General features: G+C 39.4%; 2 protein-coding genes across 3 annotated transcripts in view; both read left to right on the plus strand.

Annotated features, from left to right (window-relative positions):
* CCDC187 (coiled-coil domain containing 187) overlaps positions 1 to 7,201 on the plus strand; it is a 75,018-nt gene extending 67,817 nt beyond the window's left edge. For both annotated transcript variants that reach the window (XM_075060476.1, XM_075060475.1), the window contains 5 exons: positions 1 to 1,508; positions 2,099 to 2,440; positions 3,017 to 3,160; positions 3,846 to 3,971; positions 4,498 to 7,201. The exon at positions 1 to 1,508 is cut by the window's left edge and continues 1,491 nt beyond it. In XM_075060476.1, coding sequence (XP_074916577.1) covers positions 1 to 1,508; positions 2,099 to 2,440; positions 3,017 to 3,160; positions 3,846 to 3,971; positions 4,498 to 4,653 — 2,276 coding nt within the window. In that variant the 3' untranslated portion in view covers positions 4,654 to 7,201. The remainder of the gene's footprint in view (positions 1,509 to 2,098; positions 2,441 to 3,016; positions 3,161 to 3,845; positions 3,972 to 4,497) is intronic.
* Positions 7,202 to 14,531: 7,330 nt separating this feature from the next.
* Positions 14,532 to 57,020, plus strand: QSOX2 (quiescin sulfhydryl oxidase 2). Its single transcript, XM_032767607.2, is given in 15 exon segments — positions 14,532 to 14,585; positions 14,587 to 14,794; positions 24,030 to 24,130; positions 26,439 to 26,487; positions 27,767 to 27,875; positions 28,070 to 28,160; positions 32,722 to 32,867; positions 33,919 to 34,062; positions 37,269 to 37,398; positions 40,644 to 40,766; positions 42,571 to 42,721; positions 47,664 to 47,746; positions 47,749 to 47,776; positions 47,779 to 47,847; positions 52,067 to 57,020. Coding segments are annotated over 15 exon segments (2,037 nt in total). The 3' UTR covers positions 52,618 to 57,020.
* The last annotated feature ends 406 nt before the right edge of the window (positions 57,021 to 57,426 follow it).

Genomic DNA, 57,426 nt, shown 5'->3' on the forward strand with positions numbered 1-57,426 from the left:
ACCTTCCCACACTCCCGGAAGAGATAGGTGGGATAAAAAGTGGGGATATTAGCTTCAGCACAGAAGACTTCCCTTCTCCACCAGAACAAATGACCTTCTCCGAGAGGAGAGATTCACACTATTCTCTGAATGATGATGTGTCAGGACAAACAGATGAGTTACCCTCATTAGGTGATAGCGCTATGCCTGAAGAATTGCCACTGCCATCTTCAGGGTTAATGGATGTTTTTTCAGCTCAGGACGGGACTTTCTCTGGAGGTTGTTGGGGTAAAGAAATTATTTCAGGCGGAAAGGAGGACTTGTTAGAACATGTGACAGCAGAAAACGAGACAACATTGCAACCATTAGGCTCACTCTGTATGTCAAGTCCCACTTCTTCAGGTCAAACCATTAAAAGGCCAGAACATTTAAAGAAACAAAGCAAGCCATTTTTAACGCTGTCCAAAGCTCAGGAAGATCATGACGACCCATTATTATCATTTGAAGTTGGAGACAGAGTATTAGTGAAGCACATCCAGCCAGGTACGCTGATGTTCAAGGGGTGCACCTCTTTCGATGACGGCTCTTGGGCTGGCGTGGCACTTGACAAACCAGAAGGTGATCATGATGGAACTTATGGAGGAGTGAAATACTTCGTGTGCGCTAAATATTTTGGCATCTTTGTCAGGCCTGATCAAATTTCACATCTCTTGGAGGATAATGAAAAGAGTTCTGATTACGCCAGGGATGAAGACTCATTCTCTGATGATGGATCATCCAGAGGGGACTACAAACGTGCTGATGATAACCAGCAGGGAACAGGATATACAGAGCAGAAATCTGAAGACACGTACAGTGCACGGAGTTCAGCACTGAAAGAAGACAAGCCTAGATCGCACACGTGCATGCCATCAGGAAAAGAGCACAAGGGACAGTTTCCTACCAATGAGCAGTATATGTCCAATGCATTCATTTGTCAAGCTGACTATGTATGTTTAGAATCAGAGAAGGAAACAACAAAGCTAACACAGATAAAGAAGGAGACAAATGCAGAAGGTGTGCTTTCAATGAGAAATAAAGACAGTAACACAGAAGAAATAAACAAGAGCAAACGTATTAGTTGCTTGTTGAAAGACCAAGAAAGAAAGAAACTGGCTGATGATATCTCAAGTGAGCTCACAAAAAAACTTTTGTATGACACTTTAAGTGCATTTTCGGATACAACCGAACACAAATATAGAAGTGCCTTTGAAAGAGAACTGCGGAATCATGTTAAAGGCCTAAAAAAAGAAGGCAATCACAGCACTAGCTTATCAGAGCGATCAGCTGAAGTTTTGGATGTCTTACTGTGTGACTTTGACACACTTAGCATTCATGGGCCTCACACAGCACAAACAGTAGCAGAAAAAATTGTAACTAAATTTGTAGATGACACAGTGAAAGAATATAAGAAAATTAAAAGGAAACAAGGAGCTAAAGCAGACACGATGTTTCACCTATCTTCTGAGATTCCTCAAGGCACTTTGCCAGTAAGTATAGACTCAGGAGTTTCTTTGTCTTCTAGATATATCTCTTTAGGCCTTGATCCTGCCGTTGGGTATCTGCAGGCAGATCTTTGTGCTTGTCAAGTTGTTTTTTTGCCACCAGTAAGTTATATAATGTCAAGAGAACAACAATTAAGTCCAAATTCTGTTTGGGAATGTGCAAGGGAATCCTGAGTCTGGCTCCCTTCCAACCTCTGAGGTAATGCTCTGCCCAGGGAGGGGCATTCCAGAGAGGCAGTTAAGGATCAGGGGACATGCTCAGCGTGATTCTTGCATAGACCATGCTCACCCTGACCCATCACAGGGTAACTCCATCATATGCAGAGCACCCCTGCAATCAGCAGAGGTGTGTGGGTGTGGTGGGTTGTGCGTGAAGCCTAAGATAGTTACAGTTAAAACTTTTGTGCAGCATTAATATACATCTGCTTGGGGGTCAGTTATACTGAAATCTGGCTCTTAGCTGTTAAGCTTAAATGGCTCTATAAATATTAGCAAACTGAATACCTCTTAAAATTGTTAAAAAATACAAATGTAAATGCAATGGATTTTTTCTTTTCTTTTTTTTTTCCTTCAAGTTCCTTAGTAAGATCCTCGATGCTGGTGTTTTTGGAAGCTCTGAAGATTTTGATCAGCTCAATTCTATCCAACATACTAAGGAAATAAAAACTCAAAGGCAAACTCAGCATAGATTAGATCACTGGCACTCAGCTCCTTGGAAGAAAACAATAGAGGTTCCTCTGGTGGTACCACATAATAGTTCACATGTTAAGATACTGTCTGCACGTGCAGTAGATGAACTATGGACTCCTGAAAACATTTGTTCAAATTCTAGGAGGATCAATGTGCCGAAGGATTTTGAATGTAATGACATCTCAGATGACGATCTGGAAGCAGAAAGCAAGAGGATTTACAATCAGGTATTTTTAAAGCATTAGCTGTGGTTTAATATTTCCAGTTTTTTAAAAATGAAAACTGTTTTTTAACGAGCACTTAACTTCAATCTAACTGTACCGGCTATAGCAAAGGGAGACCAAAACAGGTACAGAAAAATGAAGAGTTAATACATGATTTTTATTAAGCTATTGTGAAATAAAATATAGATTGCACTGATCTGAGACAACTATTTTGTTGCCGTCCCCATTGGGACACACAAAACCAACATGATTTTCAGTCCCTCTTGTTCACTATTACATGTAAAACAGCAGCAATGCCTAAACCATTCATACTTGCACAGTAGGTGCTCGGATAGTGCTGTGCTGATCGCGACTAGTATTAGGGTTCATATGTTCTTTAGATTCTGGCCACTAGAGGGTGGCATAATCATACACACTTTAGAGATGTCAGCAATGTAATTGTGTATGGGAATCTTGCACTGAGTCTGGAGACTCCAGGGCTGCCAGTCTGGCCCCTTTCACCAGCCTTAAATTAACTTTTGAAAAAATAGCAGTGGCAGATTCAATTGATTTTACTATTCTGTTTCCTCTTTGCTCCAGGTTATCTTTGATTTAACTCACGAGCTGCTACACGCAGAATATCAGGTGACAGCAAATCCAAATCCTCTTCCGTGGCTCAAAGAAAATTTGGATTCTCGCTATTACAGACATATTTGCAGAAACACAGATATCAGTGAGGTCAAAGTATGTCATGGGGATTTAAAGGGCACAATTCTGAAAGTTAGTGTAGAGATCTGAATGTGTGATAAGTAAAATGGTAAGGAAATGTACAACACTTGGGCAAGCAGTGTGATAAGAGCATAACACTGGTGGTGATAGAGAGGGTTGATCTGAAATGCATGCATAAAAATAGAGTGAGGTGGGCAGCTAATCCAAAAATCCCCCTAGCACATAGACTTCTAAAGCCATTTAATTATGAATCATTAAGCTGCAGGCACATATTCTACAGCCTGGAGACATTTTTATGTTAAAAGAAATGGGAATTGGGCCTCTAAATCTCTTAAATCTAAATCTCATACATCCGACGAAGTGGGTATTCACCCACAAAAGCTCATGCTCCAAGATGTCTGTTAGTCTATAAGGTGCCACAGGACTCTTTGCTGCTTTTAAATCTTAGTCAGCTATAATCAGAGGTGTAGCCTTTAAAGTATTCTCACTTTAAAAATGTATTTTTCAGTAATGATGACCTTAAGCCCAAACCCAGGATTCAGCACATCACTCACCGAACCCACAAACTCTAGGACATTTCCAGATTTTGAATTTCAATTTTACAGATCAAATCAACATTTCTCATTTGCAACTTCCACATCAGTGACAAATCTTATATGCATAGCCTTGCAGTTCAGTTTTTTTTTTATTTATTCCAAAGTCATTTATTCAGGGAGAAATTATTAAGATAATGAACTTGGAAATGAACAGCTTGGAGATGAAGAGGAAACTCCTTAATATGACCAAGTATGGAAATTGTAAAAGGGACCGAGTGGATCTTATTCTGGTAAGCATAATGGAGATGTTTTATATTTTATCTATATTAAATCTACAATCCTCATGGACTCTTGCGACAGAGCTACATTTACTTAAAATAACGTATTGAATGTTATGACTCTCCTGTCTTTATATTTACAATAATAATGCAGCACTGGCAAAGCATTAAGGCTCAGGTGATGGATTTGATTGCATGTTCTAATGGTTGCTTTCAATGGGAATTGCAGTTACTCAAAAACTCCTACATTTTGGCCTTGAATTAGTTCATTTTATTTAGCTTTCTGTTTGAACGCAAAATTAAGTCTGCTCACTGGGCTCAATCCTGCAAGGTTCTGAGCACCATGGCCTTGTGCCAGCAAAGACTTTAAACAAGTGTTTAAGCATGTGACTTCTCCAATAGATTTCACAGGAACTCCTCGTGTGCTTAAGGTAACGTGCAAACTTGCTTTTCTGAATAGGAGACCAACTGCTCAGCATCTTGCAAGATCAAGCCCTATTTTTAGATGTCAACATTTATGTCTATGCTATATTTTTAGATTCAGGAGCTCCACAAAGAAGAATCTCAGTGGACTGACTATGCTGAGGATGAATTAGCTGTGAAGATGAGAGTAACTGAAGACATTTTTGACAGCTTGGTCCTTGATACAATAGGCGTTCTTAAAAAGATCTCTCTCAAAAGAACTTCTGATTAGATATTTCTCTTAGAGCCCACAGTGATGGAGGTTTTAAGCTCTGTGAGTTTCAGTGCAATGGTTCCATAAGCATAGGCTTAAGAATTTTCATTCTGAACTTTGCGTCCAATACCAGTATCTCCTGGCTAAGTTTTATGTTCATGTTCACAGTGAAAGGGTGCAAACAATTGACTCATAGGGATGACAAAATACCACACACCCTTTATACATTGTAGATAATGTCTTCATGGCAGCCCCACATATTCTGCTTCAAAAGGCCAAGAAGGGGTCAGCCCAAAGGAGGGTCCACCACATCTGTGGTAAGGCAGATCCTATGACCCCTTGCATACCTATAGAGAGGCTGTGGTCATTGTGGCAGCCTAAAGGCTGGAGTTGCAGTAGCAGCAGCTACAGAGGGGCTCAGCAGCAGCTCTTCACTCTGTCCCTGGATTGTGGAAGTGGATTTGATCTCCCTAACCCCCCTTCAAGCTCTCCCTAATTTCTCAGGATTTACGCAGGTGGAATGGATTTCATTCCCATTTGAGACCACGATGCCTGCTCTCTGCACTAATATCTTGCCCTACTGCTCATATGCCTTAGAACCATGCTGTGCCCTCTGCTGGTTGTGCTAAACCCCTCAGTTTCTTGAGATATTTAAGATTAAATTGGAGAAAGCAAAATTAGACTGGAGCAAGAACATACTGTACAAAATGATCCTGCACTGGCTGGGGTAGGCAAATGACAAAGTAGGTATTTCTGTTTTAATGTCTGTGCTCTTATGTAAATAAGACACATACCAATTGTCTGTACACTGTGATGCACTTTATATGGGATACTTCCTATCAGCAGCCCAGTTTGATGAATGCTGTATATATTTATGAAAATAATTAGGTCTTTGGTACGCATTTAGCACATGTGAGTTTGTTTGAATTATTATAATTCCCCTAAAAAGAATGTATGCTGAGCATGTGCCACTTGCCTTGGAATGGGCAAAATTGGGAAACTGAGTAAGTAGTGGAGGAAAATAGGATGATCACATTCCTTGATCCAGATTATCCAGATAAGGTTTCCATGTGTGCCCTGTACTTGCATTTTTTTCATATTCAGAGAAGATCAATTACTTTATTACTGTTTTAAACAAACATTGGCCACTAGAGACTAGGCATCTGATTTGTTTGTATATGATTTGTTAATTGGTATTTTATTTAAGTTACCAATATACAAAAACTGCTTAAAACTGAGGAATTAAATAATTATTTCAGTCGATTTATTAAATCCTACTCATTCAGGGAATCAAGATAATTAATTTAATATAAATTATATGTAACTTTATATTTAAGGCACAATATTTAAGATTTGGTATTGTTGGACAAGATGTAATGCAATGTATTTTGTGTTTATATTTTTAAGTATAGATACTTCATACTGCAGTTTTCATATTGATTTGTTAGGCTTCTGAACAACTTAAATAAAACCTTTCTTTTTTAACTATTTTCATCACATCACACTGAATGCCATATGTCAATACATTTATATTATTTTATTAGTTACCCATTTGTATCACAATAGTGCCTAGCGGCACCAATAAGAAATTAAAGTCCCATTGTGCTAGGAATTGTACATCCATAACATGAAAAAAGCTTACAGATGTGGGCAAAGATTTATGCATGTCCTTAACATTACATGTTATAGTCCTTTTGCACTCACTGAGACTGTTCACATTGCATAAGTTAGCATGTGTGAAAGTCTTTGCAGATTCAGTCCCTAAGTAAAGCAAAATAGTGGAATGGGCAGTTCTGACATTCGCTGCAATATTAAAATATATTCTATTTTTCAGACAGTTCTGGTGAAATTAGCATGTCGTGGGGTACAAGTAGAGGCACTACCACAGAAACACACATTCTAGGCCAGATCCTTAGCTGGTGTGAATCAGCATTGCTGCACTGACTACAGTGAAGATGTCAAATTATGCCAGCTAAGGAGTTGGCTGGACTTGCTTGTGTTTAAATTCTCATTCTTAATGTACCGCTAATGGAACTGTCAGTTAAAAGTGCCCAACCCAGAACTGATATCAGCAATGCACAGGTGTTCACCCCACTGTCTGGGTTGCACTGGCTCCAGAAAAGGCTAACCATCACGTCACTCTCCTCCAGTGCAGTGCTACTGTAGACAGCAAGTGCTGATGTAATAACCCCAGCAGTGCAAACTGCCCTCCCACCCTCATCCCAGAAGGCATCAGGTATTTCCCCAACAATTCTGTTGGTACACAGAAAGAGTTGCTAAAGCTCCCACAAGTCACTGCTTTGGGAAGCTTTGATGGGAACTGTTCGATAGATACCAAGAGGGAAATGTGTTGCAATTTTTTACTAGAGAGCTATGTGTGAGTGCAGGATAGTACTTGCAACCAAAACGAGATGGCTGTCATGGACTCTGGCACCATTGTTGTTTACATGCATGCCATCCTACTGGTTCAGTTACAGGGTTTAGATTCTCTACTGTAGAAATAAGCTTAGGGACCAGCTACCCTTTCCTGTCACCACAGTAACCTGATCTCTGCCCTTTGTACCTATTGAATGAATTGAAATTAAAACTCGAGGGTGAAGGCTCTAACAGAATCAAAGGGCAAAACCATCTGATGGAGCAAGAACTGGCCTTTTGGCTGTTTCCAAATGAATCATAGACTATCAGGGTTGGAAGGGACCTCAGGAGTCCAACCCCCTGCTCAAAGCAGGACCAATTCCCAATTAAATCATCCAACAGATTTTTGCCCCATATACCTAAATGGCCCCCTCAAGGATTGAGCTCACAATGCTGGGTTTAGCAAGCCAAAGCTCAAACCACTGAGCTATCCCTCCCCCTGACATGGAAAAAGGAGGGACAGAGGAAGAAGAGAAGCAGCTATGTGTGCTGAACATTTTGAATCCCATTTTGAACATCTGGCTGAGGGAAGCGTGTCCCTGACTTGTTTCTCACAGACTGAGGCAGCTTGGAAGAATGTTAACGCTAAAGTAAATGTGATGGTAATCCATATGCCCTTCAGTCCCTAGCTAGTTACAACTGGACCACATATAGAAGTTGCTGAGTCTGCTACAGCCTTGGCTAACAGTACAGGGCCTTTAAACTTAGGTAGAAGAGGCTCATGCTTTGGTTTCCTAGGTTCACTCCCTGATGCCAGCAACCCACCCAGGGTGCAGTGTTGCATGCCCTCTGCCCTTTTGGGAAGGTTAATTTTTCCTATTTTTATCCTCATGGTAATTCAGCTTTTTGTTCCAACAACAAGGTTTTCTTATTGTCAGTACAACAGGGTTTGACCTTCCATGCTTGTCTTCCTGCACAAATGGCTTTGACACCTCTGGTTTGTAACCACTGTTGTGTATTTTATTTGTGTTATAGCTATGACCACCACCACCCTTACAGCCTCATGCAGCAATTCTATTTACAGTGTCACCGAATCATCATTTCCTTTTGACAGAGAGAGAAGAGCTTTCCCTTTACCCTACCCAGTGCTGGTTGCCTATACACTTCCCTTCCTTCCCCAAACACCTCCTTCTTGTGCTCTTTTTAAACTACTTCCCTGCTACTTCACACTTTAACTTCCTAACCCCAGTCTAGCCTAGTAATCAGGCACACCCCTGACTAGCCAGGCTTTCTCTGGAGGAACCTAATCGGTGCTAATAGTGACCAGAGTGCAGGCTCAAGCTCCATCTCTTAGCACTCTGTGAGTTAATAACCCATCTAGCTGACTGGGACAGTTTGCTCCCGCCCTGGTTTTACAGCCAAGTTGTTGGGTACAGTAACACATCTATATATTGAAGAACAGAGTTTTCTCAAAGTTTACTTTCTTATTATTTAGTACCAGCATCATCAAGATTCCTGTTATATAGTTAGCAATAAAGAAGTGTTTTTGAGTATAATTTATATACGTGAATGTGTGCCTCAAGGGCTTGGTTTATTTCAGAGTATTCAGATTGCAGGCCTATGTGTTACACTTGAGAGAGATGACCATTACAGCAGCAATCAGGAACCTAAGTGAAGCCTGAACCTTTGCAGGATAGCTATATATAGAAGAAGGACAAAGCTATAAAGTAACTGCTGCTTGATGGGAATAAGAAGTTTATACACAGAACATGTCAGACATGTTTAATATCCTCCACCATTATGTCTACAAAGCCTTAGACTTTGGCACCCAGATATATTGACCTGTTCCGGCAGTGGCAAGACTTCAATATCAAGATTACTTTATTTCAAGGTCTAATATTTTGCTTGCCTTGGTTTTGATCAATATTAACCTCCTGGGTCAATAAATCTTGATACTAGCCTCAAGAGAAGTCATTATCTTTCATAGAAAATGATTATTTCTCAGTTAAACCCTACATTTAATTTTCCTGTAATCCATCTCTTTCAGTCTCACACATTTAACAATTCTTCTTCTGAATAAAATGCACTCTAAAATACCTTAAACATCACCGATTTAAATTCCTCGTTAGCAGCAACTAGGAGATTCTGATTAATTTAGACTCGACTGTTGAAACAACCTCATTTTGTTGCATTGGATATACAATAAAAATAGAGTCAGACAATTCTTTGGATCAAATTAAAAGATGACATAAAGAGTGGCGTAAGTTACAATTCTGTAAGTAGATGTAAAGGAACATAGATTGCTAAGGGGTGGCAAAGAAGTGAGTAGCAGGTGAAACAATTAACAGGAAAGTAAAGGATAAATCAAGGGGTGATACCAGCATTGATGTTATCTCTGAATTTGGCCTGTTGGATATTTAAGGTACAGCAGCTACAAACAACTAATATATAGCAAAAAGGGCTATATGGAAATTTGTTCTCAAAATGTAGATCTAGCCAAATGCAAAAAAGTATCTGACATCCCAAGAACTTTTGCTCATTTCTGTTTCGGTGATGGTGAAACTTCAGTGTTGAACAATGTTTAACCTCCAGTCAGCCCATAATGCCGTTCTCCACTGTCCACCTTCATGCTTTTTCCTACGCTGCCCCTCATGCTTGGGAGAAACTCCCTGTAAACATCTGCAAAACCAACTCATTATCTTCCTTGCCAACAGACTACAAAAAAACTGACAGGGTTAAGGCACCTGGTGGGCTGAGACCCCTGCCTATCACACTGACCAATATTGTCTTATTGTTTCCTTGTACTGCTTGTTGGTCCATCTATATCCATCTGTTATTTCCTGTCTTATGCTTAGATTGTAAACTCTTTGGGGCAGGGACTGTCTGTTCTGTTTGTACACCATCTAGTACAATGGCCCAGGATTAGAGCATCAAGTCTTTATGATAACAAATCATAATAATCGTGTAAAGAACACTTTCAAATATGCACAAGGAATTTGTGACTGGACTGAGAATCGCTATCCCTATTAGCCCTAACACAGTGGGGATTAGATTCACAAGTGCATGGGGGTTAGATTCACAAATACACACCTGAGCTGGTTGTATGAGGAGTTTCAGAAGCAGTGGAAGGTCGAAGGAATGAAGCTCATTTCTATTAGTTATTCTCCTCCTTCCTGGCATTTCTGTAGTTTGCACAGGAGTGAATTCCACCCTTCAGAAGCAGCTACAGAGCCTAGCCCAAGGTCTATGCCCGCATAATAGGAAGTATAGGCCCTTGGACTGGTCCTCTGTGAATTTTACCCAAATTTGTTGTTTTGTTTATTCTTTTGGCTTGACTATACAGGGAAATTGACCAGCAGCACTATAGTGGTATAATTATACCACTATAGCAATGTTGATATCGCCCCTACCCTCCTTGTGGACACTCTTCTGGAGTAAAATCACTTTATTCCAGAATAGTGTGTCCACATGAGGAGTTATACTGGCATAGCTACAGCATTATAGTTATGCCACTACAGTTCTGCCAGCCAGTTTCCTCATGTAGACAAGCCCTCAGGGTTCTGCAACAAGCTGCCTATCTGCTGAAAGGGTCATTTTATTGCAGAGTCAGCATCCATAGTTTTATTGCATTTACACAGCTTGCAGAGCCATATGTTTTCAGCCATGTTATTCCCCATTCTTTCATCTGGTCCATTTCACTTTGCTTCACTTTTTTGCTGCAGTTAAAATACATTTCCTTGCGAAATATCCAGTCAAAGGACATTGCATGCACCAAATCAAAAGCATACAGACAAATCCAAACAGACAACCCAATTCTACACATTTATTCATGAGTAGCATTTGTGTAAGTGCTACTCACCATAAATAAAGATGGAGGAATCTGGTCTCTGATTCTCAGCTCAGCATTATTTGTTTATTTTATGTTATGTATTTGTAAGGTTCTAATCTGCGCTATAGACATCATGTGGACATTGACATCAGTGTAAATGCAAAGTAAGTTATCATGGAAGTAGATTTCATTATCTGAATTTACTCTGGTGTGATTGAGATAAGAATCTGGTCTCATATATTTACTATTTTACCCTGAAGTATTGAGAGGTGAATTTGTCTGTACCCTAAAAAGCAGAAGTAAGAATGGGTTTTGGGTGACTTCATTCTTTATTTGAATCTACGAGAGTTCTTAGAGTCCTTTGAATTCTCCCTCTGGGGAACATTCTCTCTTTCTCTCTCTTTGGTAATGTAATGAAAATCCTTAATCTTACATCTACAAATGAAAGGAGGCTTTGGTATGCTTGCTACTGCTACAGGAGGTGTTAAAAATGCATTACTAGCTTATAACCAACCTGACTTTAAAAGGACAGTATTTCAAAAGTCCTCTTTAGAACTTGGGGAGTTCTGGTCAGCCTTTTTATCATGTCCTGTGTGCTGAAAGAATTTTAAAGTACTGTAGTCCCATTAAAAAGAACAGGAGTACCTGTGGCACCTTAGAGACTATCAAATTTATTTCAGCATGAGCTTTCGCGAGCTACAGCTTCACTTCTTCGGATGCATAGAATGGAACACACAGACAGGAGATATTTATACATACAGAGAACATGAAAAGGTGGAAGTAGCCATACCAACAGGAAGAGTCTAATCAACTGAGATGAGCTATCATCAGCAGGAGAAAAAACTTTTGAAGTGATAATTAAGATGACCTATAGAAGGTGTGAGGAGTACTTAACATAGGGAAATAGATTCAGTTAGTGTAATGACCCAACTATTCCTAGTCTTTGTTTAAGCCTTAGTTAATTGTATCTAATTTGCATATTAATTCGAGTTCAACGGTCTCTCTTTGGAGTCTTTTGGAGTAGCAGCCATGTTAGTCTGTATCCGCAAAAAGAACAGGAGTACTTGTGGCACTTTAGAGACTAACAAATTTATTTCAGCATGAGCTTTCGTGAGCTACAGCTCACTTCTTCGGATCAGCTGAAGAAGTAGCTGTAGTCACGAAAGCTCATGCTGAAATAATTTTTAGTCTCTAAGGTGCACAATACTCCTGTTCTTTCTTTGGAGTCTGTTTTGAAGTTTTTTTGTTGCAAATGCCACTTCAGCTGTCACTGAGTAGTTAGAGCTGAAGTGTCTCCCACTGGTTTTGAATGTTATGATTCCTGATGTCAGATTGTGTTCATTATTCTTTGCGTAGAGACTGTCCAGTTTGCCAATGTACATTGCAGAGGGCATTGCTGGCACATGATGGCATATATCACATTGGTAGCTGTGCAGGTGAACGAGCCCTGATGGTGTGGCTGCTGTGATTAGGTCCTATGATGGTGTCACTTGAATAGATATGTGGACAGAGCTGGCATCGGGCTTTGTTGCAAGGATAGGTTCCTGGGTTAGTGTTTATGTTGTATGGGTGCGGTTGCTGGTGAATATCTGCTTCAGGTTGGGAGGCTGTCTATAAGCGAGGACTGGCCTGTCTCCCAAGATCTGTGAGAGTGAAGGATCATGTTTAAGAATAGGTTGTAGATCTTTGATGATGCGCTGGAGAGGTTGTAGTTGGGGGTTGTAGGTGACCGCTAGTGGCGTTCTGTTATTTTCTTTGTTGGTCCTGTCCTGTAGTAGGTGGCTTCTGGGTGCTCTTCTGGCTCTGTCAATCTGTTTTTTCACTTCAGCAGGTGGGTATTGTAGTTTTAAGAATGCTTGATAGAGATCTGGTAGGTGTTTATCTCTGTCTGAGGGATTGGAGCAAATATGGTTGTATCTCAGAGCGTGGCTGTAGACAATGGATCGTGTGGTGTATCCTGGATGGAAGCTGGAGGAAGTAGTCCCATTAGTGTCTCTCTTCTGCTGAGTTCTACAATTTAAAATATGATTCTTAGTAGGGTTGATCTCAACTCCTCACAGACACAGTTTTAAACTGTTCTTCTCCATGAGCCAGGAAGAAATGTCATGAAGTTAAAAACTTTTATTTTCATAATAAATGTTTATTTTTTTAAAAAAAACTATAGACATGTTTCTGGTGTTTGTTCATTCTCCTGCACTTTCATGACAATATCTCTAGTTTCTTAATTGTATAGTCAATAATTTCCTTGGAAAACAAGGTCAGTCTTTAGAATATGCAAAAAAAAACTTAGCTATTATTACCAATGGATGCACTAGTCCAGCCACTGTGGGGTTCTTAACTGAGACCCCCTTTATGCTCTTCTGATTGTATGTGGGGGCGCATGGGGGCAGAACAGGGATGGGCTGGTGCAGACAGCCCTCAGACACCCCACACACAGAGCCCCCAGGGTATGGAAATCCTGAAGGAGTGACTGAATATGAATGGGAGAACATCTGAGGTAGAAGAGGAAGTGTCTGGAATGCTGATTGTCAAGCTTTTCCGGGCTACTAAGTAGCCCAGTGACAACTGTGGCTGTAGCCACCACAAATTAGGGCAGATCCTAATTTGGGAGCAGGAAATTCTGCCCCATTTTGAAGTGTGTGTATGGGGGAATTTTTTTCAGCTGGGGAATTATAAGAATGAGATACCTTTAAAGCAGCACCCCCGGTATAATGCAAGTTTTGGCTGTGAGTGTGTGTTTCCATGCAACATTTTACAGTGCTTCTGAGTCTCACCAGTGTAAGGAAGAAACTCAGCTGCTTTTGGGGGAGTAGACTCCACTTCATTTATACGGAGCTTTCCTTCATTTAGGGCAGACAGGACAGCTTCATTGAGGGCACAAAATGCAAATTTGTTGGTGGGGGACAAGTCTCAGGGTAGCACCTCTCTGTTTTCAGGGGGATACCTGTTCTCATTTTGCAGGGTCTCCCCTCATTTGAGTGATTGTTTTGGGGTGAACTCCATTTTGCGGATGACTCCCTCATTGGAGTGAGTTTGAGTGACTCCTACTCACTTGGAGGCAATTCTCACAATCTTATCTCGAGTCTCATGATATTTGGCATTTTTCTTAAAGTCCCAGCTCCTGGAATCCCGTGATTAGGTGCAACTCGTTGCTGTCAAGTAAATAAAAAAGCCAGTAAGTTTCTAAACCTCCTGCCTGCAGAGAAAGGCTCAAAAGCAGAATCCCCTAAAGGCTTGAAAGCCAGGAGGCAAATAAACAGAACCCCAAATTTATTATGTAGTATATCCCTTGCTTTTTGAAGGCTGGCACTGGCAATGCTGATGTCTGGGTCACATAACGATTGGGGGATGTTGATTCTGCCTGACCTCCCACATCTGCGGGGCGGTGCCCTGTGTGGATAGGTGGGGCTGATTCGGGGTGACGCCCCCTCATCTGTGGGACACTCAGTGCAGAAGTCCTTGTGCGCAGGGAGGGCTGATTCGGGGTGACTCCCCCCTTATCTGTCGTGCGTGTCAAATGTGCACAGGAAGGGGCGCTAATTCGGAGTCACTCCCCTCATCCGAGGGGCGTGTCAGTGCGGAAGCCCTGGGGGGCGTGTCTCCCTGCCCCCGCCCCTCCTGCGTGCCGACCCCAGCCGGGTGCCGGTTGCTGGCCTAGGCCCGTCTCCAGGGCCGGCCTGTTGCTAGGGCGAGCGGCGGCCGGGCTCCCAACATGGCGGCGGGTAGTGCAGGCGGCGGCTGCCTCCCGGCCCCGCTGCTGCTGCTGGGGGCTGGTGGCGGCGGCCGGGCTGGGCGGGGAGGCGGCGCGGCTGTACCGGCCCGGGGAGGACCCGCTGACCGTGCTGGAGGCGGGCACCGTGCGCCAGGCGCTGCTCAACTCCTCGGCCGCCTGGGTGCTGCAGTTCTACAGCTCGTCGTGCGGCCACTGCATCGGCTTCGCCCCGACCTGGCGGGCCCTGGCCGGGGACGTGAAAGGTGAGTCCGGGACCCCCCCGATCCCTTCCCCGGGGAGCCCAGCCCGGCCTCCTCCGCACCGCCTAGGCCGGGGACGTGCCGCTCTGCCCTCCCTCTCCCGTGCAGGCTCTGGCTGGGGATGTGCATGTAGATCCCCCCCTTCCTGCCTCCTCGCCCCCAATGCAGCACTTCGCCCTGGCTGCACATGGGAGAGAAGATTTCATCCTCTCCTACTCCCCTCACGCTTGTACCCTCCCAGCCCCTCCACCCACATCCGCCTTGCCCTGCCCCTGAGCTCTGTGCTTTGGGATGTGTAAAGTCATGGGGTGTCCCCCCTTAAGATCACTGATCCTACCGCCCCCACAGTCCCCATTCACACAGCTAGCCACCATCATAAGCAACTGACAAAATATGACTGCACCTAAAGAGCTGGTTTTAGTTGGTAGATCTCAAAGCAATTTACAGCATAGTAGCCGCCGCCGTCCCATCACCAATCCAGTCCCCATAGCAAACTCCCCTAACCTGGTCCAACTTCCACGTGCCTCGCTTGTAGGGGCTGCACACCCCCCAGCAGAACCCTGGGCAAGGGCATCAGGACCTACCTCAACATTATACCCCAAATCCCCGTTTGCTCTCACTTTATTTTATTTACTTGTTGATTTGCAAAACCCTTGTCACTTTATCAAAGATCTGCCCAGAAAGGGGCAATATGTGATAAATGGCAACAACAGTAGAAATAATGAAAAATATTTTCAAATTAAGTTTGGAAGACAGAGAAGAAAAGAATCGCTGCTTTCACTGTCATGCAGAAGAGAATTCCACTGCTGGGGTGTTGTGTATGTGCCAATATCCAGTATCCAGGTGCTTCACAGTGTACAAGTGGAAGCCCTAACAGCATATGTGGTATATTTGAATTGTAAAGGCTTCCAGGCACTGCATCTTCTGTATGTTTTGTAAAGTGCCTACCTTATTTTAAGAGCTAAACAAATAACAAAATAATAGTTTGAGCTGTACTGCAGTCACTTAACTTAAGCATTAATATAAAAAGGAAGACTGAACACTTGCATAGAGCTGTATAGAGAAACGAAGGTAGAAAAGAATTAAGTAAAATCCAAACTAACTGTAAGCCAAAATCTCAGGGGCGTGGGGATTTAGTGCTCAGATACCCTGATGATGGGCACCACCTAAGAACCTGAATAGAACAGAATTTTGTCAAATGAAATGTCAACTGTACTAAATTCCTGTTAACAATCTAAGCATGTATGTCTTGAGAAACCGCCTTTATTTCCTTGTTATGAAATGCTATAGTCCTATATTGACTATAGGTTTTCACTCAGGTGCTGCCCCCCAGGAATGAACTTTCTGATCCCATTAATGACTGTATAATATTTGGTTAATGAAAAGTGCCTGGCTTTCTTTTGGGTGTTGTGTTAACAATTTCCTTTCATTATTTTTATATATCAGCATGACACATTGTTAATTTTATGTAAAAATAGCTTTCATTGCTTATAGTTAAAATGTATATTTGCTTACTAATAACTTTTTCAGCAACATTTTAAACTTCTCCAGTCCAGAACACTTGAATTTCTCATCAGCAGTCTGGCTGCCTGGATCACCAGCCACAAGATTTATATCATCCTTGACATGAGTTTGCCTTTCCCTTAACGTGAATTGAAAGACACATTTGAGAACCAACTGGGTAAATGAATGAACCTTAGCCCAGTTTGAGACAGCAGTGGTGGTTAATCTGCAGGGTGGGTCCATATGCAGCACATGCAATGTGTTTCTTGCATATTACTTGACACTGTAATGAATTTTCACTTGTGGCCTTCTGGAACAGTGACTCTTACACAGTGTGGCTGCTAAAAGTGCTATCTCTCGCTTCTGTGCTCTTACAGTTAATACAGATGCTCAGGTCCCAGCACAAAGCAAAAATAAATGCCTCACTCTGAAAGGGAGTGTTGGATAAGACTAACAATGGGAAAATAGGCGGAGATTCCGTGTGAGGTGTGAGACTGCACGATGTGCCAGCAGTCGTGTAATAGTCATGACGCTTGCACGATGTGCCAGCAGTCGTGTAATAGTCATGACGGAATCATTTTGTAATAATTAGTATTTTATTTGTGTGCCAGAAAAGTTTTGTAACCCCTTTCCCTAGGTGTGATGTGTATTTAGTCACTTAAGATATTATTATTTTACTATTTTTACTTGTTGAGCTAGCACTGACAGTCATGCAGAGCCATAGAGAATATACACCGGAAGAGATCACTGCCACAAGCTGCTTTCAATCCCATATAATATTACTGATGACCAGTCAAATGCAAATACTTTTATAAAAAGAAAACTACCTGAGCTTAGGGTGAACAGATGAGAGGAAGAAAATATCGGGACACATGGGGGGTGTGGGGGGGTCACCGGCGGAGTTATAAAACAAATCAGAGTGTGAAATATCGGGACAAATTGAGTTCAGACCAAACATGGATCAGGAGGTGGGACAGTCCTGATTTTATCACGATGTCTGGTCACCTTACCTGGGCGGTACTTTAAGCTTGATGGACTGAATGGTAGAAATGTTGTTTGAAGAGGAATTTGAAGAGAGATGGTGGAAGCTTGCCTCTCTAGAATAGAGAGGATCTTCCAACTCTTAATAGCAAAATGGGGTGATCTCCAGAGAAATCTGTGCATGTTGGGACTTGTGAGGAAAGATACCTTTGTTCTCTTGTGAAATTCTGATTTTAATGGAACATCTTATTTGGAGCCATTGCCTGTGCTTAACTCAGCACCGTATGGGTTCTAATTATTAGTTTTGAAAAAGGCTTTTTGCTTTAAATGCATCAGAGCTGGCAGCTCTTTGCAAATACAGCCATAGAGTTCAACTCAGCACTTCCTAGAATTAGACCTTTGTTGAAACTTTATTTATATTTTACTCAAACACTAAAACGTGTTTCAGATCTCCTGGCACTTGTCCACATAAGTAAATTGTACTGATTTAACTAAATTAAGTTAGGAATTTGTTTTGTGAATATGGTGCATCCCCTTTGTGTGGCTGCTCTTAGGGCTTGTCTGCATGACATCGGGAACCAAAATAACAAATTGGTTATAATTCACACTTAGTTATTTTGAGGAAAGTTATTTCAGATGAAGAGTGTCATATTTTGACTTGTTATATCAAAATAGGGCACCTAAACCAAAATAAATTCCCACACACAAATTTATACTGAAATAAAGAAAGATGCAATTTACAACCTATTTTAGGTATTTCAGTTGTTGTTATCACATTGACAAGATGTATGGATCTCTAAATGAATATAAGGCACCCTTATGCAGAAACAGTGCCCACACAAGGGGATTGCAGTCAGAGGCGGCTCCAGGCACCAGCACGCCAAGCGCGTGCTTGGAATGGCAAGCTACTGGGGGGCACTCTGCCAGTTGCCACGAGGGCGGCAGGCAGGCTGCCTTTGGTGGGGTGCCTGCAGAGGGTCCACTGGTCCCGCGACTTCGGCGGACCTCCTGTGGGCACGCCGCCGAAGGCAGCCTGCCTGCCGTGCTTGGGGCGGCAAAATGCCTAGCGCAGCCTGTGGTTGCAGTGATTGAACTAAAGCAGTTTTTACTGATCTAGTTAAATTGGTGCAGCTTTTCTATATAGAGAAGGCCTGTTCTAATGTAGTTCACTTTTATTCCTTTTCTGAAGGTCTCAAATTCTGCAGTAACAACTGCAAACTTCAAAAACTGAAAGCAGGAACCATGGCTGTTTTATGCAATGCCACATACACTGATGGAGCATCAAAACTTACATTTTCATTTAGGTATCTACTCTTCCATCAAAATAAACATTAAAATTAATTGTGGGGTTGGTCCTGATGGTGCCCAGTTGCTAAAATACTGGATGTTAAAACAGGACTGCTGCTCTATTTAAGTTTACTGTTGCTGTTTTTTAAAAGCAATTAAAACTTGTTTGTAAAATTTGCTTTGGGCCTGGAATTTTACATAATAGTTCTCGGTGCACAGATAACTGGAAAACCCTGTACCCACTGCTTCCAAAGCTGGCACTTGTCTTCCTTCTTGTTTCTTAAATGAACACCTTTTCAGGAGAAGCCGTATAGTTCAGGAATAGACTTTCATGCTAGTTCTACATCTGATCATTAGGGAATGCTAATAAAGGGAAGCCCTGCAATGTCTCTCATATTACTAACAATTTGTAATGGAGAATACTGCAATGCCAGGCGTGTATAAGAGAAGAAGGTTTGTGAAAAGGTGTAACCTCTTCAGCAAAGTTTTGATGTTGATATGTTGGATACTTTAGAATATTTATAGGTTTCATCTAAACACAGTCAATTTGACCAGCCTTTGAATTTTTTATTGTTTGTATTTTTACATTTGCAGGGATCTCTAAGAGAGGCTGGAATAGTCTTCGTTTAAATCATTTTACTGGATTTCCTTTTTCACACGTTTTAGGATGCACATGAGATACTTAGAGATCCTCCAATGTAATCTATATCAGCAATTGTTTTCCACTGATATCCTTAACTTTCATTTTTTGCACAATTTCCAGTATATTTAAATATATAGCGAAGTATAGTATTGCTGTTACTTGGAAGCACTGGACTAAATTTGGCATGTGAGATGTGGCATGTTAAATTTTTAACTCTTTAGCACTGCAGCGTTGGAAAATCTTGGTACTATTTTTCATTCTGCATTCATTGAAATCTATTTGGACTTTTCCGGTAATACCAATATCACTTTAAAATCTAATATGCAGTAGTGTTGTAGGCTGCAATGCCACTGCAAATGAAATGTGTACAATTTAGGCTGCATGTTACAGAGGTGAACAGAAGCATAGGTTTTACTTCCCTTAGAAAACTAAAGGCTTTTTTAACAGAAGTGAATGCTAAACTGCATGCATCCCAGCTGGTGCTCTTTTAACCCAAGTATTTAGCTAGTGATGGGCTTGCATTGTTGTAAGGTAGGCTATTTGCATTAGGCTTATAGTGCTTCTTTTCATTGTGTGTAGGGGGATCAAGACAGGTGGAAAAGAGAGGAGGAGTGGTAAAAGTTGAATGAGACAGATACCATGAAGCCAAACTTTTTAAAAAAAATTTTGCATTTTATTTGATAAAATAGACTGTATCTTTTGTGTTCCTGTGAATACATGTGCATCTGCTCTAGGATGCTTATAGTTACTGCTGGCGTCTGTTCAGCTGTTGGCATGTTCACCGCAACTGAAATTCTCAGTCAGCTGCCCCATCCTTCCTGATAAAAATGCAGGAGTTCTTTCAAAGAAAAACAAAGGTCATGCTAAATTTCAAAAGCAGCCTAGCATAGAAATGTCGATCAGGTTTTGAACGTAATGAAATTTTCATGTCCTTTGATGCAGAGGCAAGTTTAACTTTAGTACATTTTTAAATTAAAGGAGTTTATTGATTCACAGGAATTCGTAAAAGAAAAAACTCCCAAAGACACTAGCATTAATAGTGACAGATGCATCTTCAGCTTATGCCAAACTGTTTGGATTCTTCTTTCAGTATTTTAAAGTAACTTCTTGAGGATTTTCTTTCAACATACTGGTGTAGTAGGGAGTGGCTTAAAAAGAAAATTCCTGTATTCTTATGCATCCAAGAACAATTGTACAGATAAGTCTTTTCTACATTTGGAAAACTTTGCTAGCTACAGCAGCGTTCAGAAATGGTGATCAGACACCAGATGTGATTCTACCAGCACCACACTTGACAGACATTTCTAGCATGACTATGAAAGCACCATTTCTTTGCATAGTATAGACAGAGTGATGCTAGCAGAAGCTGAGCTGTAAATTGCTTTCCACCCTCATCAAGTCCTGAAGCTGTTTCTGTAAAATGTATGATGTGACCACCAAACTTTGTAAAACTGTGTCCAGCTGTGAATTGCTTTTAAAATATTATAAGCCCTATTAAGTACATGGCCTTATTGTTTACTTTTGGGAAGAGGGAGGGAGAGCCTTAGCTTCCTCTCCACACCTACACGGAAAAATAACTTGTAAGATAAAATTCAGTATCTCCTACAGATGGATGCTTGCATTCCACAACTTCTTTTTGTAGAGTATAGCAGTATAGGACAGCAAGAAGGGAGGCATATTACTGTATCTTGTCTCTTTGAGCTGTTTCACTGTGAAACTGGGATAATAAACATTAATACAGCTCTTCATGGTGAATATTTCCTAAAATGTTTTTTCCCTCAAATAAATGTATGTTTGCCATCTGTTACACCAACTGGATGATAGTATTAACTACATTAGTTTAGTTATATGCAGTTTGAGAATTCAGAATGATGTGATCTGTTGTTCCAGAGCAATTTGTATGATCTTGTTTTTATTAGGGTTTGAAATTACCTACTGAAGCTAGTCAGATTAAACTGATTGCACAACATGGCATGAAATGTCACTATGATTTTGCTTATTGATCATGATGCAGACATTTTAAAGTTTTCTTTCCTTTTGTCCTTCATACTGTGTTATGCGTTATCACTAATGAAAAATCCCTGATTATTCGTAGATGGATACCCTACCTTCATAATAATAAAACAAATGCTTTATCCTTATAGAAGGAATAGCTTGGTGAGCACATTGTTATGCTGAAAATATTGATCTGCAGATGTGGAATGTATCAGCCATTCTAAGTCAGCAATATTATACAAGTTATTCTGTTTAGGAGAAGTGAACAATAGCTTTCTGCTTCTATAAAGAGGGACTTTATTCCTGACTCCCAACATATGAAGTTTCGAGAGATTAGACTATATTTCAGATTGGTCTTCAATCCAACGGTCAGTACCTGATGACAAAAGAAACTATTTCCTGTACATATTATTGCTTTTTCTCAGAGCTAGATGATGATTTTATCAGGATAGAAAGATTTAGAATTCTTGCAAGAAGTTTGTGAACAATTTATATACCATTGGTTCTAAGTTTTGTAAGCTATGCTGTAGACCTTCAGTGCAGAGTTCTAAAAACTTCTGCCATTTCTGCATGCATTTAATTGAGTAAGGAATTGCAACAGCAGTCATTTCTTCTGCCTAGATATAAACTTTGGGAGAGGCAGTTATTAAGACTATAACTGTCCCGATCTCACCTTTTTTGACACACTGAATGGAAAGTCCTTTTTAAGTCTCTGTTTTCCTGAGGACAGCAAGCATTGATGCTTTTTGTCAGACACTTTTTGGTGTGATGTGAGAATACTGCACGAACAATCCAGTTTGAGCCTACAAAACAATATTTGAGGCTGTCTGTTGAAACTGTTGTTGTAGTCTGCCAGATGAAAATAGATTGGAATTAGTTATAAACAAATCCTTCTGGAAAATGCCTTGAGTTATGATACTGCTGTAAGAATTCCTCTGTCAATGCCAAAGAGAGACTACATCATATTAAGTTGTGTACAAACAATTTTTTTGGCTATATCCATTTTTGTTCACAGTCTAGCAATTTTGACATGACATTAAGCTTGCACTAATTACAGTAAAAGTTACCTAGCTCTTCTTATGCTTGCTAAGTTTAGAACTCTGGGACAAAAAAATACTGACAATTCTGAAGTTCTTGATGCAAAGCTGGCAATGTGAATGTATCAATTTGCTTTAGTACCACACCTAGGCACAGGACTTAAATGTCAGCAGTGTGTTTGAATACCAAAGCTCCAAGAGCTTGGATGCCTGTGTGAAATATCCGAGCTACTTGGAGCTGCAAAACTGAGTTGAAAATCTCACAAGAACAGCTTGATTTCTAGCATTTTGGAATTTACACTTCACGGTCCCTGGAGGATATATGTGGGCAAAAACAATAGAGGAAGTAGGTCAGACTAACGTCTGTAAAAATATCTGAATGAAGTTTTGGATGAAAATTTTAAGGGACAATGGTATTAATTTGTCTGAGCCAGTTCACTCATCCCTAATAAGCGTATTCTGTCACACAACAAAATGAGTAATGAAAATGAGTGATGATGATCCTTTTCCAAATGTCAAGCCTTTTATCTCTGGCCTCCAACAAGAAACACGTTTCTTTAAAGGCCATTAAAGAATGATAAAACTGATGGTACAGCAAGGAAAGTGACACACGCTATTTCTTGTTTCGGGGGAGGACATGCTGGAGATGGGACCTTTTCACTGCTGAGGGCTGGCTTTTGAAGCTCCCTCCTTGAGGATGTCCAGTTGTCATGGCTGTTTTTCAAACTTCTCTGGGTTAGTTATGGACATTTAATGTTCCTTTGTTTCCTCTTATTATTCGACATAAGTAGGGGAGGAGGGTAGTTGGGAAGTGGGAGTTGCAACAGAACTTTTATTTTTAAAAGATTGAATATTTTTCTGTGCAGTGCACAGGTGTCTCTTAGTAATGAAGCTTAATACATTTAAATGTTTATTGGCAGCAGGTACTTCACCATATTACTTTAAAATACTGATAAAGGGGCAAAGAAACAAACTATTAAAGGCCTCCAAAGGTTCTCTCATCAAAATGGTTTGTGTAAGAATGTTTCAAGCAATTTCTCATTCTAAATATTTGTAGTTATTCTCAATAAAACTCTTTACAAATCTTGAAACTACACCCCAGTTAATCTTCATGATGCTGTATTTGCTCAGATATTTTCCAGTTGTGTCCAGCATGGCCTTGGACAACACTTATACCTAAGAACACCTTCATTAATCAGAATGTGAGCTTTGTGGTTTAATAAGGCATTTCACCATTTTGTAAGCCTCTGAATAAGTTACAAGTTCAGCAAAAAGCAGGTCTATGTTACCATCAGCTCTGATAGATTATACATCTATGTAACCATGTAACTGAAAGCCATGCAGATGGGTGACCATTATGTTTTTCTTTGAAAACTGACATGAAGAATACAATTAACTGAATAATGAGCTTAGCTGGCGGGATAAACCAAAGAATACAGTACCACTTGTTAGTGTTGAGTTGCGCCCTGTTCATCCACTTGGACTGAGTAAATGCCAGCAGCCTTAGAGAGAAGTCTAATTGTTTGCTTTGAGTTTCTTTTTCTTTAGATTTGTTGAAAATACTTCTCTCCTTGTGGTAGATGTCATCTTTAGTTAGTCTTCAAAATTAATCAGCCAAATTATTATTGAGAGTGCAAATGTAGGAGAGACGTGCCCAGACCTATGACTTGATCCTACCCCATTTAAGTTGGTGAGAGTTTTGCCATTGACTTCCATGGGAGCCGTAGCATGACCTAAGAGAGGATGCCTGGTCACTGCACCAAAAAGTACATTTGTTTTTATTGCTTTTCAGACTGGGAACCTGCCATCAGGATTGGTGTGCTGGATTGCGGGGAGGAAGAGAACTATGAGACCTGTAAAGAATATGGTATTCTCTACTATCCAACTTTTAGGGTAAGTAGCACAATATACAGCATCAGGCAAATGATGGTCATTCCATTTCATAGAAAAATACTTGTTTTAAATCTCAGACAGTTTCTGTTATTCCAAGTTCCAAACTACAACTGTTGAACCTCCTGTACTTAAAAACAGAGCAAACTTATTTGCCCAGAATATTGTGTACTTGTTCTTGGATTTGGGTGCTTTCTTTTTCTTCTGCAAAGATTCTTGTGATTATAATAAAAGATGCTTTCAGGCTCTGTTAATCAATAGAATGGAATAGATGATGCAATTATCTGAATCAGCTGGACTTATGATTGTCCTAAACACTGAATTAGAATTTTTCAAACATAAGACACATGGCCCAGGAAGCAATATATTCTCAAAAGCATTTTTGTGTCTCTCATCACTAAGGTATCTGGATGCAATATATTTTTATTAGCTGTTAAACATGTAAAGATCCTTATATAGTAAACAACATTAATAGAGTTATACATTTTGTTTCAGTTAGTGATATGAGGGTAAATCCAGTAGTTCAAAACTGATACATCAGGGACAAAGATGGAATCAAGTAGCTGATTTAATGAGGGACTGTGTGTGAGTTAGCTTTGTAATCTTTGGCTCAATCCTTCACTAACCTCATATCATTCTTAACTTTTTACTTCACAGTTCACTTAAATTGAATTTAAAAATACTTTCTACTGTTTGCCAAGAGAATCAGGAACTGTGTTTAATATGGAAATTTTGCATCTAAGGATGAAAATGAACTTCTGTTTTTGTCATACTACTGATCTTCCCTGTTGTGTCGTCATCATCATCATCATTTACTCCATGTGAGAATAAAATGGGGGACAAGGAGAATCTCAGTAAAAAGTTTGTGGTGTGAGAAGACAGAAGAGAGGTGTTATAATATAAAAACTGTTCTTCTGATGGTGGGAAAAATAGATATGTTTTTTTTCCTTTTACCATGTGGTGAGACCAAAACCTGACTCACTTCTTCCCAAAGCACTGTATGTATTGCTTTTTAAAATAGGTAGAAGTTATGTTGCCTTATGTGTTTTGTGTTAACCACTAGAGGGAGTTAAGAATGTGTAGGGTGTGAGCGGTATTCTTTAGCATGGAATCATATAAACATAGGGCTGGAAGGGACCTTGAGAGGTCATCTAGTTCAACCCTGCATGCTGAGTCAGGACCACGTCAATCTAGACCATCCCTGACTGGCGTTTGTCCTACAAAACCTCCAGTGATGGGGATTCCACAATCTCCATTGGTAACCTATTCCAGTACTTACTTATCTTTCTAGTTAGAAAGTTTATCCTAAAACCTAACCTAACCCTCTTGCTGCAGATTGCTTGCTTACCTTCAGGGGACATGAAAAACAATTGATCACTATCCTATTTATAACAGCCCTTAGCATATTTGAAGATTTACTATGTCCTCTTCAGAACATTCCCATTTTTTAACACTTCCTCATAGGTCAAGTTTTCTAAACTTCTTTATCATATTTGTTGCTCTGGACTGTTTCCTTGAAATGTGGGACCCAAAACCAGACACAGCTGAGGCAACACAAGTGCCGACTAGATCCGGACAATCACATCCTGTGTCTTACATATGACACTCCTAATAATACACCCCAGGGTATTAGCAACTGCACTGTACTGTTGGCTCCTATTCAGTTTGTGATCCGCTATAACCCATAGCTCCTTCTCAGAAGTGCTGCTGCCTAGCCAATGATTCCCCACTTATATTTGTGCATTTAACTTTTCATGTGAAACTTTGCAGTTGTCTTTATTGACTTGCATTGTGTTGATTTCAGACCAGTTGTCCAATCTATCAAGTATATCCATCAGTTAATAGTATTGCTAAGTAAATCATCAGTATGAGTCAACCTCTCGATCCTAACCTTGTCTATGAAGTTGAAGACTTCAGCTGAATTTTCAAAATGCCTCTGAAAAATTTTTTCTTGAGAAAATCCATATGGACTTGTATGTTACTAGTTTGTTAAATTATAGAAATTTTTGACTTATAAGAGTTTGATTGTTTAAGGATCAGTGGACAGGATCCACAGCTGGTGTAAATCAGCAACTGTTATACCCACACTAGCTGAGGATCAGCCCTTGGAATTTACCAGGCAAGAGTAAAATTTCAGTTGTATATTCTGGTTGTCTGTAAGCTGAGTAACAATATGTGATGAATTAAAACTGTAAAAAGCAAGAACTCATTAAATTGTGTTCTGCCTCTGAACTGAGCTTTCCTGAAGTATTTTTTCCCCTTGAGCCATGAGTTGTCTTCAGAGGAATATTTTTTTTTTTTCACCCCACAGTACTTCAAAGCATTTACAAAGCAGTTCACAACTGGGGAAAATTACAAAGGTAAGAAAACCCCACTCTAACCTATCTCAAAAACATTTATCCTACTATCCCAGAGTGCATTATATAATAAACAAGGTTTCTTTACCCATAAATAAAATTCAGACATCCCTAGGTGGAATACACAGGCTGTTTAACAGCACAGTAAGCAAGTGTTTAGAATAGAAGATTAAAATATCCTTTGAAAATGAAACTGCAGGGGAAATTTTAGATGGCAGAATGTAATTGCTAGAGTTTACATTTGTCCGGGACAGTAGAGTTAACACCTCTGTGCTTTTAAAATATGTTGTAGTATTTTATTGCTGCAAGTGGGTAGATCCTTCATTTTAAATCTCATTAAAAAACACATACCTCTTAGCAGCGTGATGTCCCTGTTGAAGCACTTGCTTGGCTCTGACTTCAATGGAAGATTGCCACCTTCTGATTTACCATCACTACTTTCTCCAACACCTGAATTTATTAGAAGTCTTTCATTTAAATGTTAAACAACGTTGGACTTTATGGCTCTGATATGGTCACACATCTTTTCAAATGGACTAACATATAAAAGGCCAGATATGGCTCTGATATGGTCACACATCTTTTCAAATGGACTAACATATAAAAGGCCAGAATTCAGAAAACAGATCACCTGCACCATTGACCCTTCTGGTAGAATATTTATTGCAATTGTACCTACTATTTTTAGGGTTTGCAAGTGGGTTGCTTCTGTTGGCAAAAAAGTTTAAGGAATTCGCTTTTAGGCTTGATTCCCCTCCCCCCCATTTCAAACCTTAGGTTAAACTCAAAAACCCTTCAGTATTTATTGCCCTTTGTGGCTGGCTGTTACCTTACCTGGGCCATTTGTTAAGAGCATTACACCAATGGCTCAAATTTTCAATGCTTGCTGTTAGCCAGCGTGCAAACAGAAAGCATTCATTTGGTCACTGAACATCTCCATTGCAAAAAAGCTGCTTGAACTCCTGCCACTACAAATGTTGTTTGTGTGTGAGTGTAGACCAGGATGAAGCAAGATGATTGTGTATTGAAGATGAAACTGACGAGACGCAGGTGAACTATTTTGAGTAAGAAATGTCTTTGGTAGTTTTAAGCTCTTGAGGAAAACAACTTCTACAAAAAGTCCACAAACTTAATCTTAGAAATAAAAGTACTTCTACCCCCTCCTAAAACAAACATTGTCACTTAGCTTTTTAAGTAAAAAAACCTCATCAAACAGAGAATGAGACAACCTGAATTTAATGATACCTTTCTGTCTTCTGAATAGTTCTTTATCTGTTTTTAGCAGGGTCAGATCGTGAGCTCCAAACTGTTCGTCAGATGATGATTGATTTTCTACAGAACCATTCCCAAGAATCAAGACCACCTGCTTGCCCTCCCTTGGATCCAGTTTCGTAAGAATCTTGTTTGAAATAATAGAAAATATTGTACACTTAGTATGCTACTCAAATAAAATGTCAGATCTATTTCCAAGGATAAAGAATGTTTTTTGTATTGCTGTTTAACAAATACTTAGAGTAAGTTCATGTTGTGGGCAATGAGACCATTGAATTCTTCATGTGCTAAATAGCTTTTCTTTTCTTAAAAGGTCCAGTGAGATTGCTTCTCTTTTTGACAAGAATAGTCATCATTATACTGCCATTGTGGTTGAAAGTAGTAACTCCTATGTTGGGCGAGAGGTAATGCGTGACTTGTGAATTTAATCCAATATTTAAATCATGAATAATACAATTGAGGTTGTATTTTATTCAGTCAGTGGAACTATTCATGTGAATAAAGGTGCGCCTCCTTGCAGGATTGGCATGTAAGTTGTGAAAGCCAGATCATATGCATTTAGAATATGACTAAGCCATGTGATGCCGTAAGACATTGGCTTTTACTTTAGTCACAGAGAGGAGTGTGTTTTTTAAAGAAATGCAATTTTACTTTTTTGGCTATTTGGATTCCTTTCATGCCTTAGTGGAAGTTTAGTTTATCCTCCTCAATATTAGCAAAATACTTCTGACTGTCAGACCTCACCTCATCACAGGAAAAATATTTCAGATCATGAATGACGTTCTTTATCACTATTAGAGAACCATTCATAAAGTTTGTTCCTATTGGTCAGCTTTTGCAACATCGTTATTTTACTGTAATCTGTATGATCTACTATGTGTCTGTGTGGTCCATGCACCACACTAATAACAATAAAAAAAGCCACCAAAACCAAGACAATGTAGAACTCTTGGATGATGATGGTCTTAGCTCAGTTTGTGCTGAGGTGTACTAGAGACTTTAGGAATTGTTTAATCCTACGTTTAGGGTATTGCATATCCTGTATGCTGTTATGTGGTAATATGCTATTTTTCATACATATCTTCTATAATGTCTCAAATTGGCCCAAACTGCTTATGTTTCTTGGAGTCAGGGTCTAATTGCCCATTTAAATCTTATAACAGATTTCTGTGTGTGATTGATATCAATCAGTGAAGCAGTTAAATATGTCATTGTAGCAAGTAAGTGAGGTAAGAACCCCTCTGGGGTACTTAGCCTGTCTTTGGATGTGCCAAGTAAAGAACACAGCAGGGTCTTTCACAGCAGGAAAGGGCCAACAACGAATTAACTAACCATGGATATTGGAGTGCTGCACAGGGGACAAGCATTTTTTTTTTTCTTTTGAGCAATATTGAAACCACTATGGGATTCAAAATGCTGCTTGGTGGGAGAGATGTAGATAATGCCAGTGCTACAGTGTGCTAGACAATATCGTCCTTGTCTTGAGGAGATGACAGTCTAGCCCTGCATATAAATCTTGCTATACATGAATGGGGTAGCTTTATGTGCCACATTGCCTAATTAAACGTGAACCTTAAGGACACTTACAAAATATTGCGCCATCATTCCAGTGGAGACTGGATAGTAAATATTTTCAGCATCTTGAACTGAAGTATGAGGAGTTGGAGAATTAATTTTTTATGAAATTTGGTTTGGCCCCATTTCACCATCTAAAAAGCTGCAGTTAGCCTACACAACTCTTGTTAGTTTTCTACTACTGCCAAAATCTAGGACAAGTTACAAAAACAAATTGCATGATTACTAGGCATAATCTGTATAGAAACGTGCAGTGGGTGTTTGACACTTCTAATTACATTAGATTAGGAGCTGGCCAGTGGCACAACCGGAGCGTGGGGTGCTGCCGGCTTTGAGAACCATGTTCAGAAGCAGACTGCTTCCCAGGCCCTGGTTCACTGTGGTTAATTGTGGAGAATCGACATTACTGAGATACAAGGAGGTATCAGTAACAAAGCTTCACAACATTTTATTTTGTCCATTCTGTAGTCTGATTGCCTTCTGCTCTCTGCCTTCTGAAAAATAGAAGATACTCCGGTGGTATCTGCTGTCAAGAATGGAAATTCTACTAACATTGTATAGTGTTCTAAGTTTACATACAGTGTTCAAGTGAAATAGACACACGCATCAGCTCTAGAACCTTGTACTCTCAATAAGACAAGACGCACACAACACATGGCAGAATAGTTCAGGAGAGGGAGGTTTAGGTGTTTATCACTAATGAGAAGAAACGGAGAGATTTGAAGAGTTGGGTTTGAAGGAGCTAGCTGGAGAAAAGAGATGAATGAATCTAGGGGAGAGTTTAAGGCATAGGGAGCAGCATATTCTTATTTGTATTATTATTTATTTGTAATGCCTAGGAACCCCAGTCATGGACCAGGACCCCATTGGGCCTGGTGCTGTGCAAACAGAACAAAAAGATTGTCCTTGCCCCAAAGAGGCTACAATCTAAGTATAAGATAAGAGACAACAGGTGGATGCAGATAGACAGACGGAGGAATATAAGGAAACAGTGAGAGAGTTCTGGCTACAGTGATAGATTGTGATTTCCGAGCACCAGCAGCCCAACTGTTGTCAAGTTTTTGTAGGCATTCTGGCAAAAGAGAGTAATGGAGTGGCTTTGTGGATGTTTATGGGGAGTACCTCCCAAGCATGAGGGCTAATGTGGGAGCATAGCAAAAGGTATAAAGCCAAGTGTGTAGGAGCAACAAGGGGGGAGTGAAAAGAGAGGATTGGGAAGAGCACAGAGAAGGGCAGGGTGGAAAATAAAAGAAGTAAAGGAAAGATTTTTTGAGGACCTTGTAGATGAGAATTAAGAGTTTGATTTGATATGGTAAGAGTGAGCCAATCGACAGATTTGTGGAGGACAGTCATTGGAATGGCAGGAGAGGAAGATGGCTCTAGGAATGGGACCTTGAATGACTGAAATGGAGAGAGAGTTGTGAGCCAAATGTTCATCAGAATCTTAACTGGGCCTGCATATTTGCAGGCATAATTTTGGGAGTTTATGTTCAAGTGATATAGACGTTCAAGTCCTTGATTGTGTCCACAAGTCGTAAACTTTGACATCTAAACTGTGGAGTCAAATAATTATCCCTACAATTATTAGAACTCAGAAAAATGGAAGCCAATGTCTGAAAAATTGGCTTTAAAACCCTTGTATGTATGTAACATGTCATCACAAACCAGTGGGTGTGTGACAAATATCATTTTATCATCTGCATTTGGAGGCTTCTCCAGGACATTTCATCACTCTCTCTCATGTGGTCTTCAGACATGTGAGACTTGAGGGGGAAAAAAGTCAGGATGGGTTAAGGAAAAATCATAGAGCTCAGAAGACAAGAAAAAATAGTATCTCCCAGTGAAGTAAAATTTCTGTTCAACAGAAATTGTTAGTGTCTGTATTGGAATACTAATAAACAATAGGGCTGTCGAGAGATTAAAAAAAAATATGTACAAAAACTGCATTCAAAAATAAAACCAAGTAAAACTTTAGCGCCTGCAAGTCCTCTGTCCTACTTCATGTTCAGCCAATCACTCAGATAAGTTTGTTTACATTTATGGGAGATACTGCCCCTTCTTGTTTACAGTATCACCTGAAAGTGAGAACAGGTGTTTGCATGGCACTGTTGTAGCTGGCATTGCAGGATATTTATGTGCCAGATGTGCTAAAGATTCATATGTCCCCTCATGCTTTAACCATCATTCCAGAGAACATGCATCCATGCTGATGACAGGTTCTGCTCAATAATGATCCAAAGCAGTGGGGACCTACACATGTTCATTTTCAGAAGGTTGATTTTCTTTTTTTTGATGGTTAGGGTTCTTTTAATTGTTCTGAAAGCACGCTCCACACCTTATCCCTCTCAGATTTTGGAAGGCACTTCGGATTCTTAAACCTTGGGTCGAGTGCTGTAGCTATCTTTAGAAATCTCACATTGGTACCTTCTTTACATTTCGTCAAATCTACAGTGAAATTGTTCTTAAAATGAACGTGTGCTGGGTCATCATCCGAGATTGCCATAACACAAAATATATGGCAAAATGTGGGTAAAGCAGGAGCAGGAGAGAGACAATTTTCCCCCAAGGAGTTCAGTCACTAATTTAATTAATGCATTATTTCTTTCACGAGCATCATCAGAATGGAAGCATGTCCTCCGAAATGGTGGCCAAAGCATGAAGGGGCATATGAATGTTTAGTATATCTGGCATGTAAATACCTTGCAATCCTGCTACAAAAGTGCCATGCAAATGCCTAGTCTCACTCTAAGTGACATTGTAAATAAGTCGCGGGCAGCATAATCTCCCGTAAATGTAAACAAACTTGTTTGTCTGAGTGATTGGCTAAACAAGAAGTAGGACTGAGTGGACTTGTAGGCTCTAACGTTTTACATTGTTTTGTTTTTGAGTGCAGTTATGTAACAAAAAAAATTCTACAGTTGTAAATTGCACTTTCTCAGTAAAGAGATCACACTACAGTACTTTTATGAGGTGAGTTGAAAAATACTATTTTATCATATTTAGAGTGCAAATATTTGTAATAAAAATAATAAAATATAATGAGCACAGTACACTTTGTATTCTGTGTTCTAATTGAAATAAATATGTTTGAAAATGTAGAAAAACATCCAAAAATATTTAATAAATTTAAATTGGTATGCTATTGTTTAACTGTGATTAATCACAATTTTTTAATCACGATTAATTTGAGTTAATCACGAGTTAATTGCAATTAATCGATAGTCCTAATATATACATATACTTGATGAAGAATAGTAAGGTGGTTCTATCAACAGCTCAGTTTACTTAAAAGTATGGTGCACTCCCTGTAATATACTTGTCCTTTCTTGCAAGAATTGAATATTCTTTGAACAGTGTGTAACTCTTCTGTGTTGTCTTCTCATCACCCAGGTGATCTTAGACTTGATTCAGTATGAAAACATTATGGTAAAGAGAGTGCTGAATTCTGATAAGGCTTTTCTAGAGAAACTTGGTATTACCTCAATCCCTTCATGTTATCTGATCTATCCAAATGGGTCTCATGGATTAATTAACATGTAAGTACTATATATTTGTAAGGGATACTTGCAGTACTTTGAGGGGTTCAGTTAAGCTTTAAAACCGTTGCCTTAGTTTCCTCCCATACAAGTGAATGTATTTGATAACCAGGTGTTATTTGTGTATTTAAATAAAGGCAATGTATCCCAATATGTGAGCAGTTCATTTGACTGATTGAAGTTTCGTGTTCAGACTCTTCATATTTGAAGAGACTGACAATCTCAGACATTGTTGAGACAGCTATTCCATTGCATATGAAAAATATCCCATTCATGGTTAATAATCTTATACTTGTACAGCTGACTCTCTGTAGGAGTTTACAATACATTGAAATGGACTAAGAGAACAAAAAATAGATTTTTCCTTCATCTGGGAGAAAAAACAAAATGCTGTAGTGATTAATTATAACTTCACTGCAGTGGTGAGTTTAGACTGCTCACAAACTTGTTTGTAAAATGAGCGATAAAGACAAATGCTCCATCTGTGAAATAGAAACTCCAGGCTGATGGTGTCAGTACAAAGTGTTCTGAAAATATAAGCTGTTGAGGAGTAGCTAGTGACATGCTGATAGTCTAGTGATGTTGGTAAATAGGATATCATTGAGGTTTTGGGAAGAGACTGTATTAGTAATGTCTTCCACGGCTACCAGTTAGTATCACTGACTGATTATTGTGATGCCTGTGAGGAGAAGATGTATGGTTTGGGACAGATCTGAAATAAAAATATTAAGTACCAAATTCCACAGATCCGACTCAATCAAATCACCTGTTGGATTCAGTGAAAGTGTTGCCTGCATAAGGTGTACAAATATGACCTGAAGTCTTTATGAAAATGGGATGTTGCCGTTCATTTGAATGGTGTTGCAAGCCACTAGTCCTAATTATTTTTGCTGCTGCTTCTAAAATTTGCAAACATGCCGCCTTTTACTGGACTTTTAGAAGAAAGAGTAAAGAAAATCAAATCTCCTTTTTCACAGATATATTAAACTGTTCCTGTCAATCATTTAGCTTGAGGTGATTTTTAACCCTTACACTGTGCTTTCATCCGCAGTTTGAAGCCTCTTCGGTCTTTCTTTTCTTCCTATTTAAAGTCATTGCCCGGTGTAAGAAGAAAACTTGTTTCACAACTTCCACTACCAAAAAAGCAAAATAAACAGGGGGGCACAGAAATCAAGGCATGGAAGGAATTTGATAAGTAAGTGATGCTGCTGAGCCAGTTTAATGGTTGGTAGTTAAAATCCACAGTTATTATTGCCAAGTGGGAAGCTATAAAATAATTGATTTTAACATCTTACCGTAGCTGAAAGCTTTATTTGATTCCAGAGCTACTCAAAGGATACACCCGGAATTGAATAGCTGAACCAACACATGATGACCTGCTGAGCAGCACAAAAGGATTGTGTGTGAATATTAAAGAGATCCTAGCACTGAAATGTCTTGCAGTTCACGTTGTACAGCATTGCTTTCATTTGTTTGTTCAGCAGGATCCTTTTCACAGTATACCAGATACACTGGTCAATTAATTCAGTCCTAGCAGCAAAGATGTAATAAAAGCTCTGCTTAGTGAATGTACCTTTCTTGCAATTATGACTGATGTTTTAGGGATTTTAAAGAAGCTTCAGATAATATTTTCAATCTGCATTTAGAGCAAATATCTGCATTTCTCTGGAAGAAAGTTCTATCAGAGACTATTTTTATTTTAAACACATGCTTTACTTAAAAAATCCAGTGCTCAGTTCTGCTCCCATTGGTGTCAGTGTGAGCAGAACTGAGGTTCAAACCAGTATCTGAAATGTAGGGTTCACTAGTTTATTTTTAATTGGAAAACTTTAGCTTGTAAATCAATATCGCAAATAACAATAGTCAGTACTAAAAATTTTAACAACAAGCTTTTGGCAAACCTACAGAAAACAGCAAACCCAGTATTTGTTTGTATAGTGGTGAGTCAGGACACCATTAGAAACTGTTAGGTAAATGCATATACATTAGAAAACCCTAAAGTCACCAGAAAAGATGTTTATCAGACCAAATCCACTTAGGTTTATGTTCACCCTCTGACTGTTTGAGAGAAGGATACAAGAGCTTTGCAGTGAGATAATCCTTCAACATCTTTAGCTGGAAAAGATGTAGGACTGAGTGCTTCCATTTTGTACTTGTTTTCATTTTTTGTTATGGTTACTATTAGTGTCTGCCCTGTTTGGTTTTTTTGACAGATGGCTGTTGTTTTCTTTTAACAGTTTATATAGAACATTGTGTTCTGATAACAACTGATTTTTGTAGCTAATGAGTATCTTATTGACAGGAATGATTCTATCAGTGTTGGTGCTTGTACAACACAATTTTTTATAAAAGATCACTATATGAGTATCTCCCAACTAGATTGTTTGTGTGCCTGATGATTTAATACTGACAACTATATTTAAGAAGTCAGCAGACCTACTAATAAACTTTTTATAAGGAGGTGACTTATAGTGAACAAACTTTAACCAAGGAGGTGACTCTCGGCCACTCACAGACTACAGATGTATTCTATCATTCAGAATGTAGCTGTCACAGTTCTTGAGATACCTGTATCTCTAACCTCTTCATGGCCTCCATGAGGGGATGCCACTCAGGCCTCTAGCCATCACCTTTCTTGGGGTGGGAGCCAACATCCTTCCCTTCCAGACAGGAGATTTAGACTAAAATTCCTCCTGCAATTCACTGTGATCACTTTAACAGGTCTGAGTTTAGTTCACATCTTGTTCTCTCTCAGGGGCTATGAAAGGGTTAATCAGTGTCCAGCCAGTTCCATAAATCAAAATATTTACTTGGAACCAAAAGCATTATAGAGAAAACATACCTTGAAAACAATAAACAGCTTATATGCCTGCCTCCCTTACCAGGTATCACCCATCTACAACATGGAGATGCTAGTAGATTTCAAATTCTTTCTGCGAGTGTGTCCTTCCTGTCACAGCCTTAGGTCAGTTCTTGAGTTCAGTGAGAGTGACCTCCCCCTTGTGGTAGGCTTGGCAGTTCTTTGTTTGGTAACCTCTTTCAACCAGTTCAAAGCAGGATAGTCCATTTTCCTCATGTGGTGCCTTTCCAGACTTGTTTACCTGACTAGGGATTTACATTAATTATTCCTCAGTAATTTTAGTTCCTGATAATTCATTCATGCTTAGGTGACTTCCACACAGTCATTCCCTTGTCTCAAAAAATAAATTTAGCCCCTACATGCATGGCAGAACAATACGAAGGGAGAGGGGAAACTGAGTCTCACTTTTTTTTCATAAAAAAACCCAGAAGTTTCCCGGTTCTCCATTGCAGCTTTTCAAGTGGTTTTAAGTGTACTGTTATCATTATGCAACCATTGTTGTCAGAATAAGCTGGTTTTCTGATTGATCGGCTCTCTTAAATCAGCTGTTTAATCATCTGGGTTATAAGACATAAGGGTCTTCAGGAATTTTTTTGAAACTTTAGGCTGTCTGGTCTGTGTCCAGTTCTGTTTGTTCTGCTGTGTTGCTGTATTTGGTACTAACTTGAGCTTGTAATCTAAAAGCACTGAAGGATTCAAACTCTAAGGCTATGTCTACACTGAGTGTGGGGGTTGATCTAAGATATGCAACTTCAGCTATGCGAATAGGGTGGCTGAAGTCGGCGTATCATAGGGCAATTTACCTGGCCGTGAGGACGGCGGTGAGTCAACCGCTTCCACTCCCCCATTGACTCCGCTTCCGCCTCTCCCCACGGTGGAGTTCTGGAGTCGACGGCAGAGCGATCAGGGATCTTCTGTAATTGACTGACTCTTAAATATGCTATGGTGCACAAGGTCTCTCTAGTGGGACTGCTAAATTTGGGGAGAATTTCTAAATTCCCTCTTTCTTAATATGGGTTTATTTTCAATTTTTTTTTATTGTCAGTTTCCTTGGCATTGTTCCTCAAAGATACTTCTGTTAAACAGAAAGCTTCTCCCCTCACAGCCTGTTGTTCTCTACTTATATTTAACCATGTAGAGAAGACACAAGTTATGACACCAGCAATTTGCTTGCTGACAGAATGTCAGGGTTATGATTTCTCTAGAGGGAGAAATTGGGCTGGGGGGCAGAAAGTTCTTACTCAAACACAAAATAACTTTTTATGCAGTTGTGCTTATTTGTCTAGTCTCTGAACTAGTGGCATAAAATTGCTGTTCTAAAATTAGAGTACTATGGAAGCCATTAAACTTGACATTCACCGGAGTAGGCACTGCACTGTATATTCCTGCACTTGGAATAGGAGATACTGCAGTCGCTGTGGAATTGCAGATTATGAGGTTTGAATAGTGCCCACTACATATCAGTTTTACCTTAATGACTGGTGAGCCAATGAGTGAAAGAAAGCTGTCTCGATTTTTAACGTTATGTATGTGTGTTTTAGAGCTAAACTGTACATGGCTGACCTTGAATCTGGATTGCATTACCTGCTCAGGGTAGAGCTTGCCACTCACAAGACGCTTGAGGGAGCTGAGCTAAAGACCTTCAAGGATTTTGTTACTGTCATTGCCAAGGTATACACTTCTAATCTTTGATTACATTCACTTGACTCTTACAAATATAATGTAAAATTTGCTATTTGACAGAATATTTTATGCTTCTGAAAATGTCTTTCAGAGTGCCCTTAAAAATGTACATGTTTTGGTTTCTACAGTATTTTCAATATAGAAATTCTGTTATGCTTCTGTGGATAAACCTGAAGGATTAAAATGCTCTTTGTTGCATTGCATGGCTCAGAATAAAATAAGGATTCTGATTGTCCCAGGCTTGCAGGACAGACCTGTGAAAATTGGGATGGTTGGTCAGATTCTTCTGGATAGGTAATGATTGTAACTGAGCATAGATTATTTCTCCCCTCTCCCCACTCTCTCTGGATTCTTGGAATTTCTTAAACCAACTGTAAAATTGTTGTGTCTATGTGACCACATACAGTGTTTAGAAAATTAGGTTGGACTTCTATCGATACAGCTGACTTTAATCAAGATTTTTGAACATAGCTGAGGAGCCCCATATTTCAAAGACTCTAAACAGGGTCACCTCATGCATGCTGTGAGGATAAACCCTTCAATGTTTGAGGTGCTCAGATACTGTGACGATGATGGGAGTTTAGCTAGTGCTTTGTTTTAAACCTAGTTGTCTTAAAGTTTAGACATCTTTAAAGTGAGTGTGACATGAAGAAAATGTGACTTGGAAAAATTCTAATATTTTAACCCTTAAAAGTGACCTCCAGTTAAATATGAGCTGCAGTATCTCTCCGTATTTCATTACCAGATTGTATTTGTTTGTAAACAAGGCAAATCAGTGGCTGTTTAGAGGAACAATAAGAGTTTTATATAACATTTCCAAGTATCTGGCATTATGTGAAAATCAGTCAGACAGGTTCTTACCCCCTCTGACAGTCAGAGGTCAGAAATCTCTAGCTGGCCTCATTTCCTTTAAGAAAGTGTAGTGCTAATCTGTCCATCATATTATCCCTAAAACAGCCTCTGTTCCTCATGATGGAGCCTGGCCAGCTAATGTAATTTATTTTCCTGGCTATTAGTGAGTAAATGGGGAATGCTCTCTTCTAGGCAGCAGAAGGGTTTTTTCTTTTGTATTTTTTTTTAACACTTTTACAAACATTTCTCTTCTGATATTTCACATTTTATTCACAATTCTGGTTTCTTTCCTGTATGGGTCTTTACACCAAAGGACTTCAGAAAATATAGCATTCTGCACTGATGCATAGTTTGTATCAGGTGCATTTGAGGTTGTGTTTTTAAGAACTTAACTCCTTTCTAAACTAAATATTTTGTGATCAATTAATAAAAACGTCTGTGTGAACTTAGATTTTAAGACTTTGTACACTAGCCTCATAAAAGCATTTACAGTGCTGCGAAGTCACTAAAGTCTGTGCTCCTATCTCCTGCTCAGGGATTTTCATTGTTGTAGGATTAGTTTCTTGGCTATTTGTGCAACTTGCAGTAGCCCTTTCTTTCGAATCCTCCATAAGACTGATGCCTATCTCAGATCCTCTGAGTGCAACTAAAATGGGGTTCACATGCCATATGCTTCTTTGTTTCCCCTGACGTTTCTACTGGTCAGCATTACTTTGGGAAGGTGTTATAACTTTAAGTGCATAGATAATATCTATCATATACAGTATCAGTATTTCAGTTGTGTACAGTTTACTCATATTACAGTAGTTTATAGGAACCCCAAATCAAGGGTTAGGGCTCTCTGTGCTAGGTGTTATGCAGATAGCAAAGAAAACAGTTGCTGCTCAAGAGTTTTTCATTAAACCAATTAAGAGAGCTCTGGGCTGGGAGAAGAGCCAGAAGAGGAGAGCACACACTGGACCATGAATCAAGTAGTTGGAAGGAACCAGTTATCTGCCAGGACATATCTTATAAACAATTGAACAGTTACTGCAGAATGAATTTTCATTTCTATAGCATCTCCCATTGTAATGTTCTCTACATATCTGATAAGCAGACATAGGGACAACTTCCCCTACTGTTGAAATGCTGCTACCTTTGGAACTGTTTAACAGTTCCTAAGCTGTTGTGTATAGACTCCCATATGCAGATGAAACAGCATGAGGCATTTAAGTATGCAAAGTGTACGTACCCAAATTGAAATTGATCTGGACCAGTTGGATTGAGACCTGTATTCCTCATAAATAATACTGAAAAGTGCCATTGGAAGCAACCCTCTTTACAACTCATCAAAGACAGCAGTATGGTGCAGTTTGTCTTGTCCTCCATCTGTGTCACCGACGGGAAATTTGCATCCTAAGTGTGTGTCTTTACTTGTGGCTGAGGTCTTTGATGCTGTGTGCAGTATAGTCAGAGCAATTTACAAGTTTATGCATCATTGTCCAGAACTGATTTGTTTTTGTTTGTTTTTTTTAAAAAAGATCAGTTCCCAAGAGAGAACTGAAAAGCTTTTGGAAATTAAAACTCCCCAAACTGTAATAACATGAAAGTAGACTTACAAATTACAATATACACCTCTATCCCGATATAATACGACCCGATATAACACGAATTCGGATATAATGTGGTAAAGCAGCGCTCCAGGGGGGTGGGGCTGCGCATTCCAGTGGATTAAAGCAAGTTCGATATAATGCAGTTTCATCTATAACATGGTAAGATTTTTTGGCTCCTGAGGACAGCATTATATCGAGGCAGAGGTGTATTTCCAATTTTAGACGTGACATTACATCTCAAATAAAGTTAGGTCAGATTGAGTCAAAAGTTTGAGGGGAAATTGCCATGGTTTTGTAGGAAGCATTGTGACGCTCTTCCACTTGAGTCAGGATTGAACCAATACTCTGGCATTATTAATATTTATTTATATTAGGGGCTGGTATCATTCAGGAGAGGTGTGAAAACGAGGTCCTGAACATTAAAAGTCCTCTGGAAGTGCCTGCCAAAATTCAATCTTGAGGAGTATTCTGCCAAGCTAAATTCTCTCTGCAGTTTGGATACAATTTTCTTCACATTCTGTCTTAAACTGCTGTATTATGTTTGCGTTTGCTGTAAAATATCAGCTGCATTTCAGTGGTGAGCAAAATATGTGTACAGATGTTAAATTAATGCAAAGTGGGTATTTACTGAAAAATACAATAAGTGATTAATTCCAATTGTATATAACAAAAAATCTAGTATGGCAAGTTTAATTAAAGCTTTTAAGAAATAAAATCATTTTAAAACCTGAATTGGTCTCACCGTAATGAGTGCTTTAAAATCTATGGGTACTTTCTTATTTCCATTAGTTATTTCCTGGCCGTCAGCCCGTGGTGAAGTTGTTAGAGACCTTGCAAGAGTGGCTGGTGAGCCTTCCATTAGACAAAATCCCTTATGATGCTATCCTAGATCTGGTCAACAACAAAATGCGGGTAAGCTGTTACTAGTTTCCAGCATAAAATACAGAATTAGTAAAGGATAAGGTTCTGTATAAATCCAAGACACCACTTATGGATGCCTCCCTCGAGCATAATGCAGTTATAAGAAGGTTAAAATGGAAATAAAGTGAATTCATTAACCAGAAAAAAATCCCCATGAAGGAACTTAAATGAGACACATGAAGTACAGTGCAGCATAGCACAGTCCTGTGTGTATGAATGTGCAGTCACTGATGTTACAGATCTTTCCTTTCCATGTTCAGATAATTCAGTGTCTCTGATGAAAATGTTTGCTCAATATCCTTTAAAAGAAAGACGCACACACACAGAATATGAACATTGCCTTTCTGGCAGAGAAGGGCAGAGTGAGACTGTTCAGCACAAATCAATTCCACACATTTATTGTATGCTGAGGCACACCTCCCTCTTTATTTCCTTCTCCTCTGATGAATGGGATTTTTAGGACTTTGAATTGGACCAGTTATTGCCAGCACTATGATTGTCTTGAAGGCCAGAGTTTAAAAGCTGGCAAAGTTAGCCATCATGATTTTACGTTAACCTTGAAGACTTTTGAGAAACTTAATATACTGACCTAGAACAGATGTTGATGAGAATAAAAAAAAAAAATTCTTTTGTCTAGTGTTTTTATAAAGAATATTTACAAATTAGGATGCCTAATATTTTCCATCACACTAGTTTACAGTATTTAAGAGAAAAGTATTATGTCCTGCTTTAATGCTTACGCAAAAAGATATTTAATAACAATACATTAGAATAGCCCACACTACTTAAATTCTAAGTTCCTTAAACATGAATTTAATAGCTTCAACTTAATACACTTTCACAAATGGATCATCTTTTTTTTAAGTTAGGATTTACCGTCATTAACAGTAATGTTAACTAATACATTTGGAGGCTGATCCTGGAATGTGCTGAGTGTCTGTGGAGCACTGGGTACCCTCAGTTCCCTTCCATTTCAGTTGGAATTGAGAACTTCATCTTGCAGGTTTGGGCCATTCTGACCTGAACTGAGCATTTCATTAAACTGGCTTTATTTATTTATTTATTTATTTATTTGAAAGGTGCTAGCTAGGAAAATACATTAACTATGGTGTGCAGAGTACAGGCACTGCGTGTGTAGCTGTGCAACACAGTGAAAGGCAGGGTGTCCACACTTGTCACTGCAGTGTGTAGCTACATACCACGGGGAGCAGCCAAAGCCTTTCCCTGCCCCACCCCCTACCCCCGGCTGGAGTCTTTCACTGTGGTGGGGAAATGCTCCAGAAGCAGGAAACTACACTACTAAGAATTGCAGCGTAGACATAGGGGGAATGGACAAAGCGATCTAAGGCATGGAACCTGGAGGTTCAGACATTAAGGACGTTTATTCTACTCACCTACGCCATGTTCATCATCAGCACTGCTGTTGATACCTGTGCTAGCTTTTCAGGCACTGTCTGTACTCCACACACCATTGTCAGTGTAGACATACCTTCTATTTAACCAGAAGATAATACTCAACTAAAAGAACGTCCAAACGTCTACCTGTAATATCAGCATTGCACATGTTTGGCTGTATAGGCTTGCTTGTCTAAGGCCTTTTTCTACTAGTCACACGTGCATAAAGATCTGTTTCTTTTAATTACCAAGTAAACACAACAAGAAGAGGTGCACACATACCAGACCTATCTGTACGTTCAGGAGCAATTAACAGATGTGATAAGTTCAATGGGAAAGTGTCATTTTCAAGTAATCTGGTCCCAGACTGGACACCTTTTAAGGAATATTTTCTTTTCAGATTTCTGGAATATTCCTCACTAACCACGTTCAGTGGGTCGGCTGTCAGGGGAGCAGACCAGAGCTGAGAGGTTATACCTGTTCCCTCTGGAAGCTGTTCCACACCTTAACTGTTCAAGCTGCAGTTCGACCAAAAGCCTTAATCAATACAGGTAAGCAGCAGTTATGCAGGAGAACTAAAGGAGGGGAGCTCTTGATGTGGCAATCTAGCTGTGCATAAATTAGCATAACAAATACTGGATTTGAATAAATCTCTGCTCAGAGATCACAGGCTTGAATAAAAGATGCAATCCAGCTCCGTGGAGGACATTGACATCCAAGGCTCAGTTTTTCAGTTCTAGACCAGTAGGGGTCAGGGCATATCTGCTGCAATCCTTCTCGTTGACTCAAGAACTGTGTTGATGGGCTCTGAAAGGAGCAATGGCCATCTCTTCTCCCCGGCAGGAGTGGTTAAGTAAGGTATATGGCCTTGAAGATGGCTAAAAATGAAACACAGATGAGTGGGAATGTCTTTGAAACACTGAACTGATGTTTCTCCCAGTGGAGTGTGGTGGGGACGGGTATGCAAATCTGTTTGTTAGGATACATCATATCCTAAATCATAAGACTGAATAATTATTTCAAATGCATTTTCATATTGTAGGTCAACCATGAAAGTTTGTGCCCAGAAGTGATATTTCTTCTTTAATAGCAGACACACCAAATAATTACTTGTCTTTTAAAACCACAGGGAGGTATGAAAATTTGGTATTGATTCATATTTCAGAAGCTTATATACATTGTTGGCCAGATGTACATTTTATTTCCATCATGGTTAGAAGACTGAATTAATGATACTAAAATGAAATTTTCTAAATCATTTTGTATTTGACAGGACAGTATTTTATTCTTGCTCTGTTGTATTTTTAAAACACTTGCGCTGATCATAATGTCAAAGCAATGTAATGGAAGAGTTCTAGAAATGTTATAGAAAATGGATAGATTATGGAACACCTTTCAAATCATCTTTTCAGAAATAAGGCAAGAATAATCTGAGATTGGAAACTACCCAATTAAAATTGAGGCAATCAATTTCCCTTAATTATGGCCCCAAATGCTCTGTATGCTAAAAATCCACTTTGGTTTCCATCAGTCAGGAGGGACTATTTAGTGATGGAGAATATGGAGGTTTGTACCTTTTTGCTGATATACCTGTTTGAGAGAGACTTTGTAAAACAAATGGACAATTAGTTTAGGCAGAGCCAGGCTATAGGAAGTTTGTGTGGAATAACCCTGTGTCCAGATTGGTGGATTGGAATCACAAAAACAATTTTCAGGCAACAAATGTCCTTGAAAGATAAAATTCTAGGAGGAATGTCACCACGTGGCCAACGTTAGAAACTGGTTTAATTTTTTCCATTTGTCGTTTGTAAGAGGCCGGTTTACCAAAAAAAAAAAAAGGCTCTGTGGTTGAACTCACAAATTATAGGCACAAACATTTGTGCAGCATTATTTGCAGACACAATTAAGGTTGCTTAATTGTCTTAGCTTGACTCCATCTATAAATTGGGTAGTTCAGCATCTAACTGGCGGTACTTGTACATTTATACTTGTGGAAAGACAGGGTAAATCTCTTTTAGAAGTTAACACCAACAGTTCCTAGTGAAGAGCACACCCTAGAGAGGCACGTTGGATAGCACTGCACTGACAGCCGGTATAACTTACACATCCCAGTGCTCTTTGTTCACTCATTCCACTTGCCACAAAAATGCTGTAGTTTAGCAGTATAATTTTTTTTTTGTTCTCTGTAATTGAACTATGTAAAATTGCATCTTAAATTGCTTCAATATTGCAAGTGTGTTTTCAAAGAAGGCAGAAATTTAAAGTGTACTTGAAAACCTGAAAAATCTTCAGTACACTGAACTATCAATTTAAAACGGGACAGATATTTGATGATCACTTCTTATGGTGAAAGAATTGGGTCAGTCTGAGACTGTCGGATTATGTCTTGGGAGGTTTTCCTCTCCTTATTGCTTGTTTAAATCCCATCTACTAAAAAGCATGATGCACTCCCTAATCCTTCCCACCACAGGTAGGGTTTTATGATTCTTGTCCACTTTAAAGATTAGGGTTACCCTGAATAGCAGTAGTTTGGGAGGAAAGAGAAAAGGATTACGTGATGATATATGGCAGATGTTAATAGAAGATCCATCTCTGGGATGATAAAAGAAAAACAAACAAAATGAGCCATTTTGCGTTTTGGATTTTTTTATTTTTTAAAAGCAACAGTATTTTCTTGGTAGTTCGAGTTACCTGTAGAGTCTGTTAGCTAAGGTGAATTTACTCTCATTTTCCTAACATATCGTTTCCTTCAATATACATTTGCAGACACATTGTTAAAATGTTGAGCTGTGTGTTCTGACCCTGCAACAGGATTGGTGTAAAGGAATCTAGTAGAATCTTAGTGCTTAAAATCATTGCAAGAATTCTGTCCTGCAAATCCTTAGTTGTACGAGCTGCCGTGTTGAGGTGATGGGGCTATTCTCATGAGTAAATATTACACGTGTAAGGCTTTGCAGGATGAGGTCCTATATTTGTTTTATTGATAACATCCAAATTTTCTCAAGAATCTGTAAATCAATAAAATCACAAGAAACCATCAAAAGATGAACATTGTGACACTTGAGATTTCAAGGATTTAGAATTTTAAGAGTTAATGCATTTGGGTTAAATCTGCGTGTGATTCTTTGCTCCTATGTAAAGGGGCTGAGTTTGCCAGTAATGTGAAGAATAGTATAAACTGTGTTTGTTTAAAAAAATTAAAAGATCAATCTTTAAAATACTGTTGCGTAGTAATAGTTTTGTTTTGCCTGAAATTCATGTTGGCTTTCTAAAATTATTTTTCAGCAGTTCTTTTAATACTCACATTTAATCTGCTTTAATCTCAGTTGTTTTTTTTATTTATACATGTCTGTTCAATCACAGATATTGAATGTCTGAGTAGAGATTGTTCCCCATTTATTACTTCTTTGGTTTCAAATCATTTCTTTTTATGTTTGAGCTTTCATGTTTACGGCATAATGCTGCTGTTTTGTTGCCTACATGTGTTTTATGAATAGACCCTTGTGCATGTGTTTCTGGAGTACGTGAACAGTTAATATTTTTAATAGCTTGTGCTAACAGTTTTTCCAGTGAAAAGTGCAGGAGGTTGTAGATGCACTACAGAACTGTTTTGAAATTAAAGTACTTCAAATATAATTATATTTAACATTAGTAAATGTAAATAAAATGTTGTATATGCCTTTAGAAATATATATTCAATTAAATGCTGTAATCAATTATGGTAGAACCTTACTATATCTCATCCCATTGTAGATACAGCTGAATTTTTGTTCGGCTACAGTAGTTGCTAATTCAGTCAATCAATTCAATCCAGGATGCTCCATCACAAAATGTACTACATTTGGCAAAGGTTTTTATGTTAATTATTTATGATAATTCATAGTATACTAGTAAATATGCTACAGTATGTTTTACAAGAGAGGTTAAGTACTGGTCAGACATCTCTACGCTACTCTGCAATTAAATCTTTGAGAAGTACTGTAAGACCACTCTGTTTACTGACTACGGATCCATGGAATTTGAATAAGGACTACTTGTAAACACTGTATGCAGTCATAATGGCAGGAGAAGGCTCTTCGTTTGCAGAGGTCTTTGCAGTTTTTCTGCACTACCTAATCACTCATGTACCTTCAGCATGGGTGTGTAAACACTATGAACCAATAGTCCTGATTCTACCAGAAAATCATTCCAAAATTCTTATATTTTTAAGGGTTACTTTAATAAAGTCACTGTATTAAATATACATATATGTATGCCTTTGTGTTTATGTAAATATAGTGAGAATGCAATATTTGTGTTCCTCGAACTTACAGAAAATATTAATGAAAGGTGAGAGGCAGATTGTGGCTACAGAGACATCTTTACCTGTTTTGAGGGGTTTTGCTGTTTTGGGTTTTTTTTAAATAAGGTCACCCAACATTATAGTATCTGAGCTCAATTTAATATTAAATTGACACTGTATGTTCATTCAGTCACTGAAAGAGGTCTTGGAGTATACTCTTTTTTTGTAAAAATCACTTGCTATATAAAGAAACTACACTTGGCTTCACAGTGCCAGATCTTACTCTGTGACTTGGCCTTCTGAGAAAAGTGTTTTACCATCTGTGCTGCATGTCGATCTTGTAACTGACTTTCTTCTCTGTATTGGCAAAATATCTTTGGAAAGGGGAAATAAGTGAACACCACTGATTAGCTTTTGATACTACACCTCTACCCTGATATAACATGAATTCGGATATAACGCGGTAAAGCAGTGCTCCAGGAGGGGGGCAGGGCTGCGCACCCCGGTGGATCAAAGCACGTTCGATATAACGCGGTAAGATTTTTGGCTCCCGAGGACAGCGTTATATGGAGGTAGAGGTGTATATATAATGTTATCCTTCCTGCATTCAGTTCACTTTTGTGGAGTCAGATATCTTTAACACTCTGTGTCTGTCTAGTATTTGTTTACAACGAGGTTTTATTTGTATAAATAGCTTGTTTTATTAGGCAGTAGAACTATTTATGCAAAACTATTCACTGAGGTGCAGTTGTTGTGTGAGCTCATTTGTACGATGGATATCCACATAAAGGAGCATCTATAAAATAAAAGCAACATTCTAAATTTGAAATGCTAGCAACATTGTGTGGAACCAAGAGAGGGCAACTTATCAGAGGGGCAGCCGTGTTAGTCTGGATCTGTAAAAGCAGCAAAGAATCCTGTGGCACCTTATAGACTAACAGACGTTTTGGAGCATGAGCTTTTGTGGGTGATACATTGTATGAAGTGGGTATTCACCACGGAAAGCTCATGCTCCAAACGTATGTTAGTCTTTAGGTGCCACAGGATTCTTGGCTGCTTTTTACAAGGGGCAACTTTTTCTTTCTTCCCCCCCATGATTCATTTTATCTTGGTGTGGCTTATGTATTCTTGTGGCAGGTGAAAAAATGTTGGAAGCTGTTTTGTTCAGGTGCTGCTAACATGGACACCATTGCTCTTTCCACGTTTTGTAGGATATCGCCCAAGTGGTCCCACAGATCGAATGCGGAGGTATATTCAGCACTTTTTTGGTGCATAGGCTTGTGCACAGCGATTTTGAAGAGAATGGCTAAAGAATCCATGGATTCCGGAAAACCTAGACAAGGCTGTTCTCGTGGCTGTGGGAAGGCACAATGTAGTTGAATGACAGGCTTGCAGGTACGGCGAGAATCTGGCATGGTCCCCAAGCTGCGCTTTGTCTGGTGGTTAGATGATAGTACTGTTATCGAATTAATTTAACAAATAGTGGTCAATGACTCTGCGGCTGTTCAAAAGTTACTTAGAACTGGTCACAGGGCAGATTTCCAATTCCAACAGAAATAACTACAGAGTGAGTAAAACTTCGCATTTAGGCACACCCACTCTTGCAGGTCACAATGGTTTCAGGATACAATATGTGTGTGGTGAAGCTCCTATGTTCTCGAGCATCAGTTTTCTTGAAGTTCCAACCTGCTGTGTGATGGATGTCCTCCAGCGTCGTTTCAAAGCCTGTTTGAAACTGAGGCCACTGTCTACACTACGGGATAAATATCGAATTAGCTAAAATTGATTTATAAAACTGATATTATAAAATTCGATTTCATGCGGCCACACTAGGCACAGTAATTCGGCGTTGTGTTCCATGGTCCGAGGCTAACGATGCGATTTCTGAAGTGTTGGCCAGTGTGGGTAGCTCCTTCCATACTATTCCCATAGTTCCCGAGTCTCCCCCGCCCATTGAATTCTGAGGTTGAATCAATTGTTCGCGGGTGGTTCTGGTAAATGTCATCAGATCCATTCACTTCCTCGCGAGGAAAACATACAGGCTAACAATCCTATTCGCGCCGTTTTTCCCTGATTGCCCTGGCAGATGCCATAGCACGGCAACCATGGAGCCCGTTCAGCTTTTTTTTTTCTAGGCACCATAAGTGTACTGGAATGCCGCGGGAGAGAGAGCGATACACCAGCGCTACACAGCAGCATTCCTTGCTTTTGCAATGATAGCCAGAGATGCGTTACCCGGTCGTTCTTGTACGTCTACTTGCCGGAGAAAATAGAATGAGACTGACGGTTATCTCATCCCCCTCTGTACTGTCCGCTGCTAATCATGGATGTGCCCTGGCTGACGAAATCGGCTGGGGGCGGCACACAAAAGCAAATTGGGATTGACTCACTGGAGACTGAGTCAATCCCTCCTTATGCGTTTCTAAAAAGAGTCAGTCCTGCCTAGATGGGGCAAGTTGCTATTAGAGGACCAGTGTATCAGCAGCACACGCTGCTCCGGTGTGCAGTATTCACAGGGGGTGCCCTGCGCATAAAACAGACGCCCACCCTTGCTTCCCATCCTCCCCCAGACCTTCCTGGGCTACCGTGGCAGTGTCGTCGCACCCCCCATTGTGTCATTGAAGTTATAAAGAATGCAGAATATGAAACAGTAGATCTTGTTAGTGAGATTTAAAATGAGGGGGAGGCAGCCTCCCGGGCTATGACAGTCAGGCAGCTACGAATCTTGATTCTGTACACAGGAAAGGGAGGGGGCTGTGATGAAGCTCAGCCCCCAGTTGCTATGATGAAGACGGTTACCAGCCGTTCTGTTACCATCCACTGGGAGTAACTGGGTGTCATTCCATTTTTACCCAAGGCGCCCCCGGCCCGCCTCACCTGAGGCCACCAGGTAGCACTCACGGGCCTGATGGTGACGACGGATATCAGTCCATATTGTACCGTCTACCACCGGGAGGGGGGAGAGGAGAGGATACTGCTCTTCACTGTGCAGCATCGCGTCTACCAGCAGCATTCAGTACACATAGGTGACATATGACAGAAGTCAAGAAATGATTTCTTTCCCTTTCTTTCACGTGGGGTGGGAGGGGAACTGAGGAGCGTATTCCTGAACCACGCCAGACACTGTGTTTGAACCTACAGACATTGGAGCTCAGCCAGAATGCAAATACTTTTCAGAGACTGCTGTGAACTGTGGGATAGCTGGAGTCCTCAGTACCCCCTCCATCCATGAGCGTTCATTTGAGTCTCTGGCTTCCGTTACGCTTGTCACGCAGCGCTGTGTATCCTGGAGAATTTTTTTCAAACGCTTTGCATTTCGTGTTCTGTAACGAGCTCTGATACAACAGATTTGTTCCCCATACAGCGATCAGATCTAGTATCTCCCGTACGGTCCATGCTGGAGCTCTTTTTGGATTTGAGACTGCATCACCACCCGTGCTGATCAGAGCTCCACGCTGGGCAAACAGGAAATGTAATTCAAAAGTTCGCGGGGCTTTCCTGTTTACCTGCCCTGCATCCGAGTTCAGATTGCTGTCCAGAGCGGTCAGTGTGCACTGTGGATACCGCCCGGAGGCCAATAACGTCAATTTCCGTCCACACTAACTGTAATCCGATATGTTAATATCGAATTTAGCGCTACTCCTCTTGTCGGGGTGGAGTACAGAAATCGATTTAAAGAGCCCTTTATATCGATATAAAGGGCGTTGTAGTGTAGAGGGGTACAGCGTTAAATCGATTTAACGCTCTTTAAATCGATTTAAACGCGTATTGTAGACCAGGCCTGAGCAGTGCAGCTTAGCTACTTACTAATCTGTCAACTAGAATAATTACAATTTTTTCCAAAATGTTTTAGATCACCATTCAAACCTGTTTTCATTTTATTCTAGCTGGGAATACAAAAAGCACTAGAGAAATGTAATTGAGAAGATGATCATAATTGAACAGGATTCTTTTCCTTGGTGTAGAATGGCCTTAACTATTCATAAATCAGTAACTGAATAAACTAAAATTATTCTTCAAACAAGATTTGTTACTCTATAGAGCTTTCGTTATAACAATTGGACTAAAACACTGTGAAACTATTAGGTTGTATTTAATCCATTGTGTTGCACTGGTGTCCTATAACTAAAAAAACTAAAGAAAATTGGTTTCTATTTGCACTTGGTACCTGTCTGCTGTTATGGATTAGTGTATGTAACGTTACTTACAATTCAAATGTACAACAGTGTGTTTATTTTCTGGGTAAGTTGCATTCCCAAGATATGTGAAGTTTTAAATATTGTTTTGAATACAAACATTTTGTCTTGTGCCTCCAAGCAGGAGAAGCACGCAACATATTAGATACAATTTCCCTGTAATGCATGTTACCAATGTCTGAGGGGGTAAAGGGAAAAATTGGAGTCTTTTTCTTCACAATAGATTGCTAAGTATTGTCAAGATAGAATATAATAGTTTAGAAAAAAATATTTTCTCCTCGGAGAGTTCACTAAGATGCTGCTTTGAGTCATGCAACAATTGGTCAAAGTTTCTTCTAGTACAAATTTTGAACATGCATTGCAAAGAATGCCAAATGATATGTGCTAAATTTGTTACAATCTGTTTTCTCTTTCAGACTGTAATTTAGGATTCATCTATAGTTTGTGGTGGTTTATAGGAACTTTACCACGGGTAGGGTTCTCTCTAAAAGCCACTTAGTGAATTCTACAAATAGTTATTTCCTGTTTTGTATTAGCATAGTTCTGTGAAATTTTTGAACAATAAATGTATTATCAAAATCAGAGGTGCTTGTGTACACACTGTAGCCATGTTAGTTTTTTCAGCCAGATAAGGATTTTTGTTTTAAAATACCTAACTGAAGTTTAAGGAGTTTATTCTAGAGCAGACAAAGTCCAATACTAGCTATGGAAGACAGCTACTACCAATTAAGACAGAATGATGGCTGCTGCTATGAGAAATTGAAACACTAAAATTGAATCCAGTCCAAGAGAAACGCTTATACATTTAAAATGGTTCAGTTTACTTGTTAACTTTTAAATGTATAAAAATCATTATCAAAGTACTGAAAATGGTTTGCTATAGTAGTAAAACAGACTTCTGAAATAAGCAGGGTAAGGATGGAATTGTTGCCAGTATCTATAGAAACTTGTAAATATATTTACAAGACTTTGAATGGCCTTGAAGCATCTTGCCAAAAACTAGACTTCAGGACTACACAGTACTGTGCACAGAAGAGCAGTTCATTTTGAGCCATAACTTAAATTAACTCCTGGAAATGCATTTGATTGAGTGGTTTTTATCATTGCTAAAACTGTAGCATTTGTGAACTGCTCTCCTGTTACAGGGAGACTGTCATAATTTAATATGTGTCCTCCAAGAAAAAAGCAGTACCTCAGAATATGAAAATTAACATTTCAGCAAGGAAGGCTTTGTATTCATTTCAAAATTCATTCTTGATCATTCTTAGATTAGTACAAACATGTTGACTGTGGCTTTTTAAGTGTGGCTTTTATTGTTCCCTTAAACTAAGCTTTCTACTTTCATTAAATGGAAAATAGTCTCCTCACTTTCAGATGAGCAGATGGATGGTATTTGTATTTTCTTTTTCCTTACTTAGGTGATCCGAGTGAAGATCCAAAATTTCCTAAAGTTCAGTGGCCAACTCCAGATCTCTGTCCTGAGTGCCATGATGAAATTAAAGGATTACACAGCTGGAATGAGGCCCAAGTGCTACAATTCTTGAAGCATCACTATCACAATGAAAATATTCTATATAAATACACGGAAGGCCAGGTTAACACTAATGAAATAGAAGTTGGGGATGTGAGAGAGAGAAAAGACAAAAATTTACCCAAGAAAACAAGTGGAAACAAAGATGACAAGATCCTGGATCAACAAAATATGTTGGATTCAAAATCTAAGGTCTTAGATAAATTAATAGCAAATAACGGACCTGTCAGAGATGGAGGTAAAAATGCAATCGAATCAGTTATCCATAAAGAGACCAAGCCATCTGTGTCTTTCTTAGGGATTGGATTTTCTAGCATAGACATGAGTCTGTGTGTTGTACTTTATGTAGCATCATCCTTATTTTTAATGATAATGTACTTTTTTTTCCGAATGAGGTCCAAACGGTGGAAGGTGAGGTATTATCGTCCAGGTGTGTAGAACTTACCAGAAATGACATTTTCATTGTAAGTGGCTGATCAGTACCAGACGCAGCTTTAATATTTATGATCAGGGATTTTATACACAGTATTGTTGCAAAACCCTCCTCCCAACTCATTTCACCAATGTTCTCACTTAGTGCTGTAGGGCGTGTTCTAGGAATCCCAATATTTGTCTGGTATCCAGGTCCATAGCATTGAGTTAAAGTGTTTACTAAAGGAGAAAGATTGAACTTTTCTATTAACATATCATTACGTACTGTTTGCATCATTTACTGGTCTCTAATGTGAGGAACCGCACTATGTAATTAGTTACTCCAGGTGTTGGAAACAAACTGAATACTAGTGTGTGTGTTCTGACACAACTTTTTAATTTTATCCCAAGTTGACTAAATAATCTACCTGTCCACCCGCTGCTCATTGTGTGAGATCTTGTTGTTGCCTTTGGAGAAGCAAGAATTTTGATTTTTTTCAGAGAAAGAAACAGTGTATTTGAATAAACTTTACAAATGTATTATGTTTTTAAAAATGAATGTTTTTCTCCATTACATATTTGCAGTTGGAAGCCATAAGTGTCCAAATACAATTCCTCCCTCTCCCCTTAGTTCCAGCCAAGGGAATATGCACTTCCAGGAGGTTCAGCAGTTGTGGGTATTTGGATGATCTGAATAGCGTACAAGAGGCTTGATTCTGATCTTGCGTACGGCAATGTCCATTCAAAAGGAACCCTGTTGACTTCAATAGAGTTACACCATTGTAAGTGAGAGCAGACCCAGGCCCAATCTTTTTGCCTGCCCCTCTATTCCAAGTTTAAGCAGAGCATTAAATAACCCACTCTTTATTTGCTAATTTATAAGTAGGGGAGTAACTAAGGAATAGTTAGGGGAAATACTGTACTGTTGAATTACGCTATTGGAAGCCACTTTTCGTGAACTCTAGTAAAGTGAAACTCAGTGCCTGGTCAAGTAGGCTGAAAGTCCTGAGTGGTTTTGGTGGGCCAATACAAATTTCAGTTCTGGTTACAGTGAATTTCTTACAACATTGTGACACATACAAAAAAACTTCAGTATAAAGGATTCCGCAATGTAAGAATCTTCGCTCACAATTGTAAAGTTTTCTGGTGCTACAAAAATATGAGTGATTCAAGACAGCCTCCTTATGCATGTTCCTTCTGCTAGTGCATTCCACTGTTTGGATTAAAAAACAACAAAATAAGAATGGCCGTACAGGGTCAGTCCCGTGGTGGTCTGACAGTGGCTGGTACCAGATGCTTCAGAAGGAATGAACAGAACAGGGCAATTATCAAGGGATCGTCCAGTCCCAGCTTCTGGCAGTCAAAAGTTTAGGGACACCCAGAGCTTGAGTTGCGTCCCTTACTATCTTGGCTAATAGCCATTGATGGACCGATCCTCCAGGAACTTCTTTTTTTAACCCAGTTATATTTTTGGCCTTCACAACATCCCCTGGCAATGAGTTGCACAGGTTGACTGCATTATGTGAAGAAATAGGTCCTTACGTTTGTTTTTACACCTGCTGCTTATTCATTTCATTGGAGTGACCGCTGGTTCTAAACAGACGTTTAGTTGCAACTGTGCTCATCTCTTTTACTCCAATATGGGTCGTGGCAGCTTTTTGGAACATAGAAATTGCCATTCCAGATCAGACTACTGGTCCATCTGTCGAGTATTCTGCCTCTGACTGTGGCTGGTGCCAAATGCTGCAGAGGAAGGCATAAGAAGCCATGAAATGAACAGTTACAAAATTACCAGCCCAAAGTAGAAGTTTCCTGATTTCAGCTGTCAGTGGATGGTTTATGGCATGGAGCGTGAGGTCTACAATCCTATCTAATGTAACTCTTGGTCGTCATCTTATTCATATAAATGTCTCTAATCTTTTTTTAAACCTGGCACGCTCTAGCCTCATTGTTTTCTTTTGGCACTGAGTTCTACAGATCAAATATGTTGTGTAAAAAGTTAACTGTCAATTTCAGTGAATGTCCCCTTGCTCTTGTATTATGAGAGGAGGAATAAACAGCTCCAGGCTAATTCAATCATTTATTCCTTCATTTTATTAATTATTCTGTGTACTTCTGTAATGTCCCCTTCTTATTTCCACTACAAGCCGTATTATAAAATTAAAACTTAGCAGTAAAAATTAGCTAAAACTTAGCACATACGTCTCAGCAAGGACATATTTTTTTATTAACAAATGGAAATTATAGGGATTTGTGTGTCAAACTGCAGCTTTGTGTAACGTTAAAAGAAGGCAAATGATTATTCAAAGAAAGCCAGTGCAAAGGGACTAGCAGTGACTATTGCATATTTACAATAACCACTTCAATAAATTTACTCTGAATACATTTGTATGTGTCTAAAAATGCCTAAATCTGCATTCACAGAACAAGCGCTGTGAAGAAACCATTAACTCATCTTTTCTTAAGATGCCTTAGGGCTAAAGTTTGTTTATGTGCAAAGCCTGAATAAATGGGCTTTGCATGAGTGACAAATCCCACCTGTATACTTGGAGCTAGATGGTGAGCATCCATACAGGAGTTCTGCATTCTGTTCTGTATTCTGTCCACTGCCTGGGCCCGTTGGCAGTGTGCTGAGGTAGCAGAGTCTGCTGTAGGGTGATGGTTTTATGCTTGAGGTGTCTGTGAAGTTGTAAGAATTTCTTCCGAAATGGATGGGAAGAAGCACACATGAACAGTTTCATGTCAGTCTGCATTTTTCTAAGTAAATGGATGTTTTTAAAGGTGTGGCGTGATAGACCAAAATGGCTTCCTCCCTCTTTGGTGGGATTAAGAATCCCCGTATGGTCTCATGGGGCTCATTTTTAAATACTCCGAGAGATGGTGAAACAAGAGTGGAAGTTAACAGTTAAGGTTCTCAGTCTGATCTGTGCCGTTGTGCTTTGTTATTATAGGGTTTCAAATAGTGGGGGTCCCAAAGGGAAGAGCTTAGAACAGAGGCCAAAATTTTGGAACTTGGAGGCGTTGAGAGGCCCCTAACCAAGCGGCCTGATTTTTTTGAGGTGACTTGACAAAGCGGGGAGAGCTCAGCGTCTCTCAAAATTGGGCACCTGATCTGGAAAATGTTGATCAGTCTCAGAGGGCTCTTTGAACTTACGAACAGCAGCAAGGATCACACATTTTAGTATTAAATAACATGCTTATTTTTAACTCTGCTGGATGTGTAGAATTGAGTTTGAGTTTTTTGTCTTTTTATTTTCATCAGTATATTAATTGAACCAATCAAGCCAGTGAAGGATCATGGGGATGATTTTGCCCTTAGAACAGCTGGTGAATGATGCATTTAAGAAAATGTTCTTTGTTCACTGTATAAATATTGTAAGCTTTCATTCTGCCTTTATGCTGTTTGAAACATGGGAAGTGGAACAGATACCCAAACTTCCAGAATGGCTTTTTCCTGCTCAAAGAATACAGATAGATGTAAACAGAATTTGGATTATCCAATCTTGGTGTTATGGCTAAGTGCTGCCACGTAATTGGTACATAGTTTTCATTTTCATTGGTAGCAGTGCCCACCTCACTTGGAAAAGCTACCCTGAACTTTGGGTTTAGTTTTGTAAATCTCAGTTTGTGCTGTTACTATGTAGGTTTAAACTGACCCATGTTATTTCCTTTTGTGCATGATGATTGTCCCGGTGGATTTTCACATTCAGTGCTATAATGATTTCACTCACGATTGACTGCGTCTCCAGACAGTGTCCATCATGAGATAACGCAGTGCTGTTTTGACATGCTGTATTACAAATACCCTGTCGTAAGCTGGTTATGTCCTTTTATTAAAATGCCTTTAAAAGCACCTATTCAATCCTGGCATTTTGATTTTATAATGCACTGCGTTCCAAAATGAGAGAAATGTATATGTATGGATCATACCAGACTTTCATACTCAGGAAGGAATTTTGTCTATCGTAACACACTGAAAGGGTTCTGTGCTATTCGGATGTTTTCAATGTGGAAATATTAAACTGCAGAAAAAAATGAAAATAACAAATATAGGAACCTACTAGGTCTAAGGGAGGAGGGGAAGCTAGTGCCAAGAATGCCAAAATGAAACTCTTCCCTTGAGTTCCAATTTTAACTGCAAATTGTGTGTGTTTCATGTGACTCCTGTTTAGAACTCGACATTAAGACCATTTTTACAAAAGCTTCAGATGTATTTTCTGGGTCTGAAAATGTTGACTACAAGCTGTTGAGACTGAATATAAGTATTTGTTTTATTTATTTTTGATTGAATGACTTGAATGAAAGAGAAAGTAGTGGACATGAGAATATCAGTGATATACCTCTCTCTAGCAGAGAAAGTGCCCATTTTGTACTAAACTGTAGAAGAATGTGCTCATTTCAATAAATACATTGCAAACATTTTGGAAAAATGCATTTTTATTTTTGTAGACAAATCCTTTTTGTTCTGGACTTTTAATACAAATTGGGGAATGTTGCAAGAATAATTTGGTTAAAGTGCATTTCAACCAGTAGGGGGCATCATGTGTTGTTACACTTTAAAAAATATTTGGCCTGAACCCAACAGTTAAGTTTAACACTTTGAATTTCCAAATTCACTTCCCCTCAGCCCCCACCCCCAACTTCATAAAACATTAATGTAAATGGCATATTGGTGAAGCTGTGTCTAGTGGGGATGAAAAACTACTTTCTGTATTTCACTTTGTTTCATGGTTCTCTAAGAGCTAAGACAAAAGGAACTTAACTAATAGCCAAAGTATTTGCTTCCTGGCTGCTGCTAATCTTTTGGGCTGTGATTACACTAGACATTTGTTAATT

This window comes from Chelonoidis abingdonii, chromosome 24 (genome assembly GCF_003597395.2).
Source record: "Chelonoidis abingdonii isolate Lonesome George chromosome 24, CheloAbing_2.0, whole genome shotgun sequence".
Taxonomy (NCBI): domain Eukaryota; kingdom Metazoa; phylum Chordata; order Testudines; family Testudinidae; genus Chelonoidis; species Chelonoidis abingdonii.